Here is a 70,246-nt window from a genome sequence, read left to right on the forward strand (position 1 = left end):
TTTCAGTGGCGAGGGCTCAGTCTTTCCAGATTTAAGGTGCTCTCTTGGCTTCTTCGCTAATGACATGAAAATGGCGATTTTTAACCTTGTGCACATTGTCCGGAGAACATCAAAGACACAAAAGGGAAGGGGGAGTTGTGCCTTTTTTTCCCCCAAACATTTCAGAACACCTGCGGCTATTGCCTTTAAGAAAGGGATTTCTGTCCTCTCACAGAAACTGACAAAAGCCTCTTTAACAAAACACATTCCTTCCTCGCTGTGCGAGCCCCCTAAGGTCTGCCTTCCATCAAGGAAGATAGCCGACCAGCTATCGGTGCGGTTGGAAATGATTTTTAAAAAGGCACAACCCCGTGTATGAAAAAGGCAATACTGACTTTTCAAGTCCACAAAGTTCTGGGATCAGAGGGTGTAGCACAAAAAGCAATATCCCGTCCCCACCCAAGCTAACACTGCCCTGGAGAACAATACATGGCATTAGATACTGCAACGGGCTACTGGGAAAGCCAGCAGCCTTCTTCTGAAAGATGAGTGAATTTGGGAACATGCAATCAGTGGAGAAAAACGCCATGTTAATAAACGGAGGTGGAGAATTCTGATATTTTCCACTACAGACATCTAACCGTGCTTAACAAACGAGAAATGATGTCCAGCTTTATTTTGTGTATGGTGGCTTTAAGGGAAAATGAAAGTCCCAAGTTCTTACTCCATTTTTACTCTGCCTTTAGTCAGGCAGAGTTCCCATAGACTTCATCGGGAGGTTTGCCTGAATAAGTGCAAAGCATGTTCCTCTCCGGGAGCTGGGCCACCCGCAGAAGAAAAACGTATGACTAGTGCTGGCTAATGGAGTTACTTGCTCACCTCAAGAGATGGAACGGGCTGTACTATAGAAATGAAGGTAGTGGGTTCAAACCTTCTTGGTACCTTATAGGATGGGGGAGGTTCATTACAGAAGAAATAAGTAAGAAAAAGGGCAAGGAGTTGGGAGTTTGACTATTTATCAGTAGGAACCACTGTTCCTCTGGCAAGAAGGTTTTCTCCTTGTACGATTTGGCATTGGCAACAGTGGGAGCAGGAGCAGGAACTAATAAATAATCCACAGTAGGTGACAGTTTAATCTCTCCAGCAGTATAATCAACCTATGGGCTGTTACACAGCATGGAAGGAGATGGTATCCCTCCACCCAAATGATTGCACAAATATATTCCCTCTTTTTTTTTTTACTCAGAGGCATCAGCTGCTTCCAAAACAAACTCTGGGGAGGAGAAGATGCTAGAGGGGGGAATAACGACCGCTGCCCCCATCACCGCCTAGTAACTTTGCTGTGACTAAAAAGATCCGCTGAGAGAGAACCCTGATTTCTGTTCAACTCAGAGAGTGAATCCTAAAAAACATCAAAATCAGGAGGTAAAAGCTCCTGAAAAAATGGGGTCAAGGATGATTCGACCTCGAGGAACAGAGCAGCCGCACGCCGCTTTTTCCTAACCCTGTTACGCTTGGCAGGTACCGCGCTTTGCAGCCTATGTTGACTGGAGAACGAGAACATTAACCGGCCTTACAAGGAGGTGCAAGGCGCGGTGTGGGAGTCAGCACCAAAGGAGGCCCGGGATGCCTTGGTAACACTGCATTCCCAGCTGGGATGTCAGTAGCAGGGATGGACCTGGGACCTGTGGTTCTAAAAAGCACAAGCCGCTACTGCCCGAGCAAGAAGACCAAAGTTAGGAAGCTAACACTGCAGTAGGCTCAATAACCTCTGTCTATGCCCAGCCCCCACTAAAATGGGACAGAGCACTACACTGAGTGGGTTACACCTCTGGGAGAAGAAGGGTTAACATGGCAGCGCTGGATGAGGTTAGGGAGACGAAAAGGTCACCGGACCTGATCCGAGACGGGGAATTTCACTTTAAAAGGGGACTCTATACAAATAAATAAAGACGACAGCCATGGCCCGAACGCACGACTGCTTATACCAAGTTACAGCAGTGCCTGGCGCCCCAAAGCACGGACACTATATACACACAGCACCTCTAAAATGCAGCTGCCTCGGGGAGGGCAGCGCACAGCAGCAGCTGGAGAGTGGTATTTGGCCACAGGTAGAGAGGCAAACCCCTTCTCTTAGCGAAAGTGCCCAGGATCGTACAGGAAAGACGGGGGCTTCCCTGAAAGACTCACATGTGTGGCATTCGGAGGGGTGACGGGAACAGCTGACCCTGCATTCAAACCATTGATCACAGGGAGTCTAACCCCTGTGCAGACCCCACTCGCATCCCTTCTGGTTAGATTTGGACAGTGACCCTGCTAGATTCTTCATAAGGGGATACGATGTTGAATTTCTACTTCCCTGTTTTCCACCGAGTGGCCCAGCCATTACAGGCCTGGCTCTGTCCCCCTGCTCCTTGGATAGTCATTAAGCCCAGGGCACATGAAGAGTAAGATGCTACTTTTGTCTTCTTTTCCCTCCACGCTTCAGTCCAATTCAACTCCCGACTCTACTTCTCTTCCCATCCCCTGCCTGTTTTTGGTTAGCCACCTATCCCACCACGTCTGTATTGCCCCTTTTTCATTCCATCCTTCTGGCGTTTATTTAATTTAAAACAAACAAATACATATGAAACAAGAGGAGAACAAGGGCTGGTCCTGGGATGAGTGCTGGCAGCTGGGCTCCTTTGCTTTGTTGCATGGGCGTGTGTGTGCCCCATGGTGATTCATGCACTAAGGGAAGGTGTTGGTACGGTACTGGAGCGTCTCCTCGAGGGAGTGGAGGTTTCACATTCATTTCACCGGTATGGCAAAGTCAGTTCACTTGTCCTTCAAGGTGCATTACATTCAAGAGCTATTGCAAACCACAGCGAGGAGACGTGGCAGATCACCTCGCCCCGTAGGGTCTCTCGGGTTTGGTTATTTGAGTTAAATGAACCTCCCCTGGCCCACAATGTTTCTGTTCCTCTCCAGACTTTGGGAAATGAAACAGGGTCTGGCCGCTCCAAGCCTTAGCTCTCTCGTGGGTCGCTGTACTGGAGCTCCGAGTTGAATACTTCCTTGTACAGGGGCGGAAAGTTCATAGCGGTCTCTGGATGCAGGAGCCGGAAAAACTCCAACTTGTCCAAGTGCAGGTTGCAGATGGTTTTCATCAAGGGCAGCTTGGAAATCATCTGCAGGGGAAGGAAGTGAGATTTGGGCTTGCGATCAGCATTGCTGTGCACCGGTCATGCCCAAGCTTTGCGGTCGCTGGATGGGGCTTAGCGAGACGCGGCGTGGTGTCATGACAGCGAGGCGGCTACAGCAGCGTGAACCCCTGAAGAGGGTGTGCTGCGCCTGGGTGACTGCCTCTGGGAACGGACCAGGGCTGAGAGGCACCAGGTCAAGCCCCGTTTTGAACCGGTGCAATGCATCTATCCTAGGGGCTTGCATTTCCTAGGGGGAAATGATTTGGCTCCCCCTGGGGCCTGGGGAATAAAGGGAGCAGCTGGGTTGGTTTTCAACTGCCCTGAAAATCTACGGCTGAGGTTTCCTCCTGCCCGCCCGACGGTACCGTAACCACTCGATCCTGAGACTCACAAACGAGCCCTTGCGCTCCAGACGGCTGATACGTAAACCTCACCCACACCTGGAACTCGAACCCTAACCCCTCCGTTCTTAACGCACAGGCCTCTTGCACTTGAGTGAGAGGAGCGCTTCCTTGGCCGGTCCCTGCAGCAGGTTCCACTATAATTAAGTCACAAAGCTCCCCCCAGGCGGTGAGAGAACTCTGCGGTGATGCTCTGCCCCCTCCCAGCCCAGGGCTGTATGTCAGGCCAGAATCAAGCCTTGATGAAGCGCCGTTAGAAAGGATGTAGCCTATTCACTCAGTGCTAGAGGCCTTGTGCTATGCAGGGTTAGAAGATTCTAATGGCCTTAACATTTAGGAAGTGAGACCTATTCCCGTAGGACCTAGCGAATCCAGCCAACGCAGGAGTATCTCTACGGTCTATCCGCCAAGGTCTTTGTCTAGTTTAGTTGTAAATGTCCCCAGGATTAAGGCTACCCTCCCCCGCTGAGAGCCAATCCCAACTGTCCTCGGTAGCAAGACCATTTTCCCTTGATGTTCAGCCCTTGTTTTTTCCTTAGTGCAATTCCACCCCCGTTCCGCCTGGCTGCTCCCAGTCAGCTCCGTTACCTTCGAGAGCTTATCCTCGCTGGAGTGTTTCTTCTGGATCTCGTGCTGCAGGGCTATGTAGATCTTGTCCTGGAGCTTCTGCACCTTCTTGGATTCCGTGAGCCAAGGGCGATCTGCGAATCGAGAGCCAAAGCTCACGTCAGCCCTGGGAAATGGCTCGGAGTCCTGCATAGCATGGCAACGCTGCGGGGAGGGGGTATTTCCTTAACTGATTTTCCTGCCCTTCATATGCAGGGAGCTACAGGTCACTGCTTTGCTTTGTAATCATTGCCCACCCCCACAGTGACACCTCTCGCTTGCCCTCGCACATGTCTTGGCTGGAGAGGGCTCCAAATTCCAAAACCAGATCTGGTGGGAAGTAGAGAAAAGGGGGCAGAAGGGGGCTCAGTACAGCACTTAAGGTTACAAGGGTTTTCCACTGGGCCATTGGTCTGACATGCAGCCTCTGTTGGTGGCCAATGCCTGATGCTTGTGAACAGCTCGGCCTCCACTAGCGCCCAACTGTGTACAGGGGCAGTGCTTTCCTGACCCCAGCAGCCATCAGTTTTACACCCTGAAGCATGAGAGTGGATTACTACATGAGTGTGGATTACTACTACAAGGCTTTGAGGCTTGAAGGAGGAGAGCAAAGTTGGAGAACATCAGGCAGCTCTCCCTGGATCTTGGAGTGGGATTTCTGTTTAGTACAAGCCTCTTCAACCAAAGCGCTCAGTCCCCCCAGCAAAGAGCTGAAGGATGCGCGACATGCAAGCAACTTCCCAAGCAACTGCTGTGCTCCTTGAGGGCTACCTCTGCTGCTAACCCTAAAAGCAGCAGAAACTCGGGCTTCGGTCCTGCTCTCACTGGGGAGTTTTGCCATAGACTCCATCAGCAGCCAGGTCAGATCCATGCACTTCGTTTGCTCCACCTGACAATGATCTTAGCGGGTCTTCAATTTCTCTGATAGGGCTTAGGGTTAACTCTCCCCAGAATCACAGCCAAAACACTCTCTCCTGGAGCTTGCGGCTCTGCGAGCTCCTTGAATGCAGAACAGACATTGCCATTCGCCTGTCCCCCTCTGCACCTACCTGGAGAGAGCAGGACGGCTGCAGTGAACAGTGCAATCTCCTCGTCCGAGAGCTGTAGCCGGCACAGGTTCCTCCCGAGCTCGAAGACGGCGTTGATAAGGTCGTCGCAGCCTAAAGAGAAGACATGGGAACGAGAAGCACATCACGTCCCAGTGCCACAGACCCCTTTGCTGCAAGAAATTTGACTTTGTCCCCACAGGGCAACTCCTGCTCACAACAACAGCCAAGTCTCTGGGCTCCTCTCCTGGAGGAGGAGAGGGAAGGGAGTCACTTAGAAGGCTCCCGGAGACTAAGCAGGCAAATGGGGAGGAACCCAGCAGGTCTCCAATAAAAGAATCCCTGCATCACAAGCCAAAGGCACTGGGGTGAATGCCACCTCCACATGGCCCTGCACCACTGCCAATGCCCATTAAAATCAACGGGTGCAGGGTCGGGACCTACATTTTGTTAGCACACGTCCACTCGGCCCAGACTGAGACCCATCAGCTTGCGGCACAAAGAACAACCAGCCATTAGCTGGATACACCCTTGGGAGGCACCCAATCTAGGCTGGGGTCAGAGCCCAGTAGCCACTGGCCCATTTGCTAGCCAGCCTCTGAGAATATAAACCATGGGATTCTGCAAGAAGAAGTGCTAGACAGTTGGGGAGACAGGAGGACAAGACTCAGTGACTTTCATTATGTTCCTAAATCCCTTAGGTGCTTCCGATGCTTTCCCCCTTACTCCTTGCCATGAAGTTCATGCAGTGACTGGACCCTTCCTGTTGGAGTCACTGCTATGTTTTCACCATAAGAAGCTTTAAAGAAGAGTCATAAACTCATTCCCATCACCCCGCGAGGACAAAAGCGAACAAACCAGCTCTTACCAAGCGACTTGAACATCTGCAGGCCGCCGTATTTCCCCTCGAAGAGCACCGTGTTATTTAAAGGGTTGAATGCCCGAATCATTCGGATCAGAAGCACTTCCAGGCAACCTAATGCAGGCAGAAAGACAACAGACAACGAGGAGGAGGAGGGAAAGGAGGAGGGTAAGGGAGCATTTCCGTCATCCAAGGACAAAAAAAAAAAAAAAATCCAGACCAACAACCCCGCCACCCCCCAATTCAAGTGTAAATTCCAAATTATTTTTTTAAAGTGTTTAAAAAAAATCCCAAATTATTTTTTTTTAAAGAGCAATTTGTGACCATGATATTTCAACAAAGGGAAATATGACCCAGTCAGTTAGCAACGGAAAGCAGAGATCAAATGATCAATGTAACGGTGGATTACAAAGAAAGGAGCAGGTAAAAAGAAAATAAAAAAATGGAAGGAAGAAATGAAGAGGTTGGTTAGATTCCATGTGCTAAGACATAGAAACTAGGCAGCAATTGGTTTTAAGTGTAGCAACCTGCATGGAACTTGGAGGGAGGAGCATGGGTTGCAGGAGGGAAGACATTGGTGAGGAACCAATGCAGGTTGCTATATAAACAGATGTAGCCAGGAGGTGCCCAGCTATCTGCATTGTCTCTCACAACCATGCACAGCGCCAGGGTGGATGTGGGGGTATTACGGCAGTGGTATGGCTGTGCTCTAGGAAGCTGGGTTACTGGGAGATGACTAAGCATTGCCCGACTCGCAGTTAGCCTGCACTGAAGACATGGCCTGATTCTCCATCATCACCCTACCCCTTGTGTGGTGGTTTACATCAGGGCAAAATGGACGGATGCTTTTCCTTGGTGTAAATGGCAGTGAAATGGAGAATCAGACCCGGGGGAGCGTAACACCAAATTTTGACTCCCCAGTTCCGCAGTCTGATCTGCTAGCATGGACCTGACTGTAGGATTGGGGCCTTCCTGTGTGAAAATCTAACAGGAAGGGAGTGTCGGGGACTGCACACGTGGTGAGAGCTCTCAATGGTAAACAATCATCTGTACGCAATCAGAAAGCACACGGGATTGGCTGCAGGCCCCAGGGTCGGAGGCTCCTCCTTCACCTTTCCTTCTCAGTAGCAAAAGTGCACAGATGTTCCTGTACTTCTGCTGTGGTTTATAAATGGCAGTGAAAGCAGGGTTTTGCATGTTAAGCCAGTCCTGATGTGTTGGGATTGCACCAGCGCTCGACGCAGACAAAAAAACTAACTTGGGACTTCGGAGTGCAACACAAAAGCGAAGTGGGTTAATCTGTTTCCCCCCTGGGAGCTAAATATAGCACAGAAAGCCAATGAGCACCATCCGTTCTCTTAAATGCACCGAGGGGTTGTTAGAAACCTCGGGGATTTGTTTCTCTGTTTGCTGATTCCTAAAAAGAACAACCTGGCACTTTCCCAGTGAGATTCACTGCCCTTAAAACAACAACAAAACAACAGACAGCTGGAGGGAAGCTAGGATCCAGGCACACGGAAGCGCTCCCACCCATTCAAGTCGGCTGCTAAGAGTCCATCAAGAGACCTGTTACATTGGCTGAGTGAACACCTGTAGCTTCATCATTCGGACCCGATCCCATTCAAGTCAATGGCAAAACTCCCTTCAGCTTCAGTGGGTGCAGGACTGTTTCCTTTAGGGGCGTGACCTTGCTGATACAATGCAGACCAAGGCCACCCTTGTGAGCTGGGAACCTGAAGGCTTGGAGATTATTGCTGCTTTGACCGCTGCCTCTTTGAGGCAGGACGGCAGCTTACACAGGGGGACCTGATCTGTGAGTGGGGCTCCCAGGCCCTCCTGCAATCCAGATCAGAAATAATAATAATAGAAGTGGATTCTACGCTTGGCTCTGGCTGCTGGACTATTTCTAGAGGGGAGAAGGTCAGAGCCGTCGCGTTAGCGTTCAGAGAGGAGCAGTAGTTGCAGTAATGGGAAATCTGACCCTCCACCGTGGGGTTAGTGGCTGAGCCAGTCAGGAAAGGTGACTTAATTCCCAGGGAAACGTAGAACAGAACAAAGAGCGCGTCATTTTCATGGATATTTTTCTTCAAAAGTTTTCTGGGTTTTCAATTAAAAATTTCAGCAACGTCCGACAATTCCCAGGGAAATTTCCACTTGGACAAAAAAGCCATTTTTGGTTGGAAACACCCCCTCCCTCATTGCGAATGAAAAATTCCAACCCGCTTTAGTTAGTGCCTGAGAGCTGGAAAATGAAACTGACTGGAAACCCAGGGCCTGATTCTTTAGTAGTTCTGGACAGTTATTTGCACCAGTGCTACCAGCTCACAGCGGGATCATTTTATACCCGCTTTGCGCTGGCAAGAGAGAATCCGCACTATTCAGGCCTAAAAGTGGATAAAACAGCCAGCATTGTCACTATGACATTCATACAGTGCTGCAGATGTGTAGGGCACTGCTCAGACATTCACTAAGTTACCCTCACATCACCCCTGGGAGGTAGGTATGGGAAACTGAGGCACGGAGAGGGGACGCGATTTGCCCCGCGAGTCATTGGCTGAATCAGCATCAGAACTCCAGTCCTTTCTGACTCTATGAGGGCAAGGATACCTAAGAGACGGATGCTGTGAGAACTAGCTAGATTCACAAGGGTTTTCAGGAGGGCTGAGCATCTGCAGCCCCCATTGACACAGCTGGAGTTGGAGCACTGCTGAAGATCAGGCCCCTAGGAAGCAGAGATGGAAGAGACTTCTCAGGTCTCATCCATGATTATTGGTGCAGGATCATTTCCTTCTATTCCTTAGTGGTCGTTGGGTGGGAGGGGGATCCCCAGGGGTTAAGAGGTTGGATCTGAAATGCACTTGGATGCTTATGGGAGCTGGAAGCTGCAGAGAGACACACCTGGTACCCCTCAAGATCCCAACGCCCCTGTACTTGTGGGGAGTGGGGGCATTGAAAACCAGACCTGGATCCAAAATCTGTTGCTTTCTCTGAGCTTCCTAATGAGCCAAAGCGAAACTCTGGATCTGAACCCCTCCCAACCTGGTGGGGGCTGAACTCCAGACCTGGACATTAATAGTTGAGCCCATCTACACGCAGGGCCTTTAATAAAGGTCGGGCCCATGGGTGGGCCTGGCAATGGGGAAAGCTTGGTAAACAGGGGGATTGTGCTTTTCTCTGACTCGGCTAATCCCTGAGCATTCCCAGCCTGGCACCCTGGGGCGCGTTACCTCTGGAGGTTACGGACCATCAAGGCTGTGGCTCTACGTGATCCTGGTTCTCCGCCCCGGGCGCCTTCACGTTTCCTGTTCTCTCTCCCTGACCCAGCACCACCAGCTGCTGGGTGTGATCAGAAAGAGGCCAGGCAGGACGACTTGTCTCCAAGCTGGTTCTGGAGACGATAAGCTGCCCAGGCCACTGGGCTGACGGCAGAGAGGCTGGTGTGTGTGTGTGTGTGTGTGTGTGTGTGCGCTTCCATCTCTCCAGGAAGGGGTGGGTGCTGGGAGATGCCCCTGCCCCTCATCGCCTCCCAAGCAGGAGAGCCAGTGAGGAGGCTCTTGAGCCAGGGACCCCATGCCATGAGATGCCCCCTGGGCCTCCCACCATCACCAGTGGTGTCTGACGGGCTCCCCCATTGGCTCTGGGTTCCAGCTCCTGCCAGTTCTTGGGATCCTCCTCCCCACCCACTCCACCTGTCCACAGTGGGAAGTGGGACCTGCGTGTGTCATGAGGTGGGAGATTCGGGGGTGGGGGCAGCGGGGCTCAGTGTGTGCTAAGAAGGTGAGCCAGACCCACCTCAGTCTGGAAAAAGAGGGAGGAAGAAGAAGAAGGGATGCAGATGGCGGGGGAAGGAGGAGGGTGGGGGTGAGTCAGAGGGAGAAGTGTTGGTGGGGGAGAGAGGAGAGAAAAGCAAGGAGAGGGGAAGAGAGAGCAGAGAAGGGAAGGAACGAGGAAGTGGCCCTGTGGACGTCTCCCTGTTGAAATCCCAGGCTGAGCCTCCAGGAGGTTGGACTAGGTGACGGCCTGAGGTCTCTTCCAACCTTAATCTTTTATGAGGCGCAACGCCTGGGAATGGCCCCGGCGTAAATCAGAGCAGCCCCAAGGGGCTCTAATATACAGCAGCCTCTGGAGAGCAGCTTATGGGCTTCTCCATAGACCAGAGCAGCCCAGAATCTCCATAGTGCTCTGAACGGCGCTGAAGCCTTTCACATTGGCTCCGCCCCCTCCCACCCTAGCCCCGCCCCCACCCAGCACCAAGGTTCCAATGGGGGCATGTAAGGGCCAGCTAGGGGGCTGTGCCTGGCTCCCCAGCCCCTGGGGCACTAGGCCAGCCCCATTGTGCTGCCTGGGGACCAGACCAGGGGCCAGACCATCAGCACCTAGAAGGCTGGGGGGGATTTTGCCGCCCCAGCAGGGCGTGGGGAGGAACCTGTCTGTGCGGTGGGGTCCGTCTCCCCGCTCTCTCACCTGCTTTGAGGAGGATGATCTGGTCGTTCTGGCAGAGCTCCATGAAGCCGTCGATGCGCTTGGCGAACTCCACCACGTACTGAATGGCGTTGGAGATCTGCAGGGAGCACTGCTGCCACATGGTCTCGCAGCTCTGTGAGCACAACAGGGGGGCGCATCAGGCGCGGCCAGCTCCCTTCCGCACATCACCCTCCCTTCCCCCCCACGCCACAGGGGACCAAGCACGGGGGCTCCTTTTTGTACTGTCCCATCCTGGGGGGTGCGCTGTATGGGGTTCTGCACCCCACGCCCCAGAATCCACACTCCCACCCGCAAATCTTCACGCATCTCCCTTCCCATGGTGTTCAACTCCCGCTGAAATCCAAGGCATCCCTGGGCCATCTGCTCCACCCAAGGACCGAATCAGAGTGGGGGTGGGGAGTAGTAGTGGTTCCCTCCCAGCGCCACTCACTAACTAAGCTCCACCCACTTGTCACCAAAATGAGACTCCACTTGCAGTGGATCTTCATAATATGATGGTTCTGCCTCTTTTTTGCTTTGATCAGCCATTTAAATTGGCCGTCATTAAACTTCAGACGAACGACCCCTTGAAATTGACAGGGGCTTCACAGAGCCCTTAAAGCAGGGCTTTCACGCTGCCTGCAGACTCAGGCAGACATGTCTGCAGCAGTGACACTTGGTTCTGGGATATTACGTCTATTTCGCAATATGACAGGTAAAGGTGTCTGGTTCCCCGCCCCCATGTTCGCCCACCCCCTGAAATATTAGCTTGGATTTTGGAGCTCAAGGAGATGGCTTCCAGAAAGAGCCCTGCCTTGCTGTGACCCAGCCTGGTTCACCCCTGTCTCCACTCCCCTGCCCCGCAGGTGATGGTCTGGAACACCAGGGTACGTGGCCTGGGGATTCTGCCGTACCCCACAAAGCTGTGCTCCCCCACTCGCAGATCCACGTCATGGGGTTCTGCTCCTAACCGCAGGGCGGCTGCTGCTCAGCCCCATGAGGCAGTGACAGCACCCCCATGACAGCCGATATCCCTTCCCCGACCCCACCCCACGGGCTGCACAGCCTCTCCAGCCGGAAAGCTGCCATCCCGCTCCCGGGGCGCCACGTACGATGCAGCTGGCACCCGGAGACAGCGGGGTGTCCCATGACGAGCTCCCATACGTGCGCCCTGACCCGGGAGAGGTTAGTGCTGGGGACTGGGTCTCTCGAGCAGCCTGTTGTGTGGGGCAGGGAGGCACAGGCCCCGGGGGCTGGTAGGAAGCAAGGGGAAGTTACCTTGTTCTGCAAGCTCCTGATCTCCTCCTGGGTGTACAGCATCCACGCCAGCCTCTTGAGCTCCTCCGTCGTGTACTGGCAGGTCTCCAGGTGGGACTTGACCACGTTCTGAGCAATCCGGTCTGCCCAAGCAAGCACAAAGCACAGCGGAGACTCAGGGCCCGGATCCTACGGGGGCAGCCAGGCTTCCTCAAAGACAGGGCAGCCCCAAGGACTAATGCAGCGCACAGGCAGCCCCAGTGCCCCTGGCGCGTTGCCAGCATAGCCTCTGTCAGCCCCTACGGATGTGTTGTGATGAGCTGTCGCGTGTCTGTGTGTGCCACTGCCTCCTCCTGGGCGGAGTCAGAACTGGTCCAGCTGTGTGTCTTAGGCCCTATAGTGCCAGTGGGGATTCTCTTTAGCTCAGGTACAAGGGGCCTTGTGCTTTCAGAGCAGGAGGGCCTGGGGTCTATCCTTGCTACAAAGTTCTTAGCTGCCTGGGGTTTGTTACAGGATGTGTGTGTTGTGAGTGAGCTGGAATTCAGGCAGTTGGCCGATCAGTGGGGTACGGGCTGGACTGTAGCTTAGCAGGGTGTGGGGCATGTTCTGGGTCTCAAGGACGTTAGGAGCTGAGTTTGGGGGGGACTATCTGCCTCCTGCCCTGCTCGGTTCTGGTGGGAGTGGGAGAGGACAGTTCCTGCCACAGCTGCCCTACTCCTCCAAGGGCTTTCTCCCACCTCCATCCTTGTAGCAGGGGCTGCATTAGCCTTGCACGGACACACTCCCACGCTTTAGGGGGGTGGGTGCCAGACTCACGGGGAGGGGACTGCAGGAGGCTCCAGGAGAGAGCAGGACCAGAGATTGGGAGTCCCCACTTTATCTTCTGCTATCAGCATGTAGCCGCCCCCCCCCCGGTTTAGGGGCAGTCCCACATGAGATGATAGCCTACTACTGCTCCCCTCTAGCAGAAATGCTCCTTTAGCTCAAGCATAGAGGCCTGTGCTTTCAATGCTGGAGGTCTGGGGGTCAGCCCCACCTACGGGTGGTTGCTCTGAGCCCTGCAAAATTCAGCTCATGCCTTCTCTTATGTCTGAGATGGGCGGGGGAGGGCAGGTACTGACCGATCTCGAGCATCGAAATGTCCGAGGCGAGCTGGCTGCCCTCCAGGGCGCTGTGGGCAAAGAGGCCGGGCTCCAGCATCAGCTCGTAGATGGACTCCTGTTTGATGAGCTTGGCATCGCTGACGTCCATGCTGGACTGGTCGGGCGAGGGCTGGGCCGAGGTCAGGAGGTCCAGGTTGTAGTAGGTGCTGCCTCCATCGGGGGTGAGAGGGAAGTCGAAGAGGAGCCCGTCCGACAGCGGGGAGATGTCGTCCAGGTCCGAGACCCCGCTGCTCACGCTGGTGGGGTAGACCCGTGCCAGGGCCTCGGAGTCGTCCTTGGAGGCCCCGTTCTGCTCCTGGTTCTGCTGGTGCTTCTGCACCTCCGCATACAGGCTGTCCCGCTGCTTCTTGGACATGCGGCCGAACTTCACCGCTGGGGAGAAGGAAGCAGAGCCGGTAGGCTTGGGCGCGTGGATGGGGCGCAGTGGCAAACGAAGGGTTAACAACAACTCCACTGCCCCCCCAGGCAGGGGCCAGAGGAGTAGGAGGGGGGCAGGGCAATGCCCTGGGGCTCCAGGGCTGGGGTGATTATTTTGGTACATTCCGATGATGGGATTTTCCCATTAGCAGCAGCGAGCAGAGGCCCCAGCTGGTGGTAGGTGCTGAGCACACAGCTAGGGAGACAGTCCCTGCTCCAAGGAGCTTACAGCTGAAACCGACGAGACCCACCCAAGGTCCCTGGCACAGCCAGGAATTCAAGAGTCCTGGCTCAGAGCCTATTCCCCACTGAGCAGCCCAGCCGGCAACTCCCCGATCCCCCAGGGGCCCAGCCGACCCCTCAGGCCTCGGGAGCAGACTCACCGTCACGCGACATGCCCAGTGCCAGACATTTCTGCAGGCGGCAGTGCTGGCACCGGTTCCGGTTGGTCCGGTCGATCAGGCAGTTCTTCTGGCGCGAGCAGGAGTAGCTGGCGTTATTCTGCTGGCTTCTCCGGAAGAAACCCTGCACGGGAAGGAGGACGGGTCACAAAGGGGTGTGTGTGGGGGGGATCCCCCACATGGTCTCCACCTGCCTGGGGAGTGACTGGAGGAGGGGTCTTCCGAGGGTGGGGATGGAAAAGGCCCAGCGGGGGCACCCGGCCCATCCCAACCTAAGCTTGTTCCTGGGGAGACGGTCTCTTGTGCTTTGTCCAGCCTTGGCCCACACACAGTGGGAACCGGGGACTGTTCCAGAGTGGGGAGGGAGCCGTGCCAGACCCAGGGGAGGGATGAATGGGTGGGTGGGGGGAACTGGGCCAGCGGTGGTGCTAGTAGGATGGTGACCAGAGCCAGGGAGGTGCCCTGCGATTTGTTCCCAGGCAGCTCAACCAGTGTATCCGGCTCCTGCCCGGCAATGCTCCTAGGTTGGGACCATCAATGGGAGCTGGCGTCTAGCTGGCGTCGTCGCCTTTGGAAACCCCTCCCCCGGCGCTGGGCGAGCAGACGGCTCCCGCCAAAGAGGTTTATAAACCATCCCCTGAATCCCCGGGCTGGGAATGCCCAATTCCTTACACCTGCCGAGTGCCAGGGCCGGACAGAGCCCATCGCTTACCTTACAGCCTTCACAGGTGATGACGCCGTAGTGAATCCCCGAAGACTTGTCTCCGCAGATCTTACACGGGATCACTTCGATTTGGGCTGCAGCCGGGAGGGGAACAAAACAGAGAAGCCCGGGTCAGTTCACTGCGGCGTCTCTCTCTCTAGGGGACAGAGCAGTTGGCCCTTGTGGGGAGACAGGGACCTTGCAGCGCTTTACAAACAGACATTAACGAAACCTTCTGGGAGGTGGGTAGCATCATCCCTGCCTTGAGGGAAACTGAGGCACAGAGCAGGGCTGTGACTTGCTCAAGGCCAGCCAGCAGGCCAGCAATGGAGCTGGAAACAGAGCCCAGGCCTGCTAATCCTGTACTCTAGTCAGTAGATCCCACCGTTTAAACCCTCCGAAATGATCCTCTTACGAGTGCCGCCCTCCTGCTCAGCACACCTGGGAAACAAGCAACACCAGCTACTCAGCTCGGCAAGCAGCCGCTCTCTTCCCAGCCTCACTCCAAGCACCGCAAGGCCCCGCCGAGGCCCTGTTCCAAGTGGCCGCGGGATCCCCTCCAGGTTTTCCTCTTCCTTATTCCTGATGGTGAGTGAGGAGGCGGAGGGACTCATTAACACTGGGCTTGATTCTGTACCTGTGCTCGTTGCACTTATAGTCACGAGTGGATCTGAGCACTCAGAAGGGACGGATCTCTGCCTGCGTGGATCCCACACACCTGCCCTGCCTGGGTCTCTTTGCAGGGACCGAATCCTGGAACCTCTCCATCTAAAAGCCCAAATTAAACATCCAGACCCGCTCCACCCACTAGTGGAGACCCGCTCCACCCTACGCTAGCCTGAGGTACACACCCAGGTGCAGTCTGTCTGCAGCGCTTAAATAGCCACTTTTCTCCATCTTTTTTAGGGCAGGCTAGCAGCCTTGCAAGTATTTGAAGACCTCTTAATCTCCTCTTTTCCAAACTAAACAGACCCAGTTCCTTCAGCCTTTGCTCATAGGGCTTGTGTTCCATCCCTTTGATCATCTTGGTCAGCCACCTCTGGATCCTCTCCAGTTTCTCTACATCTTTTCTACACATTGATGACCAAAACTGGACACACTTCTCCAGCTGAGGCCTAACCAGCGCCGAGGAGGGCGGTACTATCACCACCCGTGGCCATGCGCGGCCTCTGTTAACACAACCTAAAATTGCATTTGCTTTTTTTGCAACAGCATCGCATGGCTGGCTCCGGCTGAGGTGCTGATCCACCATAACTCCCAGAGCCTTGCACAGCCATTGCCACCCACAGCATGGAAGTCCTGAGCGGCCCCAGGGGTACAGATGTACAAGTATTACAGACTATTGGGGCGGTGTTCTCGGTAGCGGGGATCGAAGGGGATCCAGAACCTGGGTTACCTGCCTCGGTAGGATATAATCCAGGAGCAGAGGATGAATCAGTACAGTGAATAGGGCTGCAATTCCCAGCATGCTCAGGAGATGGCAGTGACGGGCTGTTCCCAGCATGTCCCGGACACGGGGTAACGTGCCAGGTGTGCCAGCAAGCCCTGGTGGTGCTTCAAACCCTAGGCCTCCTCCTCCTGGGTGGGCTCCCATTGTCTGCACACGCAGCTAGCAGGGAAGGGTCGGGCAGGGGCGAAACGGGGCAGGTCCCAGAGGCCATGGGTGTAGTTAGTTGCAGGCAGCGGATATCATCAGTCAAAGGCAACAGAGAATGCAGAAGGGTGCTGCAGTTTCATGGCTCAAAAGGCCTCCTGGAGGGGGAATCCCTATGTCCCCTGTAAGTGTCCCCAGCGTTGCAAGAGGGAGGCTGGAGCTAAGAGAGCTTGGCTTGTTTAGCCTAAGTAAAAGGAGAGCCAGGGGAGCTCGGATCGCTCTCTGTAAACACATCAGAGGGATAAATACCAGGCAGGAAGAGGATTATTTAAATTAAGCACCAATGTGGACACAAGAATAAATGGAGATAAACTGGCCAGCAACAAGTTTAGGCTCGAAATTAGGTGAAGGTTTCTAACCATCAGAGGATGGAAGTCCAGCCCCCCAGAGGGGCACTGGGGGCAAAAAACCTACCTGGCTTCAAGCCTGAGCGTGACAAGTTTACGGAGGGGATGGGATGAAGGGACGGCCCACAATGGCGTGTGGCCCATCGGCGACGGCCAGTAGCAAAAATCCCCACCGGCTGGAGATGGGACGGGGCTCTGAGTTACTGCAGAGAATTCTCTCCCAGGCATCTGCCTGGCGGGTCTTGCCCACATGCTCAGGGTCTAGCTGATCGCCATGTGTGGGGGTGGGAAGGAATTTCCCCCCCCAGGTCTGACTGGCAGAGACCCTGGGGGGGGGTTTCGCCTTCCTCTGCACCATGGGGCCGGGCCACTTGCAGGTTTAAACTAGTGTCAGTGGTGGATTCTCTGTAACTCGACGTCTTTTAACCACGATTTGAGGACGTCAGTAACTCAGCCAGAGGTTGGGGGTCTCTTACGGATGAGATCAGACTAGACGACCATGATAGTCCCTTAAAGTCTATCAGTCTGCAGGGGAGCCAGGGCTGAGGCTGCTGGACCCAGGTCCTCTCTGGCTCTCCAGCTGGCAGCCTAGGATCACTACACAGGGCAGCCCACAGGCCCAGCCTGGATCCGGCAGCCGCGGACGGGGATTGCTGACTGCACTGTAGTTCTGGGGGGTGCTGCCAGCAAGCCCGGTCCCCACAGGACGTCAAACTACCCCTGCAAGCCCGTTGTGTCCTGGGGCGCCCCCTGGTGTTTGTGTGCGTGACGCCTTTCACGCCAGCTCGGCCGGTTGGCTCGTCTCGTGGATAGAGCACTGGGACTCGTCACCTGGGTTCTAGCCCCAGCTCTGCTGCTGGGTGACCCTGGGCAAGCCACCTCCCTTCCCCCGCCTCAGTTTCCTCATCTGCAAAATGAATGATACAGTGCCTGCGCCAGTGAGGCCCAGCTGTGTCTAGGACAGGGCCGGGCTTGTTCCCAGGATACTGCGTGGGAGGGGGCTGGGAGTCTGTGGCTAGAATGACTGGGCCAGATTCTGACCTCACACTGGTGTTAAATCCCAAGTATAGTCAGTGGAGTCCCACCAGTGTGAGACTCAGCGTGTCTGTGGGCTCGGCCTGTCTACAGCAGGTCTGTGTCCTGGGCCGCACATAGGGTGGGAGCATGTGTGGGGGTGGGAGGGAATGGAGGGTCCTACCTGCACAGCTCCTCTGCACTCTTTCCCCCGCCCCCAAAACTGCTAGTGTGGGGGGCACCCCGGGTAGGCACATCAGGGGGTTTGGAAGCACTCCTTTCACACAGCTCTGTCTTTGCAAACATCCATGCACTGGGGCGGATGGAGAGGGGGCAGGAACAGGCCTCCAGATGGGCTTATCAGAACCTGATTAACAGCTGCATAATAACCAGGCTTTTCATTACAGCCAAGGCATTGCCGCAGGGAACAGCTGTGTGTAGAGAGGACGGCTGCCTTCAAGTGTCCTGGGCCTTGGAATAAACCTCTCAGCAAATGCTCAGCTTTGCTCCATCCTTCCCTTCCGCACAAAGTAAGATCCTCTGTTCCTGTGCTAGCGGGATTTCTGAATGCTTTCCAAGCCACTAGAAAAAGCGATCTCTTCACCCAGCACTGCAATGCAGCCACCTCTGTGGTAGAACACGGCAGCTGTTTAACAAGGCACAGCACTGGTTTAGCCCAGGAAGTAAAGAAAAACACTGAATCCACCTAAAGGAATTTCTGGAGGGAAACTGAATGGAATGAGCCAAGCTGGCATCTGGCCACAACAGCAGGGTTGTCTCTAGTAGAAAGAGCCCCGGGATCCTGAGAGATTATAGTGGTTAAACTGGGTTTTACATCTCACTTGTGCAAATGCCTGGCAGAGAAAGGAGCCATTCCAGAGGGAGTGCAAAGAGAAATCCAGTCCAGAGCTTGTGCCACCTGGGACAGTCGTAAGCAAGTGAGCTCCAGCCCAGTTTAGAAGGTGGATTCCCCTGCCCACCTGCAATGACCTTGGGTGGAAACACCCTGGAGTGGCTCTCTCTTCTCCCCTGGGGCCTGATCCAGTGGAAAGTCTCTCACGGACATCACTGGCCTTTGGAACCAGCCCCTCGAATGGCTCCCTGCCGCTAAAGCCCCATGCTGAGTCCGGGGCTAGAGGGTGCCTCCTGGCAGCCGGAGGATGGCCCTCTTCCCTGCGGCTGTTGCAGCAGGCTGGGTTTCCAACCGCGGAAACAACTTGCCAGTTGGATTCTCCATCCCTGCAAATCTGGCAGCGTTTCTAGAAGAGCCGCTGTAGTTCACACAGGACGGAACCCAGCGAAGCCACATTGGTCCCTTCTGGCTTGGAAACGATGAGCCTAAGGGGTCTGCTTGCAGCCCCTTCCCTGTAGCAGGCAGCCCCCTGGGATCGACACGGAAAACAGCCTTGGCAGCAGCCCCCCCGGCAGCACTGCCCTGCATCCGCTCTCCCAGCCTGGGAGCCATTCTCTGCTCGGCTTGTGCTGAGCTGCTAACAGGGTTCAGCCCCTCCATCTTCCAGGCTGCCCCAGATCCAGGGGGTGATCTCCAGCCCCCTCAGCCAGGCAGCCCTTGGCCTTCTGGGTAGGCATTACATGGGCCCTGCCGCCTGGGAAATAGTACATACCATTCAGATCAGGCCTTGCCCATTACATCACTACTGACTCAACGCCCTGTTGTGGCACTAGGGGGCGCTCGGCTGCCATCTTTTACATGAGACTTTTAACCCAAGGTCCTGGTCATTCACGGTCATTAAGATCCCAGGATGCTTTCGGCTCCACCACGGTCTTGCTTAAATCCCCAGCTCAGATAAGTCCATTCTGCCTCCCTACATTCCCCTCTGCATTTCCAATGGATTTTTCTTTATTAGCGATTGCGTGGTGTTGCTCCGAGCTGGTAAACAGCTGCTGTTTTCCAGCCCAGAGGTGGCTGCATTTCAGTGGCGGGTTCAGTGCTGTGTATAGTTATCCCGGGTGTTTTGGGGTCCGTTGAGATGAACAACATTAGGGAAATCATCACCTTTATTGTTGTTGTTATTCTCTGGCTCCAGAGGCTGGTTTTGTATAGTTCTTTGTTCTCCCCCATCTAACCCATGTTTTCATAGCACCTTTCATCTTAGAGGACCTCAAAGTGCTTCAGAAACTAGAAGCCTGGTTTTTGGAAGTGCTGAGCACCCACCAGTCCACTTGAAGTCAGTGGGAACTACGGGGGCTTAGCACCCCCCCAAAATCAGACACTATATCCAGGGATTCCTCCATCCACCACTGACATACAGCCACCTCTGGGGTGAAATGAAGCAGCCATCTTCTTGTGAGGAGGACAAGGTCTTATGTCCACAAGCCAGATCCCCTAGTGGCAGAGTGCCCCCTAACTCCACCTTTGACCAGGGCTCAGCTCTCACACGGGGTGAAGCGCGCCCCCTAGTGAGCGTGCCATCTACATGCTCCTTGGAGGTCTCACCTAAGGACCGACCCCACCAAAGCCAGCTGAACCTCACAAGATCACATCTCCAGGTAGTACCATCCCTGGCCTGTGCTGTTTTCACCCAGCTGTGGTTAGCTGTTCGGCTGTGCGTGTGTGTTCTTTGTGTGTGCTGCACAGACAGCCGGCACAGCAGACCTCGAGCGAACTGCCCAATGACCACAAGATCCGTTAAGGTACGAAGGCGCCAGGCCAGGTTTCCTGCCGACAAAACACAGTAATATCACCTGGCAGACTCTACGAGGATATTAAGACGTGTCTGCCTGTGACAAAGGACACAGCTCAGTGAATGTGGGGACTTTTCATTCTCCTCTCGGCTGGAGAGGAGATTCTCTCTGAGATATCTCTGTATACATTCCAGTGTCCCCCACCAACTGCCCGGGACTCTGAGAAATGTAACTAGCATCCAGTCCAGCGTCCTCATGGGTGGCTCTGGAATTCCTGCATGACCACCTGAGAGAAGGTGACCCAGCTACGCAGCTCTCCGGGGTCACTGGCGGGCAATGGGGCACCCTCTATCATTCAGCCCTGCTGGGAAAGAGATGGACAGTAACCGGTGCCCGGCCGCTGCTGCCGAATGCCGGGGACGTCCCCAAGAAAAGCTGCCATGCGCCTAGATTCTCATCTGCTCCGGTGACCCACCTGGGACACAAGGTGCCCAGGAGATGCTCAAGGGGTGCCAGGGGCGAGGAGCCACCTCCCTGCTGACCCTGCAGCTGTCAGAGCCCAGCCGCTTGGAGAAAGACGGGGCCCAAACACAGAGACACTAGGGGATCCCACAGTCAAATACCTCACTCTGGCTGAGTGAGTGGGGAGCGGGCGATGGGGGGCTCAGAGGATGGAAGTGAGTCCAAGTAGGAAGAATGGGGGAGACAGAAGTGGGAGAGCACAGCAGGTGAGGAAGCAGAATGGGGGCAGGGCAGGTGACGGCATACCAAGGTGATGGGCGTGCTATAAACACAAGGCATTGGGTGGGTGGAAGGGTGTGTACAGAGAGCGAGAGAGAAGAGCTGTGCACCATGCAACAATCCTGCAATCGTGGGTTGTTGCCGCTCTGTTTTCTAGATTAATCCAGCCCAACATCAGCAAACCAATCAATCAGAATTCACCCAGCACGGGACTTCAGGGCATCTTGCCAACTGTCATCAACGAAGCCGCACAACTGCAACATTCGACAGAGGGGAAACTGAGGCACATGTTCACTTGCAGCCAGGGCCTCAAGTAGAAATAGGTCCCAGGAGTCTGACCTCCCTCTCGCCTGCCTCCCCACCAAGTGAGCACGTGTGTGCGGAGCTCTGGTTATGTAAAGCCCCAGCAGCTGGGGGCCCTGGCACAAAAGCCCAGCAGTAAGGCTCTTGGTGCAGTTCGTCATGCAGCGATATCAGTGAGTGGAGACTCTCCCTCACAATAGCAGTACGGAGAGAATGATCTTTTTCCCTCAGAAAGATCGAGTGACTTACCCAAGGCGCCCGGCTTTGAACCCAGATCTCCTGAGTCACTAGCCCAGGCCCTGCTCACAAGAGCATCCTTCCTCCCTACAGCACAGCGTTAAGCTTGTTACTTGTCCCTTTCTCAAGAGTGGCTGAGAAGAAGCTTTGGAGACTTCCCCTCGTAAAAAGAGCACAGCTGGACTACACGGGTATGGTGCAGCGGAGGGGTGCCTGGGGTGTCTGTACAGCCCCTGCCATCTCCTGGCTTAATATACTAACCGCTGGCTCTTCCACTGCACTTTCCACCAGGAGATCTGAAAGCGCTTTACCCAGTATCATTATCCCCATTTCACAGATGGGCAAACTGAGGCACAGAGTGGCGCAATGACTCACCCAAGGTCCCCCAGCAGACTAGTAGCAGAGCCAGGACTAGACCCCAGGTCTCACCAGGATACCTGCCTCTCTGAGGCCAGCAGCCCACTTCATCAGATGCACAGACTGTATGTACTGTGAGAGGGAGACTCCCTGCAATGTTCATTTCCCACCGTAGGGGCGCCATTCCCAGCATGCAATGCTCCTATCATCTGTGTCTCCCGTCACCCTGATTCTACGATTTCCTATGGCCTAGGATTTCCAATGACCAGATAGAGTCTCTTTTCATGTGCATGCGTTTGTGTTTGTGTGTGAATGTTTGTGTGTACATGTTTGTGCATGTGTGCGCGCGCACATGGATTTGTGCATGTGCGTATGCACTGGTGTGCGCGCATGCGTTTGTGTGTGTTTGTGTGTACGTGTGTTTGTGTGTGCATGTATTTGTTCATATGTGTTTGTGCGTGTACATGCATTTGTGCATGTGTGCGCACACATGGATTTGTGTGTGCGCGTTGGTGTGTGTCCATGTGTTTGTGCGTGTTAACTGGTGTGTGTCTATGCGTTTGCCGCACACGCCCCTTCTTTTAGGCGAGGGTGGTTTTGGGTGAGGACGGGGTGGGCTGGGTATAAGCCCTTGGGCCACCCTGGCAGGAAGTGGCACAGGTGTGTCAGCTGGGCACAACGACAATGGGACGGGAATGAGGGAGGGATGCACATTTGAACTTCGCTCCATATCTCAGCCCACCCCCCCACCCCAGCCGACCCTCCCCTCCCACAAGCAATTGAGTTTGTCTGAGGACCAAGGTGGGAGACATGGAAGAGAATCCTGGGCCCAGCTGTGCTGTGAGCGAGGGCACCTCTGAACGGAAGGAGGGTTGTCAGTCAGGCTGGGAACTCCGAGAGGGACAAACCCTGTGTACTTATCATAGAATCATAGATTATTAGAGTTGGAAGGGACCTCAAGAGATCGTCTAGTCCAACCCCCTGCTCAAAGCAGGACTGATCTCCAAATCCCTAAGTAGCCCCCTCAAGGATTGAACTCACAACCCTGGGTTTAGCAGGCCAATACTAAAACCACTGAGCTATCCCTCCCCCCCTAAAAAAATAAAGGTCATTGAGTCCAGCCCCCTGCCTTCACTAGCAGGACCAAGTACTGATTTTTGCCCCAGATCCCTAAGTGGCCCCCTCAAGGATTGAACTCACAACCCTGGGTTTAGCAGGCCAATGCTCACTATCCCTCTCACACGTGGGAGTGGGTAGCTGGAGCTGAGGGGCTCTCTGTCACATGGGGGGTGCTGGCAGGAGGAACATGCTAGACAGCAGCCAGGGGTGGCTCTAGCTTTCTTGCCGCCCCAAGCACGGCAGGCGGGCTGCTTTCGGCAGCGTGCCCGCGGGAGGTCCACCGGTCCCGCGGCTTCGACATACCCGCCGCTGAATTGCCGCCGAATCCATGGGACTGGCAGACCGCAGCCGAAAGCAGCCTGACTGCCGCCCTCGCAGGGACCGGCAGGGCGCCGCCCGCGGCTGGCCGACCCAGGCACGTGCTTGGAGCTGCCGCTGACAGCAGCTGAGGCTCGGGGCGTATAACATTTGAGCCAGGAAGGAGTTATTGGGGGAGTGTTTCATTCCCTTTTCTCTCTTCTCTTCCCCCATGCCTGGCTCTGCCCCACTGACAGGTCAGCCGGAAGATCACAGAGCTTGCTTCCAAAGCATCACCCATTCATATGTGACCCAGGCCTGATCCTGAGCCCGCGCCTCCCACTGTGCCCTGCTCGGCAGGTTTGATATCTCCGGGGCCCAAAGTCAGCGGAGCCAAAGAACAACAAACCCACCTCATGCCAAGCTGAACACTGACAGATCATTGGCCCTCTAGAATTGATGTGACGGCCTGGCAGAAACCCAGCCTGTGACATCGCTGCCATGGAGACAGTTCTGACTGCACAGGTATACGTGGATACGACTGTACGTGAACAGAGCTGGACATAAGTTCAGCCATCTGCAACAGATTGGAGTCTGAAGGGACTTTGATTTCATGGTGTAACACGTGGACAGCAAAGAAAGACCAAAAAGACCTATAAACAATCCACTTCCCGGAAGAAACAGGGCAGAAAACACCAGGTCAGAGTTAAGGTTATTGAGGGAATGATACATTTCCAGACTTCCAATCTGTTTTTAATCTTGAATCTGAGCTGAGAATTTTTTGCCTTTCGAGTGGCTATGAAGACAAAACAATCAAGTGTATTTATATTACGGTAACTTCTTCAGGTCCTAATCAGGACTGCAGCCCCCTTGCGCTAGGACACACGGGACAGTTCGGTAACTGACGCAGAGATACAACCTCAGCTCGAACTTTGCGGCGCTTGTGCGTGGCGCTGGCCTTTAACTGCGCTCCTGTTTGTAACGTACCGGGGAATCATTTTAATGCAAACCAGAGCAGGACACGTCCCAGTCACCCCCGTGTATCCTGTTAACCCACAACGGAGAGTAAACAAAGGGAGGGAATGAAACCAACAGCTGGAGCTGGTGACTGCTTGGAAAGGAAAGGGCTCATCTTCAGTGTAAATATCAAATCCGGCGTCCCCGCAGTGTCAGTTCTGCTGCAGGCGCTACAGCCGTGGGAGAGGTTAGCGCGACCAATGGGCCCGGGGAGCTGGAACGGTGCTTTCTCCTGTGGAGGTTTAGATTTCCACTGTGCTTTGAGCCCCTCTCTGGTTGTCAGGTGTTGTCTCCTAAATTGTTCTTTGGTCTTTTCCTCCCTCCCCCAGCTCTTTGCTTTCAAATCAACAGAGCCATTCGGCAGATTTCACTCCGCAAGGAAAGAGGAGGCAGCGAGGAAGGCCGAACATCCCCCGCCTGGTCCCCAGCGTGCTGGCATTGCACGGAGACGGAGTGTGTGGCCTCGTACACAACTCTACAGTGCTGGACAACAATGAGACTCGTGTCTCTGCCGTACAGAGGCAAGGAGCCCCCCGAGGCAGGATGGCCCAGTGGGTAGGGTGCTAGCCAAGGACTCTGGAGAGCTTGGGTGAGTTCCCGTCTCTGCCACCCTGGGCAAATCCTTTAGCCTCTCTGTGCGTCTGTTCTCCATGCGTGAACTGGGCAGAGTGGCCCTCATTGGGACGCTGGGAGGAGAAAGACATCGCAGAGTGTGTGTTTTCAGACGATGATGGAAGCCAGCGGCTAAACCAAGGGGCTTTCTAGGTGACACCAGGCACCCGTCACACTGGCTGTCCTCCCCAGCCCTGGCAGTGAACGAGGGGGCAGTTACCCATGAAGTGGGTCCCATTGGCCCCTAAACAGAGCATGAGGAGCTCATGTGACACACCCAGGGCCAATGGCAACAAATTGCCTGCGCTAACTTCTAGGCAACACCATTGTAGCATTTACTCCATCTCTTTATACAGCGCATGAAGCTAAGGTCTCCCGTGCGTCCGAAGCCAGAGGACAAGGGCCAGGCACGTGCGGATTCATTAGCTATTCTCTGTTGCTGACGAACATGGATTCCTTACAGCAGGAAGTGAGGGTACGTAATCTGATTCCTACATGGAGCAAGCAGCCTGCTTATTGTGAGCGCAGGGCCCTTAGCCAGAAAGAGAGTCCATCCTCCCAGCTACCCAGCAAGGCACTTACCTGGCCTTCACCACCCTGCTATCTGAGCGCCTCGGCGAGGGATTTTAACTCTCCCCTTCCCCCCTGTGAGGTAGGGAAACGTTACCCCCTTTCATAGATGGGGATCTGAGACCCAAAGGGGCTGTGGATCAGGGGCTGCACCCCAGGCGAGTCCCAGGCCAGCACCCTAGCTGGTCAAGGAAGGATTCTGATGGCTACAATGGGGACTGGTACATCCTCTGGGTCAGTTCCCTGCTCTGCCACAGACATCTCATGTGACCTTGGGAAAGTCACTTAGAACCAGATCCTCAAAGCATTAGGGGCCTAACTCTCCCTGAGGAGCTGATCCTTAGCCTCTCTGTGCCTCAGTTTCCCCCTCTGTGCCATGGGGAAAATAGCCCAGCCCTGCCTGCCAGGGAGCGGTGAGGATCAACCCACTGATGATCATGAAGCAGTCAGGGATGGGAGCCAGGTAAGTGCCTGGGACTGACAGCTGGAGCCTCTTCCAAACACCCGACCGGCGGCGTGTTGACGCGATGAATTATCCTGGTTTTTAACGAGGTGTTTACGGGACCATCAGTGGAAGGGGTCAAGATTAAAAAAAACCCAAACCCAGCCAGCAATTAAAAAGTCCCAGCCCCGGCATTTGCTCCCTCCCACTGTCAACACGTCTTGCCTAACTCCCTGAAACCGCACGGGTTATATAACCAGCCTGAGCTAAACATAACGCTGACGACACCCCCCGGGACCCGCCCCGCTTCCGCACGCCCACTGGGCCAAGTGGCTTGTTTGTCGACTCTGTGCCGGCCGCGGTTGGTCCCTGGACCTGTCAGTCAGGCTTGTGCCAAGCTCATGAAGTCATGCTGTCCTACTAACACACTTTCAGCGTCTAATATCACTTAACGATGCGCTTGTATAAGCAGGGCCGCTCTGGATTAACCCTTCCTGAGCCGGGGGCGCTTTCACTGCTTCCTGCTCGCCTTGCCTTGGCCGGCTGGGTCTCTCTCCAGCCTCCCCCTGGCACCAGGGCTGAGCTGTGGAGAATCAGTTATTTGGGGACTGGGAATCTCTGGCACCCGACTGCTCCCTGGGGGGCAGCAAGGAACTGGGAATCGATGTCTTTCTCACGCCCTCTCTCCCCACTGCACCGCCGCTTCTGCAGGGCGACTCCGATTTACCATGGCGTAGCGCAGGGGAGAAGCAGGCCCTGCCTGCTGGTGCCTGCTCACACCTTGTTCCGATCCTTTCATACCCCCCAAGTGGGAGGGCCAGAATCTGATCTCACCTGCACCAGTGTAAATCAGGAGTCGCTCCACCGACGCATAGGGAGTTACTCCAGGTTCACGCTGGCGTGTGACCCTGACCAGACTCTGTCCCAGAGTCTATACGCCTAACAGGGAAGTGGCCTCAGAGGTGCGTACGCACGGCTGAATGCAAAGTGGGGTGCGTACACACGGCTGAACCCAAAGTGGTGCAGACGGGGGCTGGGATCTCCTGGGTGCCCTCCCCTAGGAAAGAGATGTACAAAATGTGGATTTGGGGTTGCCAACAGTCCCTTATTACAAGGGACGTCCCTTATTTTTTTTTATCTCTACAACAAAATTGGGAGTTGCCGAGCGCTACAAAAAGCAGCCAGAAAACCCCCTGCAAATCTCACCAAACTGGGGGACTGGGCAACAGAACAGCAGTTGAAATTCAATGTTGATAAATGCAAAGTAATGCACATTGGAAAACATAATCCCAACTATATATATATACAATGATGGGGTCTAAATTAGCTGTTACCACCCAAGAAAGAGATCACTGTGGATAGTTCTCTGAAAACATCCACTCCGTGCGCAGCGGCCGTCAGACACGCGAACAGAATGTTGGGAATCATTAGGAAAGGGATAGATAATAAGACAGAAAATATCATGTTGCGTCTATATAAATCCAGGTATACCCACATCTTGACTGCTGTGTGCAGACATGGTCGCCCCATCTCAAAAAAGATGTATTGGAATTGGAAAAGGTTCAGAAAAGGGCAAGAAAAATGATTAGGGATATGGAACGGCTGAGGAGCGATTAAGAAGATTGGGACTTTTCAGCTTGGAAAAGAGACGACTAATGGGGGATATCATAGAGGTCTATGAAATCATGACAGGTGTGGAGAACGTACATAAGGAAGTGTTATTTACTCCTTGTCAGAACAAAAGAACTAGGGGTCTCCAAATGAAATTAATAGGCAGCAGGTTTAAAACAAACAAAAGGAAGTAGTTCTTCACACAACGCACAGTCAACCTGTGGAACTCCTTGCCAGGGGATGTTGTGAAGGCCAAGACTATAACAGGGTTCAAAAAAGTAGATAAAATCATGGAGGACAGGTCCATCAATGGTTATTAGCCAGGATGGGCAGGGATGGTGTATCTAGCCTCTGTTTGCCAGAACCTGGGACTTGGCAACAGGGGATGGATCACTCGGTGATTCCCTGCTCTGTTCATTCCCTCTGGGGCACCTGGCATTGGCCATTGTTGGAAGACAGGACACTGGGCTAGACGGACCTTTGGTCTGAGCCAGTCTGGCCGTTCTTATGTTAAATGTAGGTGAATACTGGTTATTGTTGTTATTAATTGATAATATCAGGAGGCGGGGTGGGGGTGTTAAGAAAACAGTCCCTTATTTTTGACATCCAATGTTGGTAATCCTGCGGGGATACTTTTGCAGGCTAGGAAACACAACTAAGTGTCTACTCCACAGGCCCACGGCCTAGCTGGGAAAGAACCTTTCCTTCCCTGTCTGGAAGAGGTGCCCAGTCTCAGTAACTCTCTTCCTCCCCGCATGCACACATGGCATTTCTCCCTGCACTTCCCAGAACACCGAAGCCACGCGATCGCCACTCTTCACAGTCCCGGTTCCTGAAAGCCGCACGAAGCAGCTGGGGCCGAGGCCCCGCTGAATGGGGACGCGCTGCTCGGAGGAGACAACTCCCAAGGTTTCGGCAGAGCAGGCAACGCCCTCATCCAGGCAGGAATTGGCACCAGCATGGGCGACCCAGCTGCATTCCTCCCAGGCTGGCAAAGGCAGCAGGGTGTGCCCTCCACCTCATCCTCTTCCTCCGCCCGCTCCCGCCCCCCCGGCTAAACATCCCCACTCGTTGCTGGGATATCGCTATAAACAAAACAGGGCGGGGCCCTCTCTCTCCGCTGGGCCCATCCAGACGCCCCAGAGCACCACCCATGGAGCCGCCGCAGTGCACACACATGCCAGTACTTTGCTACCCGGCAGGGAACGCTTGCCTCCCTGGAAGCAGTGAGCTAGTCCTTGCACGTCTCGCTGTAACAGGGAAAAGGAATGGAGACACGGCCCTGAGAAGAAGTGCAAAGTTCCCTCCAGGAGTTCCAGCGAGTCATGTCCTTGGAGTCAGGGCTGTGCTGGCAGGACAAATACAGCCTGGCCTATCTGTCACCCTTAGGGACACAGTAATGTGGGAGACCAGCCTTCATGCTTCAGGTCATGAGCTGATGGCTGGCCGGGGTCAGGAAGGAAGTCCCTCTGCCCAGTGTAGAGTGTAGCACAGAGGTTTTCCTGTAGCAGTGTCCAAGGCAGGATACTGGGCGCGATGGAGCATCTCAGGATCTCATGGAACATGCCTTGGGGAGGGCATGGTAGAGGGTCCCTTGATCTCTGCTGGCAAGGCAGGAGCGGGTCCTCCTAGTGAATATTACATCACTGAAGTGCCCGGAGGCTCCGATGAAGGTCAGGGCCCTGCTGGGCTAAGCACTGTAGGAGTCCCTGCCCCCAGGAGCTTACAATCACTGTCGGCCCAAGAGTGGGAGGGGAAACGCAAAGAGAGGAAGGGCTCTGCCGACAATCCCTGGCAAAGCCTAAGGCCCAGCTCCTCAAAGGGGTTTAGGCACCTTTGATTTCACTGGGAGTTAGGTGCCTAGAGCTCCTTGAGGGAGGAGCTGGGCCTGTGATTCCTTCCTGGGCCCCGCACATTCGGGGCTGAAGCGGCGCCTCCTGCTGCCAGTCGTGGAGTCCTGCTCTGAGCAGCGGGGCGGAGCTGGGAGGGGCTGCGACTGTGTGAGGATGGAGGGTGGGGGACCAGAGAGGAAAGGAGGGGAGGGAGAGCGACATCTGGGATGGGAGGGGCTGCCTGCGCTCTGCCCATTCCCTTCCTGTTTGGGGGAGCTGCATTGCCGAGCCGTCAGAGTGGGGGGCTAGGAATCAGGGCTCCCAGCTTGACTACTGATTCACAGCGGGACTGGGGACAAGTTACTGCCCTGCCTCCTGCCTCAGTTTCCCCTTTGACCTGCTTTGAGATCGCTGGGGAGGGGAGTTGTGTGTATTGTGCTATTGCCTCTCCCTGTGCCCCTGAATCCCTTCCCTTCTGTCCCCAGCCCCGCTGTGGGTGCAGGACACCTCAGCTCAAGCATCGGAGCTCCCTGCATCCTCCAACAGAGACGGAGCGAGAACCAGAAATCCCCCATGGGCTGGCTGGCCAAACTTCCCCCAGATGCTGCTGGAGCTGCTTTGCCACTGCAGGGCTCACTGGGGAATCAGATGAGGGGGGGGCGGGGGCACCAATCCCAGCAGCTGGGCCCCACCTGGCTCCCTTTCCCATTTAAATCCCAGCAGAAGTATCAATGTGTCAGAGGGTTTTGTAACGATTTGGGTCCCCCCATCGCCTCTCCATGTCCCCCCTATTGTGTCCCTGCCCCCCCAGGGATCAATCTCATAAATCCCAGTCACCCGCATGAGGCTTAGACACCCCCAGCGGTCCTGTGGCCACACGAGACCCTTTCAAATTGAATCCCGACTCTCTGTTGTTATTTCATAACCGAATGCCCAGATTGCATGGAGCAGCGCCGGGGTTAATTAAATCAGATGGTGTCTCCAGGGATGATGTAATTACGAAACATCTGGTGGGTGAACAGAAAGGAGGAAAGTTTGTAATCAAGCCCCAGACTCCCTATTGGTTATGAGACACGCATGTAGAGGAGCGGTGCTGGGGGCAAAGGCTGTGTGGTCTAGTGGTTGCAGAAGGTGACATGGAGGCTGGAGGTCTGCAGCACACCCTATGGGCCCTGCCTAACCGCTAGACCACACAGCTGCCCCTCTGCACAGCTCCCCGCTTGGCAAGTGCAATGCCCCGCGTGGATGCGGCATTTCTCTCAGCTGCAGGGTGCATCACGGAGCGGACACTGATGCCGGCAGAGCCGAGATCAGACCCTCCCTGGCCTCGTTTCCTACTGGAGGAGTCTGGTTAGGCCGTCATGGCGCAGCAGCTAATTACCCAGCAGGCCTGTGGGGAAAGTAGGTCCCTGCCCCATCCTGCTGCGGGGAATCAATGCCTCCGAACAGGGCAGGGGAAGCGAGTGGCAATTAGTGTCTGTTTCCCCCGGCACTTGCCTTCGTGGAGCCCACCGCTGCATACAGCTCAGGCCAAGGAGACAGCGGGGGCAGGGGAGAAATTAGCTTTAATGAGGAAGACGATGGTGCCGCTCAGCGAGCTCCCTGGGATGAAGGCTGGTCCATGGAGGATGCTGTCAGCTTCCGCCCCCCCCGGAAGCCCCACGAGGGGTCTGGGATGTTTGGAACAAGGGCCACGACCAGCCTCCTCTGCTGGCTGGCTCGTCCAGGGTAAATCTTGGAGGCTTAGATGTGTGGGAAGCTGGCTGGTTGGGTCTCCCCGCCGCTGGAAAGCCCATCTGAGATTCCCCATGTCCCAAGAGGTAACTTCCGCGGCTTCCCTGCTGCCAAGGAGCCCCTGGATCTTGCAATCCCCCCAGCCAGCCTGGGGAATGCAAATCTAGCTCAGGTCATGCCAAGAGGAAAAGGGCCAGGCCCGGGGGGGTGGAGGGTAGGGAGAGAGAGCAAGTTCGTTAGCGAGAGTGGGGGTGGGGGGCTTTCGCTGAGGGGAAAATTGGCTTTAATGAGGAAGGTCCTGCGAGCCGGGGGACCGGGAGCTGCTCACAGTCACACACGTCACTAGCAGAGCCAGGGCCAGCACTCATCACCCGCTGCCCGGTGCCCCACTGCTCTAACCATTAGCCCCCGCTCCCTTCCCAGTGCCGGGAACAACGTTCTAGAGTCCTCAGCCGCACTTCGCAGACCACTAGATCACAGTCCTCTCCCAGACCTGGAAATGGAGCCCAAGAGTTCTGATTCCAAGCCACCTCTTCTAACCACTGGACGCCAGGACAGGTGAGGAGACCTGGCTCCCAGCCCCCTGTGCTCTAAGCACTAGACCCACCTCTTTATCCAGAGCTGGAAACAGCACCCAGTATCCTGACTCCCACTCCCCTACTCTAACCACTACACCATACTGCCCTCCCAGGGCCGGGGCTGCTACCTAGGACTTGTGTTTCCCAGTCCCCTTCTTTATCCACTCGACCCTCCCAGAACCGGAGCTAGAACCCAGGTCTAACCACAGCACATTGACAGCCATGGGTCCTGCCCTTCGCTGGCAACCACACCCCGAGAAAACGGGGAGAGTCTGAAACCCGCCCTCAAACTCTCCGTTCTTTGCTCCTCCTGAGATCGCGTGGGCCTTTTTCGCTGCAATTATCGTTTACCATCATTTGCCAAGGAGCCCAGTGGCCTCTGGGCACAGACATCCAAGAAAAAATTAAAGTGGCTCTGATTAAATATGTTGTTGTTTGTATCTTCTAGGAACCCGATATAGGGGAACTCTGTGATCCCCCATTGGCTCCTCTACCCTGCATTCCCTATGGCCTCTGAGCACCTGCCTCTGGCGGCTTGCATGGCTCAGCTGCCCACTCGAGATATCCAATTACATACCAAGAACAGGCTAATGGGTACCTGCCCCACTGCCTTCTGTCGGGTGCAGAATGGACTTCTCAGATGGGTGTCATAGCCCCTGTACTACTACCTCTGCCCTAAGATTCTCCTTTAGCTGGGCCTTTGGATCAGCAGGATCTGGGTTCTACCCCTGCTGTTGCTGGGAAGTTCTGTGTAACAGCCAGGAAGTTACTGCTGTAGGTGGGTAGGGCTCTGTAGACCCCATGTCCTGTATCTCCACTACCCCACTGCCCCAGTGGCCAGATGCGGGGCCATCCAGAGATTAGGCTACAGTGCAGCAAGGGAGGGAGCATCTTTCCCCCCAAAAGGCTGGTAGTCACCCACCAGGTTCCTACCTTCATGCTCAGAGCCAGCAAATTCTCCCCCAGTGGCACCGTCCCTCCCCTGTTCTACACGTGTCTTTGATCTGAGATGTTCCAGGCCGTGACAGATCAATGGACCATCTACTCCAGCACCCTGCTCCAGGCCAGCTGTTCGCTCTTGATACACCCCAAGTGCTCAGTGAATTTCTAATAGCCCGGCCACGGGGGGAGAGCGACGCTGCACCCCAGTGGAACTCCATAGGCTTCCGCTGGGGATGGATCAGGCTATCTGGGGGCTCTTCATTTGCCATTCAAATGTCAGGCAAGGCTAATAACGCTGGTTGGGTGACTGTCATCAGCCTGACAAAGTGCAGGAGGAAAACAAAACCGCTAAGAGATGTGGGGGCTGATTCTGAGATGTGCCGCTGAGCACCCCCAGCGACTTGAGCACCCTCCACTGCAGGCTGGGACCCCGTCAGCCAACGGGAGCCTCCTAATCCACGGGCGCCTCATGCATTCTTATCCAAGTGGAGCGGTTATTGCAGGTGGGCCGGGCCATTTTCAGAGACACAGGAGCAGCAGGGGGTTGGAGCTTGATGTACGATCTTCCCGCTCGACGAGACTGGACTGAGCAGCTGCTCACAGACCTGCAGCAGGTGCTTCTCTTGAACAGCTCTTCAGCGGCAAGTCCAAGTCAGAAGCAGAGGGTGCTACTCTGAGCAGGCGAGAGCAGCCATCTCCCGAAGCGGTTTAACCAAGTCAGGTTAGAAACCAGTTTAATTTAATCAGTGCCACCGCTCTGTGCGGACGCGGTTTCCAAGTGCCCAATACCGATTTAGCCTCAGTTGGTTTCTTCCCAGCTTACGTGAAATATATCTCAGGTGTTCTTCAATCCCTAGAAGACTTCCCCGCTATGGTGGTGCATTTGATGTAGCTAAGTCAGTTTCCACGTCGGTTTAGTCACATTGGGACTGTTTTCTCGTGTGGACAAGGCCTTCGACTGGAAGCTCCTGGGGGCAGGGACCGTCTTTTCAACACACGTGTCTGCGCAGCGCCTAACACGAGGGGGTTCAGCTTGCAGACGAAGGAGAGGACGCGGAGGCGGAGTTGTGCCGGTGCATGTGAGGACAGAACTGAGCCCTGCTGATGTAAATTCACAGCCGAGGGAATCGTTCCCGCTCCTTACTCAGGGTGCCGGGAGGACTGGCTGCCTGGGAAGCATCAGTTCATGTTGCAGCTCTACCGAGGCTCTGACACAGTTTGGGAGTCGCTCCCTGCAGCGGGAGTGCCAGCTTTTTTCCATCTGTTTGGCTGGTGTCGCTCCTACGTCCTTGAAACCCTGAGTGGAGTTTGGGAGAGACTCTGGAGAGAGCTAGAAGGTGGGGGGGAGGGGAGGAGGCTGGTGATCAGGACTCCGGGGTTCAATTCCATGACATTGGACAAGCCACGTCCCTTCTCTGTGCCTCAGTTCCTCCCTGGGGATAAAGGGCCCAGTTCACCTCTTGCACGGGCGAGGAGCCACTCTGCTGAAGTTAACAGAGCTACACAGGCATAAGCGAGCTAATACAAAGGTTCAACAGGCCTGACCAAGGGGTAGCCAGGGTTAAAGACTGTGCTTGGAGATCCTCAGCTCAATGTGCTAGAACAGGGGGACGCACACTCCTGGGGGCAGGCAGAGCTCTTCCAGGGGGTCCATCAACACCTCTAGAGATTTGCCTCGTTTTACGAGAGGCTACGTAACAAGCACTCGCGAAGTCCGTACAAACTACAATTTCATCCAGACGACGACTTGCACCTACTGCTCTACGTACCACCCACTGCCACGGAAGGACAGAGTTTCTAGCCCAAGGGATTTATTTTAGAACGACACGGTGAAAATGAGAAAGAAGCAACTGTCCAGTACCAATGTGCTGTGACGCTTGTACGGTCAGGTCTGATTTTGTGAGCAAGACGTTTTTAAGTGAGGTGAAACTTGTGGGGAACACGAGACACACCAGACTCCTGAACGGGGGAGCCACAGGGTCCTGCTGCTGACAGCAGCTCTGGGGCTCAGACGAGGGCTCATTCGGCTCCTGCGCTCACGAAGCAGCACGCTCTCCCTCAATACCAGGACGGTGCAGCTGGCTCCCATCGGGGCTCGTCTCAGTCCGCCATATGGGAAGGGCCGGATGGCCGTGACCCCCTGACATCCGCTTGTGATGCCCAGCGGAGGGGCCCTGGGATAAGGGACAGCAGCTCCCTTCTTATGAGCCTCTGCTGGGAATGTTCGGTGCAGCTCGCCGAGCAAACCTGTGCTCCGCTAACAGCGCAGGCGGTTCCACCCGCGGCTCGGGGTGGGGGTGGGGGGCACCGGCTCAGATGTTCCATAAGGCATCTGGATGCAGGTGCCCTGGTGCTGACTCCCTGACTTGCTTCCAGCGAGGTGGGGCCAGGCCAGAGCGAACACCATGATGCCGTGCCTGACCCGGTGACAGGGGGGTGCTGCGACATCGCTGCCAGGGGCAAATGAACCACTTGCGGTGGCAGAAGCTCTGCACCGGTGGGCGGTGGCAAACACACAGCTGGGCACTGCCATGCTGGCGGCTGGGCAGGGCAGGCATCACATCAGGTGCAGTAGCCTGGCTCTGAGCACAACTTCCCCTGCAGTGCGTAGCCAGGGCACAAGTCACTCTGCCCATTAGGGGCAGGCGGTGGGGTCAGACCCCATGTGCCAGGGTCCCCAGCGCTGACAGGGATCTGAGGCAAGGGGCAGCCCCCGGGTGCAAGACACAGAAATGGTCTGTCCTGTATATCACAGCTTCAGAGAGAAGCGAACCCGAGGGCAGTTTGCTTTAGATAGCTGCATTCGTTAGATCCCTGGCACGGGGCTATAGGTGGGAGAGGGGCTTACGGTCCTGTTTATTCTGATGCAGTGCAACCAGCTATTACATTAGGCCCAGATCCAAATTCACCGCAGGGCGAGAGTGAAGCGCATGGGGCCTTTTCACCGCGTCCCAGATTTTACATAAGAGACTCAAGAGGGTGTGTTCAGCTGGGCAGCGGCTCAAGAGCGAGGTGTGCTTACGTACAGTGCACATGCCTATAAAATGACTCCCACTGCACATAGCAGCCAGTGCTCAGAGATACTGACAAGGTGCCATCCTTGCAAGGGGACACACACACACACACGGTCTGTATCAGATACCAGCTGGCTGCCAGGTCAGCCAGCTACATTTCAACCGGGGCCACTGAAACCTTAAATCTGGAGTCCATTTTCCCAGTGGCTCAGCATTATCCGGGCTGCCATAAACTGCGTTCCAGTCCACATAATCCTAACACACACAGACACCCAAATTATACACACACATTACGTACGCACTGACACGCTACACAAACACAAACACAAACACACCCTTCTTATACATAAGCCGGTGGCCTGATCTTGACACCTTTACTCATGTGGGTAAGGGTGACGCAGCTGGGCCCTTAAGATGTAAGCGGCTTGGGTCTGGGATTTGGGTCCCTTTATCTGTACAGCACCACACACACCAGCAGGGGTCTGGAATCACTACTGTTATCTGACATCGCATACTGGCGGGGAGGCGCGTCCGGGCTCCTTTGCAAATCCCAGCCTAAGGGAGTTAGGCACTCAAGTCCTGCTGTATTGCAACAGGACCTGGGTGCTGAATTCTCTTAGGATTCTTTGAAACTTCCAGGCCATCGTCATCTTTGCACCCACACATCTCCTGGGTGAGTTTCATGGCTCACTCAGCGCTGCCCTAACTCTCCCCGGGAGAGCTACTTTTCCATCCTGCTCAGCGCTTGGGTCCCGACACACAAGATCTCTTTCCCGGCACAGGATGGGTGTGTTGGCCCTTTGTAGCTCCAGGAAGGCTGAGCCTCCTGCCTACTCCACATCGCGTGCAATGCCGGAGTAACTGGGCCCTTCTCGCCCAGATGAGTGTACACATGCTGTATAAATGGGAAAGGAAGCTCCTCCTACCCCCACCCCCCCTTTTCTGATTTTCCAATGACAGATCTAGGTCACTGGGACAACGTCTAATACTTGCCAAGCCCACAGCACACTCTTAGCCATGCTGGTTTTCAAAACAAGAGACCAGGAGGTTTATAAACCCAATAGGATTATACAATGCGCGGCTCAATCGGCACAGAACGCAGCCCTGTCCAGCTGAAACAGGGAAGGGTGGGGAGAGCCACAGAGAGAAGCAAACCGCGGAGTATAATGAACAGGGAAGGAGAGCCGTACAGAGGAGGTGGTAAAAAGAAAATTCAGATCAAGACCATTTTTGGTTTGAATTCGAATGGAGAACCCAACCTGCGCTCGCCAGGTATATCGGGCCATCCATCCTCCACTGGCGTAAATCGGCGTCACTCCAGACAGCCGAGGCAACTAATGACCCCCCCCCAAATTCAAAGGAAGGAAACTTCACCCACCTGCTAATTAACTGCTCAGTGTTGGCGCTGCGCTTTGGCCAGGTGAGGCGCTACGTAAGGGTGAGGAGTTGTTATTAATTGGGAGGGCGTTAACCCTCTCCTCCCCGTCAACAAGCCTGGACGCCAGGCAGAGAAAGAAAAGGCAGTCGATGGCCACACGGGCCCAATCCCCCATTGGCCCGTGCCCTGTGCTGTCAATGTACCCCCCTGCGTGTAGAACGCTATTGCTCTGAGGTGGCGACGTTTTCCATCCGCCTCACGCTGGTGCCAAGGACGACACGGGGCACAGGGAGATGGAGAAAATGAAGGACCTATGCGGCAAGAGGCACGTCAGGCCCATCTGTATCTATGTAAGGAGCTGTGTGAAGCTGGTTACACGCACTCACACTGTAACGTCCAACAGCTCCTCAGATAGCCCCCCGGGGACCCCCAAACCCAGGAAAGTCACCGGAACACGATGGAAACGGAAAATCACTTGAAAGGAAGAAAGAAATCGGCACAACCCGACCATCGCACTCTATACATCTACCGCAGAGGGAACGGCAGGAAGGGTCCAATCCTCAGCCATTGTGCCAGGGGCCATCAGACCCTTTCTACGCTTGGGGGCAGAAGCAGTCCCGAGTCTTACAGCTGGCTCCATTACTTCCCGCAGGATCGTTCCCAACACAGTCTCTCTTTCCTCCATCTTCCCCCCTTGCACCTAATTCTTTTGATTCCTATTTTCATTTTTTTTTAAAAAAAGGAAGGCTGGGAATAATCTTTAATAATAAATGAAGGGGGATTTGAACCGTCAGATCCTCACGTCAGTGACTTCTGACCAAGTCAGATATTATCAGACAAGCGTACCCCCAAATGAAGACTTACTCCCTGCCCCTGTCCTTGTACGAAACCACTTGCTTCAAAATACTTTCTTCAGCCTCCCCTTCCATCCCTCCCATAAAGGAAAATAATCAAAATCCTTAATCAATCATCATCATCATCATCATAAAAATCAAATTATAACAGGAGCAACATATTGAAAAGGAGCTTAAGAGCTTTTCCTAGCAGTGAAATCCTAAGTGAGGTCTAAGCTGGTGCATAAAATGGACCAAAACAAATAAGAATTGGATTCATAATCACAAACGATTCACCCCACTCCCCGCCACGAAAAGCCAGATTTACCCATATGCATTTCCACGCAAATGGACAGTCAGTTTCAAACCCCTCCTAGCAACAAACAACTTTAGCAGTGGAAAAATATTTTCCCTCCTCTGCTTTGCAGACTTTTTTTTTTTTTTTGACCGGAGCCTAAAATACCATGCAGCTCGTTTGGATTATAGAAGGAAAAAAACCAACACGATTCTGTGTGTGTTCTGAGTGCCAAGCGATGGGTGGATGTATCTTTTGTCCAAATCCCACAAAAACAACCGTAATGTCAGAAAAACGTGCACCCTAAATTACAAAAAAAATAATAATTTAAAATAAAGAAAGTCCAAAAACACCCCCCAGGAATATACATAGCAGGCTAAATCTCTCCAAGAGCTCCCAACACCCAGAGACCAAACAATATCCATTGCAAGTCACACTCTGCCTTGTGCTTTTTCAAATGCACTTTTTTTTTTTAAAACAACCTTCCAGGATTTTTACCAGCCACAAAGGATAAAGTTATAGGACTTGGCTATCCAAGTTGAAGTGATGCACAGCTCACTATCTGCCTCTCCGGGCTGGTGATAAGAGAAAAAGGCTCATCTGGGTGGCCCAGCGAAAGTTGCCTGCCCTGTAGACACACACATGCATCGTCAGAATCTTACCTCGCATCTTGGGGCTTTCTGGTCTTAGGGCTGTGCGGAGAATATCATGAAAACACGCAGCGCAGGTGCCTCGGACAGCAGCAATTCCCTTGATAAATTAAGTCTCCAGGATTGGGTCCTTGTTCTGCGGTGGTTTTGCTCTCCTAATGATGGGGAAGTGACTGGCTCTGCCTCTTCGGCCCCTCTAGGTACCTGCCCCTCTCCTGGGCTGCTAGTCCCTGCTACAGCTCTGCTAACCTACTTTCTGCGGGAGCCGCTGGAGCATGTGGAAATTCACATGACAAACCCTGCTCAGACCCCGCCCACCTCAAGTCAGTTTCACTTTGCGCCCCGCCCCCCTTTCCTCCCCCCCCCATACCCCCTCCCTTCCTGCATCCTCAGCTCCCTGTATCCACTTTCTTAGACATGTTTCCTCTTCTCACACTCTCCCCTCTGACTCTGATGTGAATCAGGCCTGCGAGGTAGCTGGCTTCTTTTTTAAAGCAGGGGACATGAATGAACATGACAACCGGGGAAAGCCAGGGGACCTGGGCGGGAGCTTCTCGTACCGGCGGTGCATCACCAGCCACCCAAGCTTACCCTTGGATTACATGGAATGGAAAGGCCTGATCCTTCCGGCAGTTTCACCCACAAGTAGGTTTATTCCAGTAGGTCGCCCTGCTGAAATGTAGGGCCTGTCCTGGGCATCTCAACTTCTTTTCATGTCACTGCTTCAGATCCCTGCCCCATTGGAGCGGAAGGTACTGGGTACCCGTAAAACAGTGTGCCAGCCTTGTAAGCGCCTCCTGCTGGCTGGGCATGGCTCAGCAGAGACCTGCCTCAGTTTCCCCTTCTCTCAGGACCCTTTAGGAACTCCACACAGCCCACAGGGGTAAGGGAAAATTCCCCTGCAGGGGTTTTACTCTATTAAGTCCTAATAAAGTCTCCTCCGCCCAGACTCAAAATAAAGTCTCCCTGGCCTGTCAGCGGGCTGCGCAGCTCGGTTTTCTTGGGGCCTGTGTTTCTGTGCTCTCAGCTTCCTTCAGGACCCTCCCCGCTGCTCTCTCTGCCATTCTTCGCCTGACCTCCTGGGGCTGAGAGAATGCCGCCTGTAGCTGTCCTGCTCTTGCTCCTGGGCCCAGCTGCCTTCCTGGAAGCCCAACTAAGCAGCAGCGCTTAGTTCAGGTGCTCTCCTCCCATTCCCTCTTAAAGGGGCCACCACCCTCTGACCCCGTGTCTCAGGATCAGCCGTTCAGCACTGTGCCACACACATCAGCGCCGGCGTTTGCAGCTCCAGGCTCTGTAACATGCATGCAAACACTCGCCATCATCAATTCCTCCCTTCACCTTAAAACCCATGGGGGGGGGGGAACTGTCCAACATTAACCCCCGAGACTGACAGACAGAGCGACCAGACAGCGAGTGTGAAAAATCGGGACGGGGGTAGGGGGTAATAGGAGCCTATATAAGAAAAAGCTCCAAAAATCGGGACTGTCCCTATAAAATTGGGATATCTGGTCACGTTACTGACAGAAAGGGAAAGTTATGGTTAAAAAAGACATGGACAGAGGGCTAACGAGCATGTTAGTGGCTACAGGTGTCTTCCTACGAGCTCCAGCTCAACCGCAAGTGATGGGCTCGAGGCAGGAATCAGCTGTGAGATTCTCGGGCCTGTACCACCGGGTCGGACTAGACCAGTGGTTCTCCACCTATTTCCCACTGAGGGACGCACATGCAGCTCTCTGTGCATTATATGGGCCGCATCCACACAATATAGACGCTATCTGGGTGGCCCTGAGGATGGCCGCATCCACACAATATAGACGCCATCCTGGGTGGCCCTGAGGGCTGCAGCTGTGTGCTGACTGGGCTGCAAATGGCCCGTGGGCCATGGGTTGAGAACCACCAGACTGGTCCTTTCTGGCCACAGAACCTAGAAACTGCTTCTTATTCCACGCTTAAGAATGAAACATTAAGAGATCATAAAGAAACGTTGCATCCCCGTGCTCCCCCATCTGTTGTCTCTTGTCTTATACTTAGATTGGAAGCGCTGTGGGGCAGGGACTTTTTGTCCTGTATTTGTACAGCACCTAGCACTGGGGCATCCTGGTCTCGGGCTAGGGCTCCTAGGTGCTACGGTCATACAAAGAATAAATAATCCTAATCATGAATCTGGGCCTGGATAATTAGTATCTTTTTACAAGAGCCGAGGCTAGCTGCTATTTCCCAGAGCCGAGAGTGAATGGGGGGTGGAGGTCACTGCTCTGTGTCCTCCGCAGCATGGAAAGAGACCTTGAGGTGTGTGGGCCTGCAATGCATCACTGCAGCAGAGGGTACAAGACCAGTGGGATCCCATGCTGCATGCGCATTGGCATTGCTCCAAGTTTCGCTTCTGCGTGACTCTGGCTGGGGTAGCCTCTGGCATCAACGGCTACCACCCCAGGCCATTTGCCAGAGCATAACCTTTTTATAACCCCAACCCACACCAGCTGACTGGGACCCGGACACAAAGACCAGACTTTTATTAGTGCTCCTGTGTGCCATGCCTTAAAAAGGTGGTGTTAGCTGTGGGATAGCAGAGTGTGAGCAGTCATGTTAACTAGAAACCTGTCATCTAAAGTCCCTGGCAGGCTTGGAAGTTCTGCTGCTGTGCTTTGCCACACCAGGGAGTGAAGTGGGGGATAAAGACCGAAGGATGAGTTTAATCTGCCCTGTTCCCCTTGACTTTGCCTGGTGCAATGCAGGAATGCTGGTTCCAATGGTGAAACAAAGTGGGACCATGGAAGACTGGTCTTCATGGCCTGGCCCCAGGTTCCTTGCAAAGCCCTGGTAGGTTCCGGGGAGCCATTCTTCGAATGCTGCAATGCTCACACTAGTTTATTAGATCACGGGCAGGAGCAGGGGTCAATAGACATTGAAACAGAAAGCGAGAGTGAGTTGCACCAGCCAGGGACAGGTGAGGGATGCCAGGGCAGGTGAGGGATGCCAGGGACAGGTGAGGGAGCTCCCATCTCCCTGCTCTCCCTACTTCAATCCCCAGACAGAAGGACGAACACCGTAGTGCCAGCATCTGAGAAGCTTCTTGAGCCAAAGGATGACTCGCGTGGAAACTAGAGCCAACGAAATACCACATCAAGAGGGCCCAGCAGCTCCGCCCGGTGCGAGGGAGAGGGAATGACAGATCCCAGAGGGTGCCAGACAACCTGCCCAGGTAACAATCCCGGCATCCAGCAAAACCACCCAAGGGCCATTCCTGCAGGAGACAGAAGACACCTGAACAGTCTCAAGAAGGGGGTTGTGGGAAGCTCTGCCACTGACCTTGCAGGTGACCTTGGACAACTCCCTTGTCCACTCTGTGCCCATTTCCCCGCCTGCCCTTTGTCTATGTCGACGGGAAGCTCACTGGGCAGGGGCTGTCTCTTTCTGTGTGTTTCCCCCACGCATGGCTGGTTGCAAATCCACCTGAGCTCCTCCAACAGAAGGACAAACTACTATCCCAGAGCTGGGGGGGAGAGAGGGGGGTTTGGGATGGCATGTGGCCGGAGCCAAAGCCCACTGAGGTCGACGTGAGTGTTACCACTGGATCAGGCCTTCGGAGCACAGGAAAATGTATGTTGGATACAGGAAGAAATGAGACCTAGCAGCCCGTGGAATAATCTCCATGGGGAAGTGCTGATAGATTGGACAAAGCAGTGGAGAATATGCTGCATGGAACAATCCTGGCAGGGAATAAGCGTCTGAGTCTCTACTCCAGCAGTAGGTCTTGGTTTCCGTAACTGGCAGCTGGGGACCTTACGTGATATCAGCCCCAGTGTGAACCCTGCACCCGCTCGGGCAGCCAGGGTGGTCCCCATCCCTGATACAATCTGTTCCACGCATCTGTCTTGTTTTATTTTGCCCGTGACAGTAAAGTCTTACCTAACGCGCTCACCCGCTAAGGTTCAGCCTGGAATGGGGGTGCCATATGACCATGTGCAGGTGCTGTGCAAAGACCCTGGGCGTGGCAGGGTGCCGAGGCTTGGAGGGGATAATACCCAGGATAGTTTCCTTGGTCGATGGAAGGGAGAGAGAGGAGATTTGCGGGGGCAGAGTGGCTGGGGGAGAGTGGGGAGGCTGAGGGATGTGGTGGGTGCGTAGGTGGTACAGGCCTGAGATGGGCTTGGACCTGGGTTCGAATGTTGGTCTAGTTCACAAGGTGAGTTTGGTGCATGCACCTCAAAGAGCAAACAGCTCCCTTCCCACACCCAGTTTGACAGCTGCTCATGGTGAGGAGTGTGGTCCTGATTCAGCAGAGCACGGGCTTCAAATTAATCTGTCCTGAGTGAGCTCAGCGCTTCAGTCCCACTTGAGTGTAAGTGCTTTGTTGACTAGGGATGGGATTATTCGAGGGCGAGCAGTGTGGCCTAGATTAGGACTCAGGAGCCCCCAGTCCTGGGTTGTCTGCTGGGTGCTGGTCACTGCCTGGCTCTGTGCCTCAGTTTCCCCTTCTGTGAAATGGGGACGATGATCCTGACCTCCCTTTGTAGAATGCATTGAGATTGCCTGAAGAAACGAGCTAGGCAGTATTACCATCAACATGATGTACGGTCTTTGCAGAATCGGGCCCCCCGCAGCGCTCAGACACCCGTGTAAACACCTACGTGCAATTACCTAGCCCCTGCCTCCTCACCAGACCCCTAGGGTTTCCAGGACAGGAAGTGAAACACAAAGGAATGGAAGTCGTGTGCCCTGGGTGAGTGGAATATACAGTAGCTCCCCAAACAAGCAGAGCCAGTGAAGTGGAGGGAGGGGCATCGCGCCCTCCTGTCCTCAGATGCAGCTGCCTGGCATGATTTTGCTGAGGGCAAATAGGATCCGATTAATTTCTAATGCTGTTTGATTTCACCTCCTCCTCAGAGACTTCTCCGCATGGATAGACACATAGACGTAGATGGAGGATGACATATCCGCTCGGTATTTATAGACTACGCTTCCACCAGAGTCCCGAGAGTGCATCCAGTGATTCTGGCAAGGTAGTCCTGGCAGCTCGGAGAGAGGGGCATTCCCGCCATGGCAGAGCAGTGCTTAGAGCTTTTTAAACTCCCACCCCACCCTGAGAAAAAGCAGGTGGGTTGATCTTAGCTTCTGTTCTGAGAACAAACAACGGGAGAGTCTAGGAGAACAACAAGGAACCAAAGCAGTCTCCATAAGAGAGAGAGCACAGTGTGTGTTTGCCCTGGCACAAAATGGCCACGGACAGCAGAGTCCTTCATTACACCTAGCTCTTACATAGCGCTATCCAGCTGTAGCGCTCAAAGGGCTTTACCAAGGAGGTCTGTATCATTTATTCCCATTATACAGATGGGCAAACCGAGGCCCAGAGAGGGGAAGTGACTTGCCCAAGTAGGCCAGTGCCAGAGCCAGGAATAGACCTCATCTCTCCTAGTCCAGTACTTTATCCACTAGACCATGATTATTGTTAATTACCACTGGGGTGGCACCTAAAAGCCTCAGTCACGAACCTGGATCTCATTGTGCCAGGCCTTGGAGATGTAACGATGCAGTAGATGGAAAACAAAAGCATGAGGGTTACATAACTAAACAAGCCACACCTGTAATTAAAAATGCCTATTACCGGTAAGCCATTGCATGATCACCCAGAGCTGCACCCCATTGGTATTAATAGCACCACACTGAGGAAGCCACTTGCAGTAAGAACATAAGACCGGCCATACTGAGTCAGACCAAAGGTCCATCTAGCCCAGTAACCTGTCTTCCAACAGTGGCCAATTCCAGGTGCCCCAGAGAGAATGAACAGAACAGGGAATCACCGAGTGATCCATCCCCTGTTGCCCATTCCCAGCTTCTGGCAAACAGAGGCTAGGGACACCATCCCTGCCCAGCCCGGCTAATAGCCATTGAGGGACCTATCCTCCAGGAACATATCTAGTTCTTTTTTGAACCCTCTCATAGTCTTGGCCTTCACAACATCCTCTGGCAAGGAGTTCCACAGGTTGATGGTGCATTGTGTGAAAAAATACTTCCTTTTGTTTGTTTTAAACCTGCTGCCTATTCATTTCATTTGGTGACCCCTAGTTCTTGTGTTATGAGGAGTAAATAACACTTCCTTATTTACTTTCTCCACACCCGTCATAATTTTACAGACCTCAATCATATCTCCTCTTAGCTGTCTCTTTTCCAAGCTGAAAAGTCCCAGTCTTATTAATCGCTCCTCATACGGAAGCCGTTCCATACCCATAATCATTTTTGTTGCCCTTTTCTGAACACTTTCCAATTCCAAAATATCTTTTTTGAGATGGGACGACCACATCTGCACGCAGTATTCAAGATGTGGGCGCACCATAGATTTATATAGAGGCAACATGATATTTTCGGTCTTATTATCTAACCCTTTCTTAATGATTCCCAACATTCTGTTTGCTTTTTTGACGGCCGCTGCACATGGCGTGGATGTTTTCAGAGAACTCTCCACAACGACTCCAAGATCTCTTTCTTGAGTGGCAGTCCCCGTTTCTGAAATTAAATGCTACAGTGTTGGGCTGCTGTGGTGTTTTTCCCGCCACAGGGGTGTTAAATATAACTATATTATGGTCACTATTACCAAGTGACCCAGCTATATTCACCTCTTGGACCAGATCCTGTGCTGCAATTAGGACTAAATCAAGAATTGCCTCTCCCCTTGTGGGTTCCAGGCAGGGCTGGCTTTAGGAACTGCGGGGCCCGATTCGAATATCCGGCAGTGGTCCGGGTCTTCAGCGGCACTTCGGCGGCACAGGGTCCTTCACTCGCTCCGGACCCCCCACCGCTGAAATGCCACCAAAGACCCGGACCGCTGCCAGGTATGTAAAAAAAAAAATTAAATTAATTTTTAGGAGCAGGGCCCGATTCCGGGGAATTGGCCTAAAGCCAGCCCTGGTTCCAGGATTAGCTGCTCCAAGACCAGTCATTTAAGGTGTCAAGAAAGCTTATCTCTGCATCCTGTCCTGAGGTGACATGTATCCAGTCAATATGGCGGGAGTTGAAATCCCGCATTATTATGGATTTTTAAATTTTTATAGCCTCTCTAATCTCCCTGAGCATTTCACAGTCACTATCACCATCCTGGTCAGGTGGTCGCTAATATATCCCTACTGCTATATTCTTATTATCAGAGCATGACATTACTATCCATAGGGATTCTATGGTACAGTTTGCTTCATTCAAGATTTTTACTTTATTTGATTCCATGCCACTCCCCCACCAGCACGACCTGTTCTGTCCTTCTGATATATTTTGTACCCTGGTATTACTGTGTCCCATTGATTATCCTTGTTCCACAATGCACGACAAACTATGTTGATCCTACAAAAACTAGAAACTCTGAGGGATATTCCTGAGCATCACCTACTGGCACCTTATCTAGTCATTCACACTTACCTATGTACAGATACAGAGCACTCCTGGCATAGTTGGAGCCCAAAAAGCAGTACTGATTTGCACATTTTTAATCACAGACCATACACAGAGACCCTTTCACGCACTGCTGAAATGTAGCCACCTCTGGGGTGGAACATGGCCACTGCTTGAAAGCTCACAGCAATGCTGTCAAAAGGAGACAACTGCAGTATCCAAGGGAAAGAGCAGGGGTGAATTTTAAGGAGGCAGAACGGAACTGGGATTTGGCTGGGACACAGGAGTTAAAAACCTGATTCCTGCAGACAGGACCATAATGACCACAAGGGACCTTGCCCTTTGGTATTGTGGCTTGTCTTGAAGAACGTGCCTCCATCATGTCTCAGAGACAGTTTCTCCTACAGCGTGCTGATGTACTAGGACAGTGTTGGGTCAAACGAAAGAATATCATTTGCACCAAGCCCACCAACCAGCACATGTGATCTTCCCCCGAGCAACCCCCATCCCTATATCCTATCCCAGATGATCTCTGGTTACCATGGAGGGATGACAAACCACCACCCAGGTGTATCTTGCCCAACTCTGAAGAGCGTTTATGAAACATGAAGTGGGCTGAGACCACCCTTCTCATTTCACCTCTGAGCCACTGGACAGCCAGGAGATGGGTAACGACTCTTGGTTCCTACAGACTTGGACTGGACTGAGATGTATGACTAACCTCTGCTCCTAGTGACACTGGTGCCAATGTGAAGTCACTCCACTGGCTTCCAGGGAACCGCTCTGGATTGACGCCGGCGTCACAGAGGGTAGGGTTTGCTTCCTAGACGTGAAAGATTCTAACCCCCCCTACTAGCCCCTGGAACCACCTCAATCCAAACACACACGGATGCTCAGTGAGGCTATTGTCTACGATGTCAGAGCAAAGCCCGGCAGGTCTTTCCCCTTTAGAGCTGGGTGGGAGTCCCTGCCAGGCACAACACAGGAGCTGATGCCGAAGGAATCCGGCTTCCCCCTTTGGTGTCTATGTCAGCTGCTCATCCCCACACTCTCCAAGGTGTCCTGTCCACCATCTAAAAACAACACTGAAGCAAAGACTGGCGTGCCACCACTCTGGTTTCCAAGGGCACGCCCAGTCCCATGAGGGCACGCCCAGTCCCATGAGGGCACACCCAGCTCCATGAGGGCCCAGCAGGACCTTCTGTCCCATGCTGGTCATTTGCCAACATTTCGAGGGATTAATGCTCTTGGCTGGCCTGCTGCCAGCTGTGTAACCCGGCAGATCCACCTGGATGCGGTAATTCAAGCACTGATCAGAACTGCCCTAGCCTCGCTGTAAATCATTTGAATGATTGGAGCTGGCGAGGCAGGCAGGGCGTGATTCAGAGGGAGGTTTCTTGTTTGGGTCTGACAGAGACCAGGGCTTTGGTTGATGCGCGTTTGGGTTGCAGTTCCTGGGGGCCAGTCCGAGTCAAAACAAGAGAGATGCCCACTAGCAAATACCCTCTGTACAAGCGCTCAGAGCCTAGGCTGAAGGGGGAGCTAGAGAGACAGAACGTGGGTGTGAGGCAGCACGCTAGGATGTCTTGCCCTCGGAAAGGGCACCCCCTGAGCCCTTTGAGACAATTTAGGGAATCATATATAACCAAGTAATGCCAACAGCAGGGTATGGATCGATCCATACCACAGAAGGGAACAGACGGCTCTAGAAATCAGCAACGAGGTCAAGCTCACCCAGCTGGGGAGGAAGTAATTATCCAGAAGCAGAGAGGTAGAGAAATAAAAACTTTACAATGGTGGAACAGAGCAAACCAAAACAAGAGCTGCCCGCCTGGCCAAATTCCAACTTGGCTAATTACATTCTGCTGACCAGGGGCGGCTCCAGGCCCCAGCACGCCAAGCGCGTGCTTGGGGCGGCGTGCCGCGGGGGGGCGCTCTGCCGGTCCCCAGGAGGGCGGCGGGCGGCTCCGGCGGACCTCCCGCAGGCGTCCCTGCAGAGGGTCCGCTGGTCCCGTGGGTTCGGTGGAACATCCGCGGGCACGTCTGCGGGAGGTCCACCGGAGCCGTGGGACCGGCGACCCCCGCGGCGTGCCGCCGTGCTTGGGGCGGCGAAATGGCTAGAGCTGCCCCTGCTGCTGACCTAAATTCCCCTTGCGTTTTCCACTGGATGCACTTTTTTACTTTCCTTTTAATCATGGGTTGGACATATTAGCCTGTTCAGTTGTGGAGGGCTTATCAGCTCCCTTGTTCCACCCCAGAGATGGTTGCATTTCAGTGCCTGACCCCTGCGCATCATTTTTCTTTCGTTTCTGACATGCTCTGGCTGCAAGGTGCTATGTGACTCTGCAGGTCTGTCTGGCTTCCAGTTATTCTTTGTGTGTGTTAACAGAATCTTTTTTATTAAAATAAATCTCCAAAGCAGGTTTGCTGCAAAACTGAAAGAACGGGTGCAAACAAACGGGTGAATTACAAACACTATTTGCAAACAGTGAGATGGATCTTAAAGTGTTTTGGATGTATAGCGTGCATTTAACAGGGCCAGAGAGTAGCTTCAATCGGGTTGTCTAGACTATGGAAATTCGGACTGAGGTAACTACATCCATGTAATTACACTGATGGAAATCTCTCGTGGATACACGCTTGTGCAAAAGGGGCTTGCACGTTAATCACACTTAGTGCAAGCCCGATGCAGCGCAGTTGCACTGTGGGTTTGCACAGGTGAAACTACATTGGTTCAGCTGTACCTGCCAACCCCATCGGCAGAGACAGAGCGTCCGCCCCATTCTCCAGTGGCTTCTGTGGAGGGGCACAAGCCGAGGAGTCTCCAAAGGGAAAAAAACTGCCCAAGGAGGGGAGCCTCAGTCTCAGCTCAGCTCCCCGCACATGTGGCCAGCAGCTAGCACATATGGGTCCTGTCCCTGACCGAGGCCTCTGGGAACCGCCTTAAGAGAACGTGCATGTGTAAGCGGGGGAACGGCCACGCTATTGTGGGGAACTTTCCTGGGCTTCCACACGCCCCGGCGGAATTGGCTAGTGAAAGGATCTGAGTCCCCTCTGAATACCCAGAGGCCGGCCTGCCCTCGAGGGCTCCCCTTCCTCCTTCCCATGCGGCAGAGCCCTCGTAACCCCGACAAGGCTGGGCCCAGGATTCCAGGGGGGCTCAACCCCCAACCTTGTCGTGGTCACTTAGGGCAGGGGCTAGGGTGTCCCCACTCCGGGGGGCTCTCTGCACTGGATGCTTCCCTGACCCTGCCATTGCATCCAGCTCAAAGCAAATACAACGTATTGAACAGCAACCAATGTAAAAAAATCAGGAAAACCTGGGAAAGATTAAAGGAAAACCATCACCCTGCTCTGTGGCACGGGGACGTCACGACCAGCGTCTCTGGGACGTCAGGACAGTTCACAGTCCGTTCCTCGCGTCCCAGACCCCTGCCCAGGCCCTGGCTGTGCTGCAGGGATGCTGCAGGTCGGACACTTGCTCTGGCGCTGGCCACACGCCCTCAGGCTCTAGGTGGCAGGGCCCTTTGCGCCCCTCTCCCGGTGCCACCTGCAAGGGCTCTTTGCTGGGGGCATCTCCCTGTGCTGGGCCCACTGCCCAGGGTCCCCCTCACCCTTCCCAGCTGCTCACCGCACCTGGCTCCGGAATGCTCCTGTCCCAGCTCTGCTACTGCTCTGCCTCCAGCTCCAGCCTCGGCCCCAGCTCCAGCCTCTGCCCCAGCTCCACTCTCACCCTGCCCCAGCTCTGCTACTGCTCTGCCTCCAGCTCCAGCTCCAGCTCCAGCTCCAGCCTCTGCCTCAGCTCCAGCTCCAGCTCCACTCTCACCCTGCCCCAGCTCTGCTACTGCTCTGCCTCCAGCTCCAGCTCCAGCTCCAGCTCCAGCCTCTGCCTCAGCTCCAGCTCCAGCTCCACTCTCACCCTGCCCCAGCTCTGCTGCTGCTCTGCCTCCAGCTCCAGCTCCACTCTCACCCTGCCCCAGCTCTGCTACTGCTCTGCCTCCAGCTCCCTGGGCTGCTCCTCTGGCCCCTCTGCCTCTGGCCGGCAGCTCTGCCTCCAGCTCAGCTCAGGCTCCTGCTCTCCCCTTAGCTCAGCCCCGCTCAGGCGGCTCCCGGTCACAGGGAGGACGGGACCCCTGGCCTCCTGACTCCCTCATTGGCTGGCTTGTCCTGTCAATCAGGCTGACGGAGCGTTGGCCTCTCCCCATTACCCTGGGGACTGTCAGTCTCAGGGTCCGTCGACGCTTCCCCTGACTTTTGGTACTGGGAGCTAGCAACCAAAACACGCCCCCTCACACACACTGAGTTTTAGCCAGGGGCCAGCAAGTCCCCTTCCACATACTAAACTGGAGTCACGCGCACCTGTGCCCCAGGCCGGCTTTAGGGCGATTCCCCCGATTCCCGGGCATCGGGCCCCGCAGCCTCCGTCACAGGGGCCCCGCGTCCTCCGCCGAAGTGCCACCGGAAACAGCGGCGACCGATTGAGCTGCCGCCGAATTGCCGTCGCTCTCTTCGGCGGCGGCTCTTTCGAATCGGGCCCCACACACCCTAAAGCCGGCCCTGGCCCCAGCCACCTCGTACGTTACATCAGCTCGGACACCCCCGGACCCAGCTGGGCCACCTCTGCCTCGGGCCCCTGGTGGGGAAAGTTACATGCAGTTGGCAGAATTCATCCCTCTGCGGCTGGGCAGAGGCACTGTGGGGAGGTGGCCTGAGCTTTCCCTTGCCGAGCGGTTCTCAGACTTTTGTCCTGGTGACCCTGTCACACAGCGAGCCTCTGAGTGTGACCCACCCCCCGCCCTTATTAAAAGCACCTTTTTATATATGTAACACCATTCTAAATGCTGCAGGCAAAGCGGCTTTGGGGAGGAGGCTGACAGCTCGTGATCCCCCATGTAATAACCTCGCGACCCCCTCGTGGGTCCTGACCCCAGTTTGAGATCCCCTGCCCTAGCCAGAGGCGTCCCATGGCGGGCTTGGCCCCTAGAACATAAGACCAGCCACACTGGGTCAGAGCAAAGCACCACCTAGCCCAGTCTCCTGTCTACTGACAGTGGCCAATGCCAGGTGCCCCAGAGGGAATGAACAGACCAGGGAATCGCCAAGTGATCCACCCCCTGTCGCCCATTCCCAGCTCCTGGCAAACAGAGGCTAGAGACACCATCCCTGCCCAGCCTGGCTAATAGCCATTGACAGACCAATTCTCCAGGAACTTATCTAGGAATGGCTGGGGGAGGATGTCTGGCCTGTGCTAGGCAGCCTGGATGGACCCGTCTGGCCCTAACAATCTACCTCCACCTCCGGGGCTTGCAGCAGCAGGGGACGGCCAGGGCCTGGGACTATTCTAGCAACAGCTCCTCTCACCCCAACATGCCTCCGTCCCATCCGGGAATGCCCGTGTCAGGGGCTGCTGCAGGAAAAGCACCTGGAGAGGGGTTCGGCGTTGGAGCACGTCCCTGCAGCTGGGCCACAGGCCCGGGCTGGAGCCCTCCCAGCCACCCCTTTGACAGGTGGGCGACAGATTCGGACTCCAGGCTGGAGGAGCTGATCTGACATGAGGTTGCAAGAAGGTCAAGGGGCTGCTTTCACTTGCCAATCAGTCTGCTGTACTCCCGTCTCCTGGCCCCTCGGTGCGTGATATACACAGACCTAGAGGGCTTGCACCTGGAACTTACACTTCCCTCGGGCTGTGGTCCAGGGAGACCTGCATGAGGAGGACGCAGGCAAACGTTATTCCGTGCAGGCATTTGAAGGGGGAGGGATCGCTCAGTGATTTGAGCATTGGCCTGCCAAACCCAGGGTTATTAATTCAATCCTTGAGGGGGCCGTTTAGGGATCTGGGGCAAAAATCCATCTGGGGCTTGGTCCTGCTTTGAGCAGGGGGTTGGACTAGATACCTCCTGAGGTCCCTTCCAACCCTGAGATTCTATGATTCTATGAAAGCAGCGCCCAGGCTGTTCTCAGCAGTCATATGCTGTTTGCACGGTGTAGTCGTGTCAGCCACAGGATATGAGACAAGATACTGACAGGGCTGCCCAGAGGATTCAGGGGGCCTGGGGTCTTTGGTGGCGGGGGTCCTTCCGCTCCGGGTCTTTCGGGCACTTCGGCAGCAGGTCCCGGAGCGCGTGAAAGACCCACCGCCAAATTGCCACCGAAGACCCGGAGCGGAAGGAACCCTCGCTGCTGAATTTCCGCCGAAGACCCGGAGCAGAAGAAGCTCTGGGTCTTTGGTTGCGGGTCCTTCACTCACTCCGGGTGTGTTCAGAGGCACTGAAGGACCCACCGAAAACTCTCGTGGGGGCCCCTGGTGGCCCTGGGTGCTGAGGTCTTTTATTGGAACACCTTCTTCTGGTGGGAAGGGACAAGCTTTCTGGCTATGTCTCCACTGCAATTAAACACCCGCAGCTGGCCTGTGTCACCTGACTCGGGATACAGGGAGTGCAGATGTTTGGGGGTGGGCTGGAGCCCGGGCTCTGAGACCTTGCCCTCTCGCAGGGTAGGGTCCAGCCCGACCCTGAATGTCTCTGGAGCCCGAGTCAGCTGACATGGGCCAGCTGTGGTTTAACTGGAGTGCTGACACCCCCTCTGTGACCGGACGGAATGCTCTGTGTAAGCTCAAAAGATTGTCCCTTCCGCCAACAGAAGCTGGTCCAATGAAAGAAATCACCTCCCCCACCTTGTCTCTCTCCCCAGTAATAGGAATTTGGTATTACACCATCTCCCCTGGCTAGTCGGGCTAATTATGAATTGTTTGCTCCTGTTAGACCCCACCCAAGAACAGGTTAAAAAGCTAAGCCTGTCATTAGGAATTTTCCATGAGGCTCATCCCGGCTTCTGGATCAAACCTCTTTAATTTTGTCTTCCTACTGACACTCCTGGAACCAAGAAAAACCAGCCCATCAACGCAGAGGCCTGCTGTCGGAGTAGGCGGGTGGCTCAAGAGGACACGCTGTAGCTGCCGAACTCCTCTCCTGGGAACTGGCAGCTTTCTGAGAAGGATGGTCCAGCAGTCAGAGTGCCAGCCTAGCACTGGGCTCAGTCCTCAACTCTGCCACATGCTTCCTGTGGGTCCTTGGGCATGTCACTTAGCCCCAGATCATCCAAAGTATTTAGGCACCTAACTTCCATTGATCACCCAATGTATTTAGTGGTGCCTAACTCTCATCGACCTAAATACCTTTGAGGATCTGGGCCTTAGTCACTCTCTGTCTCAGTTTCTCCATCTGTGCAATGGGGATAATGGCACTTCCTTACCTCTCAGGGGGGCGGGCAGGTTATGAGACTAAATACATTAAAGATGACAAGGTGTTCCGACACTCTGGTAATCAGGACTGGCCTGATGCCTAAAATGGATGGGCTGTGGGGATGGGATGGCTGAGGGATCAGAATGAACCTTTGCCCTGGCAGGGTCAGATTTCCAAAAGGATTTAGGTGCTAAAGATGCAGCTAAGCATCTAGTGAGATTTTCAGATGCACCCAGGCACCTCTCTGCATCTTTAGAGTCCTAAATACCTTAACAATCTGGCCCAAAGCCCCGGGTGTGAGGAGGCTGCAGCCCTCTAGCCTTTGAGACCTGGACGGTGGCCTGTGTGAAACGACCTGCTGGTCTCAATCGACAGTGCCTGGCCTCGCCAGGCCAGGGTTGGCCCGGCCTGGCGAACTCTGCACGCGAGTGACTCCGGTGCAGCGCGCACACACGGCCAGTTTGCACGGCAGGTGCCAAGGGCCCCAGCAGAGAGGCAGGACCAGGGCCGTGACCCTATAGCTCATTCCAAAGTGGCACCAGCCCGACCTTGACCTCTCCTGCAGATAAAGAGAGGTTCCCTCTGGCTGGCAGTGTGCGGGCAGCCTCTGCTGCCTTGGGTGGAGCAGCTGCCTCCAGGGGCTGAGCACTGCTCCCAAAGCCTGGCTGCAGCGCTCCTGGGGGAGCCTTCCCCGGCCGGGCTGGCTCCATCGGCTGCTCTGGCCGGGGGAAATCCTGCACTGCTCTCTGGATTCCTAATGGGTGAAGCTCAGCTGCAGATGGCACAACTATGCAATCGATGGCCCTGGAGGGGTGGCGATGGGATCTTAGGGTGAGCCAGAGGGGAGCTTTCTCTCTGTAAGGCTGGCCATGGAGAAACAGCTTGGTCCAGGAAACCAGGGTTCAAGCTTTAGTTCTACTATTGACCTCCTGTGTGACCCTCTCTCCTTACCCGTTGTCTTGACTCTTTAGATTGTATGTGCTCTGGGGCAGGCTCTGGGTCTGTGCAGCTCCCAGCACTGCAGGGCCCTGATTTCTGGTCGGACCATCCCCCTGCGCCTGCGCGGTCTCCATCTAGCCTGGATTTAGTTAGGAATTTCCTTACTCCTCTGATTCACTCTAAGAAAAGATGATTCCTTCACCCACTACTGAAAAGCAGCCACCTCTGGGGCGACACGGGGCCCCTCTTTAACAGCGCACAGCAACAGTGTAAGGCGGGGAGCTGAGAAGAATCCTGTCTACGACTGAAACTGCAGGGCCGGTTAGGGAGGCCGAATAGAATTGCATGAGTCCGGTTTTGGCCAGGGACAGGGTAACATTCCTTTTCTCACGCAAAGAGATGGCCCTGGGGTTGTTTGGAAGGACTCCGGGACCTCAGTTTTACCTCTCGTTTGGCATATGGCAACTCTGGCAGTGCCTTTCCTGCAGTAACGCGGCTGGGCGTGTGCCCTGTACGGGACCGACACGGGTCACACCGAGTCCGGCCCCCCCTGCTATTGCAGGAGCCCTGTCAGCTCACACCTGCCCGCTCTGACCTTTGTCAAGCTCCATCTTCAGACTCACATGTTTGCCCCCACCAGCTCCTGGGGGGAGGCTGTTCCAGCGCCTCCCTCCTCTGACCGTTAGAAACCTTCTTGTTTCCAGCCTGCGTTTATTCCTGACCAGCTGATCCTCATTTGCTCTTGTGCCAACATCGGCCTGTAGCGTCACTAGCTCTTCTCCCTGCCTGGGTTTGCCTCCCGGTGTGTTTATAGACATGTCGCCTCCCTCGCTGCTTCTGGCCACCCTAACGAAGCCCAACTCTTCTAGCCTCCTCCAGTAAGACGGGCCTCTGTTCCCCGGCTCAGCCCCCAGCTCCAGTCGGACTTCAGCTTCTTTGACCTGGGTGGCCACAGCTGTGCACGGGATTCCAGAGGAGATCTCCCCCGGGCCTTGTCCAACAGCATGAATACGTCCCTCTCCCTACTGGAAAGGCCTCCTCCTTAGGCTCCTCTCTGATCAGTTGCAGGAGGCTGTGCCCTGGGCCATTGAATCCTTTTAAACCCACATCCTCACCTACTAATAATGCCTTAAACAGAGGGAGACTTTACTTTGCTTCTTTCTTGAATCATCTACCAGACCTGAGACGTCTGTGGAGGTGCCAAAAAACCAGTGGGGAGTAGGGTGACCAGATGTCCCGATTTTATAGGGATAGTCCCGATATTTGGGGCTTTTTCTTATATAGGCTCCTATTACCCCCGACCCCCGTCCCGATTTTTCACACTTGCTGTCTGGTCACCCTAGCAGGGAGCCCAAGGGTGTGTTGGATGGGCTCCCCCTGCTCCATGCTGAAGCCCTGGCAGAGCTAAGCAGGAAAAGTGCCCCAGGCTAAAGAGGATTACCCAGAACACAAATCTGAGGACAGGATTAAGGGGGCTGAGGTTTGCAGACTGGAGATTCTGTTTCTTTCCTGGGCGAAGTTCAGCATGTCCCTATTCGATACCTACACTCATCAGTCGGCATTGCTAAAGCAAAGCCCTCGTCGCCCGAGTACACCGACACCCGCTGGGGCCCTGGGAGCACCCAATGGGCTGACACCTGCATGGAAACAGCAGCACAGGCTAGCAGACTGGGAGGCAGGAGACCTGCGTTCTGGGCCTGGCTGGCCCCTCGGGGCCTTTTCTGGAGCTCAGTGGTAGAGCTGGGAACAGAGCCCAGGTCAGCTGATTTCCCGGGCAGGGGGCCTATCCATTAGACCACACTGCCTCTGTGGTGCAGCTGAAAATGTCATTCCCGTGGGCACTCTGGACCTGACCCAAAGCTCGTTCAAGTCAATGGAACGACATTTACTGGCGCCAGAGAGCGCTGGTTCAGGCCTGATCGCCAGTGAACACTGGAGATGGCCCCAAGCCAACCACCTCCAAGCCTCTCCATAAACTTTGGAGGCATCCACCCCTGGACCCAGCGCCAAACCTTCTCACAGGGGCCCAGGTCTGGCTAATGAACCTGAAATCCTTAGCGGGATTCACCCCCTGAACCACCCTGGATCATGGTCCAGGAGAACTGTTGGGTCGGTGGCTCCTTGTAGCTAGAAGCAGCCTCCATCTCCAAGAGCCAGAGGTAGATATGGAAGTGACCTAAATATAGATCCGCATGGCTCAGAACCTGGCACGAGGCTTTAAATCCCACCCCAAATCAGGGACACTGGGATCAACCCCAGCCCTAATTATACCGCTGTCGGTTCCTCCCACGTGGTGCCCAAGGTGGTGGATGGGATCCAAGACATTTTTGGCCCTAAGAAAACCATCAAGTCTTGACCCAATAGCTCATTCTAAAGTGTCACCAGCCCAACCTTGACCTCCCCTAATCTGCTCTCCATCATCCACCGCCAGGGAGAGGCGCTGGCTCCGTCTAGATTCCATGGCCAGAAGGGACCACTGGGATCATCTGGTCTGACCTCCTGTATCACGCAGGCCAGAGAACTGCCCCCAAATCATTCCTAGAGCAGATCTGTTAGAAAAACATCCCGGCTTGATTTAAAAATGGTCAGTGACGGAGAATCCACCGGGACCCTTGGGAACCTGTTCCACTGTTACAAATTGATGCCTTATTTCCAGCGTGCATCTGTCTAGTTTCAACTTCCAGCCATTGAGCGCGTTGGCTCTTTCTCTGCTAGGCTGACGAGCCCATTATTAAATATTTGTTCCCCATGTAAGTACTCAGGGACTGCAATCAAGTCCCCCCTTAACCTTCTCGCTGATAAATTGAGCATCTCCCGCCTCAGCCCAGGAGCTGAAAGCAGCAGCTCCCAGCAGCGTTTTAATCTCCAAACAACATTATTCGTCTTAATCCTTTTATGGAGAAAAGAAATACCTTTGCAGCAAGGACACTGTGCCGTCAAGCCCATGCTGGAGACAGATAGACACAAGCCAGGCTGGAACCTTGCTCCCAAGGAATGAAAGCTATAGAGAGAGCTCACCTACCCTATCGCTCGGGCCAATAGCCCAGAGAGGGCAGTGGAGCCAGGTCCTTTATCCCGAGAGCGGGTGGGAACGGAAGCACACTTGGGTCTGTCCCACATAGGGAGTTTGTCAACGGACCCGTTCTCTAAAGAAATCGCTTCTCTTGCTTCTCGGCAGCTTTCCTCAGTCTCCAAAGTTTCTGCAGCTCAGTTGCCCTTGTCGCAGGACCCTGCTGGGAAAATGCTCTTCAGATGTAGGATTAGGTCGGTCCACATGGTCCCCCACCCCCACCCCACCTCTCCAGGACAAGGCCCGTTTTCCCTACGGGATTCCTGCCAGAGCAGACCCATTATCGCTGCAGCCACAGACCAACCATTCCCAGATTGGTCATGCTAACCTTGGGAAGCCGGCTGATCCCCAGGTGACTCTGGTGTGTGTGTGTGTGGGGGGGGGAGGGGGCGGGGAACAAGCTAGTTTCCAGGATGTTAGGAAGCCAGCAGGGGGTGCTGTATGGTGTGGGAGAGGAGGAGGGCTGCTGGCCTCTGGGAGGCAGAACTGACCAGGCCTGGTACCTGCAAGAGGGGGCTACCTTGTGGATCTCTGGGAATCGCCTCTCCCCATAGCCTGCACTCCAGGCCTGGCCGCCCCCACTCCTGGAGCAGGACGGAACCTCCCGAGTCAGGCCCAGAGTGGGGAAGGGCCAGCAGGGGTAGCAGAGTGGGGAGACATGATGTGGGAAAAGTGGGAAGCAAGGAAGCTGTCAGCCCACTGGGAGGGAGAGACCTTGCAGGGGGGGGGAGAGTGAAGGGACAGGCTATGGAGGCAGCGGGGGTCTTTGCTGTTGTGGGCGGGTGCCAGGAGGTGGACAGGACAGGGATGCCCCTTGGGCTCGTCAGGGCAGAGCACAGGCGCCAGGAGCACTTGGCCTCTGCGCTGGCTGCGGGCAGCTCTGTGAAGCAGCTGGTGGGCCTGTCCCGCCTCCTTTCCCCTGGATCTGGTGGGCTCTGGAAGCATCTGGCCATGCTGGGTGCTACGGGCCCTACAGAAAAATAATAAGCTTGCGGCGACCAGGGGGTTTCCCTGCGGCCACGAGAGCTTCCTGAGCATTGATGGGGGGCGGGGAGGAAGGGCAAAACGTCAGCCCCTCCCTCCCTGTTCCTCCTGGATGCACGGCCCTGCACGGCCCCTGGAGACGGGTGGGGCACCACGCTGCAGGAGCACGGGGAGGTCTCTATGGGGGGAGGGGGCAATGGGGCTCGGGTTTTAGCCCTGGGATGCTTGGTGGGTGGGCTCCAGCAGCGGGACTTAGGGAACATGGCTCCAGCCCCTGGCCATGTGGCAGCAGGCTCCAATCCCCGTCTCTGGCCTCGGGTGCTGATCCTGGCGGCAGCCGCTGGCCCTGACCCTGGCAGCCGCCGCTGGCCCTGGGCACCGACCTCCAGCCATGTGCTCTGACCCCAGTCCTGCCCGCTGACCCGGGGCGTTGACCTGTAGCCCCAGCTGTGCGGCAGCGGGCGCCAGCTCTGGGCGTCGATCCCCGGCACTGGGCCCATGGCAGCAGGTGCCGATCCCCAGCCCTGGGCAAGTGGAAGCAGGTGCTGGCTTTGGCCTCGTGCTGGGGGGCACTGACCCCCGGATCCGGCCACATGGCCCCTGGCTCCAGCACCCAGCGCCAGGCTCTGTCCATGTGGTGGTGGGCACGGGCCCTGCGCTCCAATTCCCTGTCCTGGCCATGCAGCTCCTGCTCCGGGCGCTGGCACTGGTTCCCTGCCCGGCCATGCAGCTCCTGCCCCCAGCTCCGGGCTCTGGTCGTGGGCACCGGGCACTGACGCCCGGCCACACGGCAGCCCCAGCTCCAGCCACGCAGCGGCGGGGCTCACCACCCACCCTCCTCTCTCTTGGCCCCGCATCTATGCTCCCCTCCCCATCGCCACTGGACCCCACTGCCTTCCTGGCCCCACATCCATCCCACCACATCCCCCACTGCCTCCCCCATCCAGGGCTTAATTTGCCCTGGGACTTGCTGAGAAAAGTGATATTAACAAATATCACTTTTCACAGTCATGTTTTTATTATTGAGTCTGCAAAAAACAAAACAAACAAACAACCCCCCTACATAAATAAAAGACAAGGACCTGTTTGTGTATAATTGTTTTCCCTAAAGTTACCCAAGTATTTTAGGAAAACGTGTCCGTGCAGCCACCAGCAAGATGGGGTGGCCGCACTCTGAGGCCAACAAAAAATGTGTGGCAAGAACCCCTGGGACCTGGGTGTGGGCATGTCTCCCCCTAGTGGCTGGCCCCAGGGACTGGAACAGCCTGCTACTACTGCCTCAGAAACAATGGAGGGCTCGGGGCTGCTCCAGGCTTAGGGGCTTATGCTTTGGGGGCTTGTTACAATCAGGGGATTTGGTGAATGTGGCCAAGGCATGATACAAACTCCCCTCTTTGTGTAGCGGAGCTACTAGGGAGACAGTGTGTCCTAATGGATAGAGCACCAAGCCAGCCTTCTGCTTAGAAATCCAGGTTCCATTCTTAGATCCTCTACTGGGGGATCGGGCCCTTCCCTGTTCTGTGCCCCATCTGTAAAATGGGGATAATGATCCTTTGATGAAGAGGTGGGTATTGTTAGGCTTTGTTACCCCATGCCAGCAGTGTGAGAGCTGGGATCCCTGAGCCCCAACCATCCTGGGCAAGGGGTTTGGGGCCCGGCAGGTAAGCAGAGGTGGACCTTGGGTGGTACCTCCCCAGGATTGTGGAGCACCCTTGGGCATGTAATCCGGGTGGGAGAGGCGAGAACGCTGCCTTTTATTTTGCAGTCAGCCTTGAGCAGCTCCTGTCGCTTTGAAGAGATGAGTCTCCTAGATCAGGGGTTCTCAACCTTTCTCTTGTTGAGGCCCCGCCCCCAACATGCTATAAAAGCAGGAGGGGGCGGAGCTCTGGGCTTCCGCCGCCAAACGGGGTGGGAGGGGGTCAGGGCTTTTGGCCCGCGGGACGACAGGGCTTGAGGCGTCTGCCCGTGAGCCCTGGGGCTCGGGGCTCCAAGCTTTAGCTCCATAGGGTGGGAGGCTCAGAGCTCACGGGCCTCTGAAAATGACTTGTGGACCCCCAGGTAAGAACCGCTGTCCTAGATCACAGACACTGACCCAGCCTGAAACCAAGGGGAGTTAGGTGCCTAAATAGCGTTGATGATCTGGGCCATTCTTTGCAGCACAGACTGGCCCAAACCAAAACCTGTCTCTGAGCAGCCCAGATGTCCAGGTCTGAATCTGGATGGTGCGGGCTGGCCCCACTGCACCTCTAGATGCATATTCCGAGCTTCATCAAATGGAGGTGGGTGTGGGGAGCTTTATGCTGCATTGTGGATACAGGGTAGTGTCCTGCTGAAAGGAGCTGATGGCTACACTCAAGTGAATCGTTGAGCCAAAGAGAATCACAGACCTTGTTAAAGCTGAGGGCAGGCCATGCACTCTGCCCCATGGAAGGAGCAATGAAGCCTTTTTATGTAATAGAGACAGCTGCAGACAATGGAGGCGACCGCCCAAGGCACATGGCAGATGAGAGCTGAGTCATGTGGATGGATGGGTTTTCCTGGTTGCAAACAGAAAGGTGGTTTGAGGCAGGAAGGGCAGGAGAGGAAGTTGTGAGTGTGGCTTCTTCGGCACAAAGCTGACTTGGGTAGGGTGACCAGATGTCCTGTTTTTAAAGGGACAGTCCCGTTTTTGGGGCCTTTTTCTCCCGTTTTTCCACAGTTGCTATTTGGTCGCCCGACACTTGGGGCAGACGGGGATTTCAGCGCAAGGAAACTTCCCGTTGTCATTTGTTTCTACCGCATTCAGAGAAATACCTGACTCGCGTCATCGATTCCTCCTGCTAAGCAGGGGTTCTCACACTGGGGGTCGTGACCCCTCAGGGAGTCACGAGGTTATTACGTGGGGGGTCGCGAGCTGCCATCCCAAACCCCGCTTCACCTCCAGCATTTATAATAGTGCTAAATATATATATAAAAAAGTGGTTTTAATTTATAAGGGAGGTCGCACACACAGGCTTGCTGGGTGAAAGGGGGTCATCACTGCAAAAGTTTGAGACCCACTGCCAGCGAGGCCCTGAACACCGGCTCACTGCTCAGCCGAAAGGGGCAACGGGAGGTACAGATTCCAGTTCCCTTAGCTGGGTAAGACAGGCAGAATCTGGCACTTGCTCTGACACCTGCAAACCATCCTGTCCTGCTCCACAGCTTTATTCGGGTGACTCCAGAGCGCTCGGCTGTCTGGAACAGCTGACCACCAGGCTGCCTCGAATGACGAGGCTCTTATGTTTCTGGAAGGCGAGATCAGTGATGAAAAGGAGGCTCAAGTGTGCCGGTTTGGACTTGTCATCGAAACCCCTTAGCTAACAGCTGAAAATACAGCCAGCTAATAGGTGCCATTTGGGTGGATTTTATATTTCAGAGTGCTGGGCTCCCCCTCCGGGACGCGAGCCTACAGAAGCTGACAAATGCCCCACGTGAAGTTGATAGTGATTGGCAACCGGCAACGTCATCTGAAACACAGTGATTTGTCTGTTATTGTAGCTGATCGGTTACAAATCTCTTGGGCCCCGGTAGTACAGAACCCAGTTCTACCAGCCTAATGGTTGGTATTTAACTGTGCCAATAGCTCCCCCAATTCCCTCCTTTCTCTTCAGAGCAGAGTAGCCTAGTAGATAGTGCACTAGCCTGGGACTCTGGAGACAAAAGTTCCATTCCTGGCTTGGCCTCCTGGATGACCTGGGGTACACCACTTTTCCTGCTCTCTGCCTCAGTTTCCCCATCTATAAAATAGGGATAATGATACTGACTTCCTTCGTACAGAGCTTTGAGCTCTAATGAATGAAAGTGCTGTATAACAGCTAGATTTCAGAGTAGCAGGCACAAGTACTCCTGTTCTTCTTGCGTATAACAACTAGGGATAATTATTTAACATAAGAACGGCCGCACTGAGTCAGACCAATGGTCCATCTAACCCAGTATCCTGTCTTCCGATACTGGTTTGTGCCAATTGCCTTAGAGGGAATGAACAGAAGAGGGCAATTATCGAGTGATCCACCCCGTTGTCCAGAGTCTCAGGGATATCCAGCCTATTGGGTTGTATCCCTGACCATCTTGGCCGATAGCCATTGATAAACCAAACCTCTATCAACTGATCTAATTCTTTTTTGAACCCAGTTATACTTTTGGCCTTCACCACATCCCCTGCCAGCTCTCACGAACTGAGCCACGGGATCTGGGTGCCTGCAGGAGGCGCTGTTGCCGTGACACAAGAAGCTCCTCTCCTCCCTTGATTTTCAGGGCTGGGCACTCAGGCGGAGCTCTGTGCCGGTGCCTCGGGCTAGAGCCACCCACCTGCTCTGCCAAGGAGCCCTGCCTTCATGTACGGCTCTATAGGAGAGAGAGGGGGTCCTGTGGCGGCAGGAGGGGTGCGGGGGGGGGAGGTGGTCCTGCTGGGTCCCAGGCAGAGAAGTCCCAGGGCAGCAGGAGGCACAGAAATGTTGCTGCTGGGTCGAGACAGTAACAGGCAGGGCGGGCGGCTGCCCGTCTCTCGGGGGCAAGGCGAGGAGGACCCTGGCATCTCCATCAGAGCATCCAGGGAGAGACGTGCACTTCTGTGCGCATTAAAGGTTGACGTTTCAACCTGAAATTCTCACCCGCCCCCGGGCAGAGGTGAGTGAACAAGTCGCAAGACAGACTAAAAACCAAGATTCGATTGGTTTAAAATAAACCTTATGATTTTGGAGGCCGAGCTCCTGATTTCTGGGTCCGACTCATGTGCTCCCTCTCTTGACGGTGTCAACACTGGGCTTTGTATCAAAGCAACCAGAGCCAGGTGGCCCTGCTCCACCCACCCGGTGGGAGGGCACTATTTACAAACCAGCTCACTGTGCCCCCACAACTGGCAGGGGCAGGCCAGGCTTCTGCATCTGTCCCAGGCGGTTCAGCTAGGGAAACAGGTGGTGGGAAGCAGAGCCTGCCCAGAGCCGGAGGTGCACTGGGGTCCGGCCAGGAGGCAGAGAGACGCCAGCGGGGGCGGAGGAGGGCAGGGGGTGGAGAGGAGCCCTCAGCCGCCAGGCCGAGAAGAGCAAGTGGTGAGCATGGGGGAGCCGGTGAGGTCTCAGGGCACAGTGCAAGCAGAGCAGCCTGGGGCTCCTTCTGAGCATGGGCCTGGCTCCATGGCGCCACTGGTGCCATTGTAAACCCGGCACTGGCCACACCCGACATCCTTACACTGATACGGGGGGGCATCTGCCTTGTGTTGTTAAATGGACAATGAACCGACCTGCAGTGTTGTCCAATTGGGCAGGGCCAGCGGGAGATTTCTGGCTACCTCTGAAGCCTCGGTCATCATTGTCCACCGCCAGGATATTATGATGATGTGGAGATAGGTTGGGGGTGGGGATGAAAACGTCCTTCTGGGATGTAGCAGCAGGAGTGTTATAAGCAAGGCACGAGAAGTAATTTTTCTGCTCTACTCAGAGCCGGCTCCAGGCGCCCGCGGCCAATAGAAAGGGGCGGCACTACGTCCGGTATTGGGCGGCACGTCCGGGTCTGCGGCGGCAACTTGGCAGCAGGTTCCTCAGTCCCTCGCTTCCTCTTCGGCGGCAGCTCAATCGCGTTTTTCTTTTTTTCTCTCTCTTTTTTTTTTTCCGCCGCTTGGGGCAGCAAAAAAGCTGGAGCCGGCCCCGGCTCTACTCCGCACTGCTTAGGCCTCACCTGGAGTATTGTGTCCAATTCTGGGGGCCACATTTCAGGAAAGATGAGGACAAACTGGAGAAAGTCCAGAGAAGAGCAACAAAAATGATTCAAAGGTCTAGAAAACATGAGCTATGAGGGAAGATTGAAAAAACTGGGTTAGTTTAGCCTGTAGAAGAGATGACTGAGAGGAGACATGATAACAGTTTTCAAGTACATAAAAGGTTGTTACAAGGAGGAGGGAGAAAAATGGTTCTTCTTAACCTCTGAGGACAGGACAAGAAGCAATGGGCTTAAACTGCAGCAAGGGAGGTTTAGGTTGGACATTAGGAAAAACTTCCTAACTGTCAGGGTGGTTAAGCACTGGAATAAATTGCCCAGGGAGGTTGTGGAATCTCCATCGTTGGAGGTTTTTAAGAGCAGGTTAGAGAAACCCCTGTCAGGAATGGTCGTTATTACATGGTCCTGCCTTGAATTCAGGGGACTCGATTAGATGATCTCTTGAGGTCCCTTCCAGTCCTACACTTCCATGATCTGTAATATAGTAGCACTACAGACTCCAGCCACCAGGACTGTATTGTACCAAGCACCGTAAAGACCCACAGTGAGGGACAGCCTCTGCCTCAAAGAGCATCAGTCTAAATAGACAAGGAGTGGCAGGGGAAACTGAGGCATGGGGGCATGCTCATGGTCACACAACAGGCTGGGGGCTGATCTGGGCTCAAAACCCAGCGCTCCTGGCTCACAACCCATTGCTCTACCAACTGGACCACACAGCTCCCCTGGCTGTTGGTCTGATCTGATCTGACAACCTCTGTATATTCCTTGTGGCAGGGGTAGCTGAGGCATTGTTTAGGAGCCCAGGATGCAGGGACTCAGATCAGAGGATCTCAGCCGGTCCAGGCAGCATGGAGCTGGCTGGTCCGTCACTCTGCCTGTGCTACATAAGGCCACGTACACTCCTCTTGGGGGTCTGAGCTAAAACTGGAGCATCCTTTGTTCCCACGACCTGGTCACGTAACGCCCTTCACTTATGTAACAGCCACGCTGCCATATAAGGGCCCTATCACCACAGGGACAATCACCTGGCCCTTCAGCATCAGTTCCGCAGGGCAATCAGGGCGGACTAATTGGCGCCATGGCATGAAAAGCTCATGTCAGGTAGCTGAGCGTGTGTGAACCGTTAGCCAGGGCCTTTGATGCAGCCTGACTTACCCAACACTCTCGCTGCCAGGGTCGTAGCACAGAGGGGGCCGCAGGAGCAATTAGCAGCGGTGGATCCCCCGCGAGGGGCTCCGGAGCTATGAAGCAGAGGGGCCCCGATCCTGCCCTGCATCCACGGGGAGCCAGCGAGGTCACAGCAGGCCCTCCCCTGGGAGGGGATTTGCTTGGAGCGTCTTTGTGGGTCGCACAGAGCAAAGTGAGGGGGGCTGGGGGCACGTTTCTTACCCACCGGACCTGCTTGTTCCTCTTGGTTGCTACAGGGACGATGCCGCCCCCCCAGAGCTGTGGCTGTGGGTTGTCCCAGCTGCAGCACAACCGAGGTGACTCCATGGGGCAAGGCCTGGGGGTGCACCGACCCATGCTTTGGGGAGTCCAGCTCAATGGGGTTCCCCTTGTGTGGGGTGGCAGGTCAGGGGGGAGGCAGTGGAAGAGTGAGGTTGGAGCTGATGGATGCCCCCACTACACAACCCCCCCCGACACGGTCCTCTGCACAGCTGGGGAGAATTCCCCGCTCCTGCCAAGTCTGGGAGGATGGGGCAGTGTGACCCCAGATCTGCCCCCAGAGTCTGGCCTTTGTTTCATTCCAGGATTGTTCACTTTCATCCCTTGGTCGAACATCACAAACAATCGCAGTTCAGTCGGACACACAAATGCTCTCCTGCCTTTGGCTCTGAATCATGGTCAGCAGGGAGAGCAAAGCCAGCGGCTGGAAAAGCAAAATAACCCACTTCCTGGTTCCAGGGCAGTATTTAACTAGCTAGTCCATACCTGCCTGATATGGACTGACACTGTTAGCGGAGTAATGCCTCAGCATGCACCAAGCCTGACTCAGGCTTCATCTGCACTGCACAGTTAACTCAGGTTAACCCAGGTCAGCCTAGCCCGGCGGTGAGCAGCCGCACTCGAGTTACTGCGTCCTCACTGGGGCTGCGCTCCGCTGTGTGTCACTTGCAGTTCTGGGGGCACATCCCACGGTTCTTAGCCCAGCTGCAAACTGCACCACTCTGATTCTTTTCCAGTGAACAGTGGGAGGACTTGTCTGTCCTTCTGGGCACACGGGGTGGGGTGGGGTGGGGGCGGGGGGAAGTTGATCAGTGCTTGAGTGGTTTAAACCTGCCTCCTCACCTGGACTTAGGGTGACCAGACAGCAAGTGTGAAAAATCGGGACAGGGGGTGGGCGGCAATAGGCGCCTATGTAAGAAAAAGCTCCAAAAATCGGGCCTGTCCCCATAAAATCGGGACATCTGGTCACCCTACCTGGACTCTGACCTGCGACAAAGGAGCACACGCACTTCATTAGCATCTTCAATAGGTTCTGTGCCTGGGGTGAGGAGAACAGCGGGAACCCATCTGAATTAGGAAAGGCTGGGGCACGTTCTTTGAAAACCCAACCCGCACTGGGCACCTCATTCATCCACCCAACTCTCCCTGTAGAGATGGATCAGCTGGTGACGAGAGCCAGCAACAAATGGAAATGCCTCCCACCAAGCACAGCTTCCTTTGAAGGTGTTATTCATGGGCCTTCTTACAGAAACTGCAAGCTCAGGGTACCCCATGGATCGACACCCTCTCCCCCGGCGTCGGGATTGCCCCAAATCCGAATTTTTGGTAAGAAAAATCAGGATTGGATGTCTCTAAAAACATCATGTTCTAGCTCACCCACAAGGTATGGGCTGGATTCAAGAATGACTGGGTGCGGTTCTCTGGCCTGCGCTATGCAGGAGGTTGATCTAGAAGATGATCAGACCAGTCCCTTCTGGCTTGAAGATCTAAGTATTCTTCAGAGCTAGAGATGAGCCCAGCCTGCACAATGCTGAGCTGGATCCGGATCCGAACTCCCCCAAAGACACATGGAACTGTGGTTTTGGTTCAGACCCGTCTCCACGGAGAGTTGCTGACCCCTTTGCTGGGAGCTGGATCAGATCCCTGGTTCGCTGTATGTGACAGCACCTGAGCTCAGCTTTCCCCTTAAGAATAAAAGTGCTTGCTTAGAGCTGGGCCGGAGCCTGTAATTGCTGGCAATACACTGCGCAGAGCCCGTGGGGAGAAACCGAGGCACCGGCGTTGGCCTGTTAGGCAGACGGACTAGCTGGGGATATCACAGCGTACAGTGGGGAGCTGGGCGACTTCAAAACCCCCTGGTTAGAAGGGAGTGGGACAAGGGGCCCTGCCCAGATCCCGGTGATGGCTGGAGAACTGAGCATTCCTGGAGTGGACCACAGAGCGGGGAGTACAGGTGCAGTTACCCTGAAATGATGACACTTGGCTCTAGCAGCACGCGCCGCTCATCCTAGCTCCTGGATAAAGGCCTTGCTGGCCTGTTTTTATGGCTTCCATCCTCTCCTGCTGCCCAGTTGAATTTCTCCCTGGCAGTGTGTTGCAAAAGCTGCAGGCAGGATGTCGGCGTATCGGCTTTAACAAAACAACCCCTCGCTTCCTCGCTCGCGCGGCCCTCTCTCCCCCGCTCTGTTTTTATAAACATAATAGCCCTGCGGCGAGGGCCATCTCCAAGCTCTTAACTATGATTATGCTCAAAGTAGGTTAGTGGGCCAGGGTGCTAGGAAACCACTGAGCGCGGCATTGTCCTCCCCTCTGTTTTCACTCCCGGTGAAGCACAGCTGGAGCTCTCCCACCTCCGATCTTATCGCGCCGGCCATATGGCGCCAAGAGCATGAACCGCCCCGGCCTTTGCCGCCTCCTAGAAATACCAGCCCGGACGCGAACATCGGTTTCTGGGCCTGAACATTTTCCGTTTTTCCGACGCAACGTCAGAAACGGCCACGGGAAATTTCCCCCCAAATGAGCTGTTTGTTTGTCTTGGTCAACAAACCAAACCAAACTGGGATCTAGCGCAAATACCAGCCCCCTACAAACGAACTAGAGACGCTGTCACTGGGGGCCGCTCTGGAGGTCCCGGATCTGTTTCTCCCACGCGCTGCACCTTGTGCGGTCTCTGCGCAAAGTGTCTGTAAAAACGCTGCCCCATCCGAATACTCCACTCGTTGGAAGAGCTTTGTCCAGGAAATCCGACTGGAAATAAAAAGGTGCATTTGTAACAGGGCGGGGAATCAACCAGTGGAATCACTTACCAATGGCTGGAGCGGATTCTCCATCACTGGCACTTTTAAAACCAAGATGGGATGGTTTTTTTTTCTAAGAGATCTGCTCTAGTTCAAACAGGAATTAAGTCAGGGAGTGGTATGGTCGGTGCCAGACAGGAGTGCAGGTTAGCTGATCGCAGTGGGCCCTTCCGGCCTGGGAATCGATGAGTCTGTGAACTTTGCACAAGCGTCAATGAGGACGCAAGGTGCCAGGCAGGGCGGGATCATGTCAGAAGTTGGGTGTGGGTGTGGCTCTGGTGCCCTGAATCTCCCATTGTCCTTTACACCAGTGCAAAGGGTGTGCAAAGCACGTGTAAACCACCACCAGTCGGACTGGGTGGCATTTCCCACGTATTTTTTACTCCTGTACATGACGACACAACAGGCAGGCCAAGGGGGAATGAGGCCTAGACGGGGGGGCTGGAACAATTTGTATAGTGGGGGGGCTGAGAACCACTGAACCAAATTGTAAACCCTGTATATGATAGAAACTACTTCAAGCCAGGGGGTGTTGCTGCACCCCCTGCACCCTTACTTCCAGCATCTATGGGCCTAGAGGTTGCAGTGGCAGCATTTCTCACCATCCTCCCCATAGCCATGGGTGAGCCCCAAGAGATGTGAGACGGGAGCTTGCATTGGTTCCAGCAGCTGGCTGCTCACCGGAGGGGTCTGCAACCTCCCGGAGACGGTAGAATGGGGCAGGATGGATTTTATTATTCCTGAGCTGTGTTCCATGCTGGAGACACGGCTGCGACTGAGGAACTGGCAGTGAACAAAGATGGACTGAACAAAACCGAGCCGGTGACCCAGAACTTTTGTGTGGCGCATGTGTGGGACCTCGGCCGGGGGGTGACGAAGCCAGGCCAGACAGACGTTGAAACGCTGGGTTTGGTGGCACTGTTTTCACTGAGCTGGGCTCATGGAGAAAATGAGTTTTGACGAGTGGGAGTTGAACGAAGAGAAGCTGGTGCCTGGAAAGAGAAATGAGGGACCCAGGGGGAGGAAGTGCCATAAAGGTGGGAGTGGCAGGAGGCGGAGGAGAGGCAGGGTTTTGCTGGCACTGCCCAGTTTTTCCTATGGTGTCCCGGTCCCTTCTGCTTCCACTGGGAGGCCGGGGAGACTAGTGGATTACAGCAAAACCCTTGGTACTGAACTGCTTCTGTCTGGAGGCGGAAGCAAGGGAAGGGGTGGAGGATGGTTGCTCCCTACTGGGCTGTTTCAAGGAAAATCAAGGCCTCGGGGGCAAGAGTCCATCTGGGGGTGAGCCTGGTCAGACCCGATTGCCGTGGGTGACCCTGGGACATTTTGTGTGAGGTGGAGGGGCCCGGGGTGGTAGCAGCTTGAGCACCACTGAACCCTGCTGAGGAGGATGCTCATAGGCTGGCCAGGGAGGCAGAAACCACCCCAGCTCTGGGCTTTCCACAACCACCGAGAAGCGGTTGCAGTAAAAGGCTGGTGGAACCGAGCAGGAGGAAGTCCCTGCAACACCCCCCCCCACACACACACCTCCCAGGAGCACTATGGGGAGCTCGGGTGAGGGAATCAACGGAGGAAGCCAGGGACAAAACAAGATGGTGGAGCCGCTGCACCAGCCTGGACAGAGGCGCCAGGTGGATTCCACGTTGGGCCTCGGCTGTGTCCGGGAAGGGCAGAGGCTGGGGGAGTTAGCCAGACTTTTCTGAGTTGTGGGAATGGTTTGGGGTAGAGTATGGGATGCTGCTTCAGTGCTGGGTGGGGGACGACAAATTCAGCTTAGAGCCTGGAGCAAAGAGTCAGTTTGGGGCTGGGGTTTGGGATTTGAAGACGGCTCCTCTTGGGGGCTGGGTCAGGGTTGGGGGTTGGATCAGGGTTTGGAGGGAAGGCTCCATTTGGAGTGGGGATAAGGTTTGGGAGCATCAATTCGGTCTGACGTTTGATTCAAGAGTTG

The 70,246-nt window shown here is 54.9% G+C and overlaps 1 protein-coding gene and 1 long non-coding RNA gene across 4 annotated transcripts; one reads left to right on the forward strand and one right to left on the reverse strand.

The window, feature by feature from the left end:
- Window positions 1-1,874: 1,874 nt before the first annotated feature.
- Window positions 1,875-38,950, reverse strand: LOC123356125 (nuclear receptor ROR-beta-like). Of its 2 annotated transcripts, none has more exons than XM_044999109.1 (10): window positions 38,720-38,950; window positions 14,494-14,579; window positions 13,764-13,905; window positions 12,922-13,335; window positions 11,822-11,943; window positions 10,544-10,676; window positions 6,086-6,193; window positions 5,221-5,331; window positions 4,154-4,266; window positions 1,875-3,149 (listed from the first exon to the last, which is right to left on the reverse strand). In XM_044999109.1, the coding sequence occupies exons 1-10, from the start codon at window positions 38,724-38,726 to the stop codon at window positions 2,988-2,990; spliced, it is 1,398 nt and encodes a 465-aa protein (XP_044855044.1). In that variant the 5' UTR covers window positions 38,727-38,950; the 3' UTR covers window positions 1,875-2,987. The 2 variants fall into 2 exon arrangements, with proteins under 2 accessions (XP_044855044.1, XP_044855045.1); XM_044999110.1 differs by lacking the exon at window positions 38,720-38,950 and adding an exon at window positions 23,613-23,660.
- LOC123356126 lies at window positions 23,463-41,829 on the forward strand. 2 transcript variants are annotated; one of them, XR_006575286.1, is made up of 4 exons: window positions 23,463-23,898; window positions 24,546-24,805; window positions 25,185-25,303; window positions 41,739-41,829. It is a non-coding gene; the product is annotated as an uncharacterized LOC123356126 (long non-coding RNA). The 2 variants fall into 2 exon arrangements; XR_006575285.1 differs by lacking the exon at window positions 41,739-41,829 and adding an exon at window positions 28,241-29,216.
- The last annotated feature ends 28,417 nt before the right edge of the window (window positions 41,830-70,246 follow it).

This window comes from Mauremys mutica, chromosome 24, assembly GCF_020497125.1.
Source record: "Mauremys mutica isolate MM-2020 ecotype Southern chromosome 24, ASM2049712v1, whole genome shotgun sequence".
Lineage (NCBI taxonomy): Eukaryota > Metazoa > Chordata > Testudines > Geoemydidae > Mauremys > Mauremys mutica.

Bases quoted from the DNA above. Each gene is read 5' to 3' on its own strand.
- LOC123356125 (XM_044999109.1), bottom strand. The intron at 6,194-10,543 runs GTGAGAGAGCGG...TGCCTGCATTAG, and splicing joins GATCATCCTCCTCAAAGCAG to GTTGCCTGGAAGTGCTTCTG. The intron at 3,150-4,153 runs GTAACGGAGCTG...CTTCCCCTGCAG, and splicing joins GCGAGGATAAGCTCTCGAAG to ATGATTTCCAAGCTGCCCTT.